At 45.7% G+C, this 70,841-nt stretch overlaps 3 protein-coding genes and 2 pseudogenes across 3 annotated transcripts; all 5 read right to left on the bottom strand.

The window, feature by feature from the left end:
• Positions 1–12,036: 12,036 nt before the first annotated feature.
• Positions 12,037–14,858, bottom strand: LOC143640321 (palmitoyltransferase ZDHHC19-like). Its single transcript, XM_077108166.1, has 5 exons — positions 14,728–14,858; positions 14,258–14,379; positions 13,572–13,711; positions 12,641–12,813; positions 12,037–12,190 (listed from the first exon to the last, which is right to left on the bottom strand). Exons 1-5 carry the CDS (start codon positions 14,856–14,858, stop codon positions 12,037–12,039), a joined length of 720 nt encoding a protein of 239 aa, XP_076964281.1.
• Positions 14,859–22,361: 7,503 nt separating this feature from the next.
• On the bottom strand, positions 22,362–22,568 carry LOC143388031 (guanine nucleotide-binding protein G(I)/G(S)/G(O) subunit gamma-5 pseudogene; annotated as a pseudogene).
• Positions 22,569–37,498: 14,930 nt separating this feature from the next.
• Positions 37,499–40,319, bottom strand: LOC143640322 (palmitoyltransferase ZDHHC19-like). Its single transcript, XM_077108167.1, has 5 exons — positions 40,189–40,319; positions 39,719–39,840; positions 39,029–39,172; positions 38,103–38,274; positions 37,499–37,652 (listed from the first exon to the last, which is right to left on the bottom strand). The coding sequence occupies exons 1-5, from the start codon at positions 40,317–40,319 to the stop codon at positions 37,499–37,501; spliced, it is 723 nt and encodes a 240-aa protein (XP_076964282.1).
• A 7,526-nt stretch (positions 40,320–47,845) lies between these two features.
• LOC143640327 (guanine nucleotide-binding protein G(I)/G(S)/G(O) subunit gamma-5 pseudogene) lies at positions 47,846–48,052 on the bottom strand (annotated as a pseudogene).
• A 14,906-nt stretch (positions 48,053–62,958) lies between these two features.
• On the bottom strand, positions 62,959–65,780 carry LOC143640323 (palmitoyltransferase ZDHHC19-like). The gene is made up of 5 exons (XM_077108168.1): positions 65,650–65,780; positions 65,180–65,301; positions 64,494–64,633; positions 63,563–63,735; positions 62,959–63,112 (listed from the first exon to the last, which is right to left on the bottom strand). The coding sequence occupies exons 1-5, from the start codon at positions 65,778–65,780 to the stop codon at positions 62,959–62,961; spliced, it is 720 nt and encodes a 239-aa protein (XP_076964283.1).
• Between the last annotated feature and the right edge of the window lie 5,061 nt (positions 65,781–70,841).

Below are 70,841 nucleotides of genomic sequence, written 5' to 3' on the forward strand. Positions count from 1 at the left end.
TATGAATTTATTTTTTAATGTGGTGCTGAGGATCAAATCCAGTGCCTCACATGGGTGAGGCAAGCGCTCTACCACTGAGCTTCAGCCCCAGGCCCCCACCCAGTTTCTTAAACAAAAATTCTTGCTATGGTCTGAATGTTTGTATTCCTACTTCCAACCCCCAAATTCATATGTTGAATTTCTAAGCCTCCAAGGGGATGGCATCAGGAAGTGGGACCTATGGGAGATGATGAAGTCATGAGGGCAGAGCCCTATATTCCTGTATACAGTGCATGCCTATTGCCAGAGATTACTATCTTTAAAAATGGGATAGTGTTCTTCAAAATAAGCCAAGGGGGCTTATCTGCCCCTTTCAGTAAGTGAGGACACAGCAGGAAGTTATTTATGAATCAGGAAAGCTGGTACCATGACGTTACATTTTCCAGTCCCCAGAACTGTGAGGAATAAATTTGTTATTTTTTATTTTAGCATCCCAGGAATACTAAGGTAGTTCATAAACAAATAAGTAGACTCTTTGCTCTGAGAATGATGAAACAGAACCCATGTGGGGAACAAACTCTTATCTAGTTATGTTTGTTTATACTAAACAAAATAGTAGGGGAGATATAGGTATTCACTGTTTTAAGTGTAACCAGAAATGGTGGTGGTTGTTTTTTTTTTTTTTTTTTCCCTTGGTTGTTTGGACACCATGGATTGAGCCCAAGGGCACTTAATCATTGAGTATATCATACATCCCCAGCCTATTTTTTTATTTTTCATTTTGAGACAGGGCCTTGCTAAATTGCTGAGGTGGCTTTGAACTTGTTATCTTCCTGTCTCAGCCTACTGAACTGCTGGGATTACTGGTATGCACCATCATACCCAATCCCAGGATTGTTTGAAATGTGTGTTAAGTCACATAGACAAAGAAAGTACTGTCATGAAGGAAGAAGGGACTTATACTACTGATCCCTACAAAGAGAAGGCACTGCAGGCTGTGAATGGGGAGCACACAGGAAATACCAGGTCAGTCAGAAAACAAGGTCAGAGCCTTTATTGTGGTTTTTAAGGGAAGGACTGGGTAAAGGAGCATAAGTTTTGAATTGTTTGGTTTGGCTAACTCCAACAGGCTGCAGCATTTAGGAATGTCTCTTGCAATCTGGTACCTGGCCCTGGGGCAATTAGGTAAAGGGAACATTAAGAGCTTGCTAAAAGAAGAGGTTAGAAGTATAGCCCCCACCCCCAGTGGTTGGTATGCATATAAGAGGTGTGCCTTAGGCAGTTTTTTACTGTCTTTAGGAAATGGATAACCCCAAAGAAGCAGTCCCTTATTTAAAAACTACAACAATAACAACAAAAAGCAGAATATAAAGGTATGATTAATACATTCACAGACAGTCCTACTTGTTTTGGCACTTTTCATCTTTTTTACTAGCTCTTTAAGTGTCCATCTCCCTTTCTAGGTCTGTGAACAATGAGCACGGGGTCACATCTTACTCTTGTCACTGGTGGGTATTCAGCATATGCCTCTAAATTAATGAGCCAGTGTGTGTGTTTAGGCAAAATTGAGGGTAGGTATAGTCAGCCAAAAGAAAACAAGCAATCAAATAATAAAAACTGTGAGTCAGCTAGGCAAGAGAGTCAGCTTCTGTCCTGCTGCCCACTTTGGCTCTTCAGATACCACTGGGGCAAAAAGAAAGCCTCCCCCCACCCCTTTTGCAGCCTTCCCCCGATACCTGTATTCTCTCCAAAACTGCAAGAAAGGGAGTAGGTACGAATGAATAGGGAGACAGCCAGAGCTATCTTCTCAGTATTCCTTCCCCAAACCCCAAACCTGCACTCCTTTCTCGGCCCTTTCCCCATTTGCTTGGTCCTATGAAATTCTAGCTTGGTCTCTGTGTTTTCTTTAGACAAAAGAGACAAGCTTGAGGACAGGCAAGCAGTGGGAGTCACTGTGTTAAAATCTTGACAGGCTCTTGGCTCATGTCCTTGTAAAATGAGGGAAATACATAAACTCAGGGAAAACTGAGCTTACAATTGTGCAGCTCCACCCTGTCTCCACCTCAGTCCTGTCCCTGACTATGGCCCTTCTACAAATGTTGGACCTCCAACTCCAGGAGGGGCTTCTCACTCTTGAGACAGATGGCATTCTCCCTTAAATGTGTATCTGCTTTCTAAATAAACCTTTGTCTCTGCCTTTGCCAGACTCATGCTGAAATACTTTGCTGCGCTTCTTGGAAGAGATCTCTTCTCCATGACAGTCAGTTACTGAATTAGGCATGGTCCTGGCCACCCGCCTCCCATAGATGGCATGCCAATCACTGAACCTGTCATAGGAGAAGATATTTCTCTGAAGAATGGTCTGAGAAGTTTCCAGAGAAAGGGAGAACTTGACTCAGGGCCAGCAGGGTTCTTGCAGACATGACAGAAAAGAATTTTACCATGCACCAGTCAAAGGCAGAGACAGAGGTTTATTTGTGAAGTAGATACATATTCAAGAAAGAATGGGGGCTTATCTTAAGAGAGAGACCCCTTTGGGGAAAAGCAGGCTATCTCCAGAGAGACAGACAGCAACCTGTTGGTATGGGGTGTTAGTATTTGCAGAGGGAGGATAGGTAGGGGCTGGTCTAGAGGTGGAGGAAGGGTAGAGCTACACAATTTTACACCCTCCTTTGCACATTGCCCTCAAAGTTGCAAGTGTTGGAGGGAGCCTTTCACATTTAGCGGTTTATGGCGCTGCTTTTGACACTTAGTATGTCTCTCTGTCTTCCCAAATTACTTTCTCAAAATGACCAGTTTTGCAAACGAGAAAAGGTTTATTTAGGAGGCAGCCAAGCCAGAAGACAGATCAAGTCTCAGATCTCTCCCCCATAAGGTTTAGGGATATTTATGATAACGAAGCAGGGAGGTCGAAGGTACGGGGAGAGGTGATTGGAAGTAAGGAAAATTGAAGTAATCAGTGGTCTGTACACGTGGAATCAAATTTCATTGTCTTCATAGGACACATATTCAGAATGTGTTGTTGGTGGGGACAAAAGGACAGTGCAAGTAATAAATAATGGGTCAGATCAGAAAGATGGAGGCTGGTTTGAAAGGAAAAGTAATAAAATGTTAATACCTCTAGAGCACTTCCCCTTTTCCACCTGTTGCCAAGGTTACCAGCCTCCAGGGATTATTCCTCCCTGCAGGGAGTTGTAGGGGCTGTTAATGAATGCCTCCTAGGCTGCTCCCTTCTTGCCAGGACCCCTGATCCACTTCCTTCTGGCCCTTGGATCACTCCATCTTTTAGGTCAAGTAAGCAGGTTGTGAGGAAGTGAAGGCATGAGAACAAAGGAATTCTAAAGTGTGTAAAAGGGGCAGGACACCCCCACTTCCTCAGACAACCAGCTCCTCTGCCCCAGGGGTCCTAGCCTTGCCTCATCCTCAGCCACTTGCAGGCCTTCTTGGGTGGGGCCCTCAGGGCAGAGCAGGACAGGGCTGAGCCAGAGGCAGCAGGAGCACTATGGGCACAGTGCAGGGTTGGAGAGGGGTTCAAACTGGCCGCCTTTTCAGTAGACAGCCCTGTGCTGAACTTCACTGCCAGCTCTAAGTTTGCCTCGAGAGTGGGGCCCTGTGGTCACTGTCCAAGCCCTTCCCCTGCTGGAATGGCCCTGGAAGCAGGAATGAGAGTGGTCCCCTGGGAACCAGAGAAAGCCATCAGGCTGATGCCACCAGGTTATCTTGGGCAAACTCTTCCCTCTGCAGGACCTAAGAGCCCCATCTGCAAAACTGGGGGTGGCAGACAGCTGGATGAGGTAGCCCTGAGTCCCTACCCTCCCTAAAGACTTAAGAGTCTGTGACCCTCAGTGTGATATCTATGATTACCTTGAGGACTCCAAGTTTTAGCAAAGGGAAGACGGATTCTCCTGTGGCACATTAGTTGGCGGCAGAGCTGGGTGACTAGGTTGAGTCTCATCCTATATGCCCTGACTTCCCAAGAGGCCCATGAGGAAAGGTCTGGAGATGCTAGGCTCTCCATCCCAGGTTCTGAGAAACTGATGTGACTCCATTTTTGAGAAATCAGCTTCTACCTCAAGGCCTGTCCAGAGGGAGGGGGCATGACTCTTGTCCTTGGAAAAACCCACAGAAGGTTCTTAGGCACATACCCACCCTGCTGAGTTGTTTAACAAAAGGGATCTGTGGTGCTAGGTGACCCTGACTCAGTTAAGCTAGGTGAGGACCCATAGCAACCCCCTAGCAACCACCAATCAGCAGGAGACAGGAAAAATATCTGAAATGTCAGGTGACCTCCCAGTAGTTTCCGTGATGTATAACATGATTAGGCAACCCTGCAGTTTGGCATAGAGACTCTTGCAACCCTTCCGGGCCTAAACCAATCAGTTCAAATATATCCACCATTTGAATTCACCCACTACCCTTACCCAACTTGTTCCGGCCAGTGAATGTGCTCATCAATGTTAAGAATTGTTGTTTGATTTTCCCGCGGTATAAAATGATTTTCTGTGTGATGTTGTGATGCATAGTGTATCCCCCAAAACCTATAAATTCTCACTAACTAAGGGTTGGGACTCACTACTCAGGAACGCTGTATTGTAAACGGTTGAGAGTCCAGGCGGGAGCCTGCAATAAAGACTCTTGTGTAATTGCATCAGATTCGACTCCTGGAGGTCTATTGGGGTCCCACGAATCTGGCATTACGGTTCTAGGAGCTTGTGGGCACCTGGTAGCCCTGCAGGCGTGGGGGCCATTTCTTGGCTCTGGCCCAGGGATGGCAGAGTTTCCTGGGTAGGTGGACAGTGGGCCCCATAACTGGTCCCCTATAACACCCCTTGCCTTATCCATGGGCCAAGGATAGGGTGGGGCATGTCTGAGAATCAAGGGCACATTCAGCAGAAATGAGAAGGGGGCAAAAAGGGAAGGGGGTGCAGCCCAGTTGGGTCCTCTCAACTTGGCAAGGAGTCACAAGACTGGCCCAAGGCTTAGGGTAGAGGGTATGGTGGAGGACGTCAAAGGAAGGAATGTTCTATGTCCCACTTAATGCTCAAGAAGCAATGAGCCTGATCCAAGGGTCTTTCTTAAGGAAATCCTAGGAATCCTAGGCTGGGGGCAGGGGGCGGACACACCTAAAATCTTCATCCCAGAGCAGGAAGTCTTTGCCTTTGGAAAGGCCATGTCCTCTTTTGAGAATCTGAGGGAAATTACGTCCTTTTCTAGTGGGGAAACTGAGGACCAGATTGTCAAGGAGATGTGTCACATCTAGCTTAGGACTTAAAAGGCCCTTGCCTGAGACTGAGTGAGGCCCTGTATACCTGAAGGCAGGGAGCCAATGAGTGCAGACCTGAACCAGGCAGGATGGCAGGGGGATAGGCAGGATGGCAGGGGGACAGCCAGCGGGGCTGGAGGAGGCAGCATGAACTCCTCAGAGACTGGGGCCTGGCCTTCTGGGCCCCGCTTGGAGCTGGACTCCCTCCAGCACTCCCCCACCCAGGCAGTTCCATGATGCACATCCAGGCCTTGGCCCAGGCTCCTGGACCACCTCTCTCCTCCCTCACTCAGATCCAGTTTATTGGGAGGGCTGTCCTTTGGGAATGAGCTTGGGAGCCTCTGGCTTCCCCACTCGGCCTTTCCCCCTGTTGGTTAGCAGTGTTGAGCCATCCCTACTGCACACACAGGTTCACAGGCACTAAAACCTGGGCACAGGGACTCCTCCCCTCTTTCTCTGCCATGTGCCCATGAACTTGGGCTTCCCAGACAGAGGAAGTGAGCAGGAATAAGATTTGAGAAAAGCCTTAAGCCCCAAAAGGACTTGAGCCCAGGGAGATAGATATTGGGACAGGGAAAGGGGATGAGAAGTGTTGGAGTTCAAGCCAGGGCAGGCGGGTGGGGCTGGGCCTGGGCTTCCCAGGAGAGGTTGAGGAGGAAAGGAAGAGGGAAGAGCAGTCTTGTCGTGGGACTTTGTGGTCTGGAGACTTGGAGACACATCCTGCATCATAGGTCACCCACCTCCTAAAGTTGGTCAGAAAGGATAAGGGGCTGGGCGAACACACCCCCGAGGATGAGCTCATACCAAACATGTGCATTCTCTCTCTCTCTCTCTCTCACACACACACACACACACACACACACACACACACACACACACACCCTAGGGACATGCAACTGACCCCTTGGGTGACATCCTTTTGCCTCCACCTTTATCACACAAGATGGTTTCACACAGATACAAGTATGGAAAGAAGCAGTATAGTTTGTCTGTCCTGATGGTTCATGTGGCAAGATGATATGGGGTCCTTGATACAAATTCAGAGAGCCCCACAACCACTAATAGTACTCTGGAAATTCTTACATGGTTGGGTCGCCCAACTAGTGGAGAAAATAACCATAAATCATTCCAGCTGCATCCATTGCTTGCCTGCTGTGCACTAGATGAAACACCTCACCTCCTCCTCCAACAACCTACTACGAAGGTGATATTATTCCCAGTCCCAAGATCTCACTCTGGAGACTAACAGACACACGGTTTGATGTGCCCCCTGCCCAACACTCTGGGGCCTGCAGACTCAAAATTCCTGAGTCTACCCCAGGGACAGGACCAGAACCAGCACCTGATGCACCCCAGGGTGAAGGGACCAGGGTGGGACACAGTTGCAGGAGAGATGCAGGATGAATGCCCCCACCCTCCCACATCTGGGGAGGAGGCGCCCAGGAAGGGGCTCCAGACTGACTCAGGCTGGCTCACCTCCCACTAGAGGGCTGGGCCAGACTTGGTTTTCAAATTCCTGGGCAGCTGGCACCCCCTGTAGTCAGACAGGGATGCTGCAGGACAGGGCTTGCTCTATCCCTAGTGCTAGCTGGGGGTTTTCTCTCCTCCCATCTCCAGCCCTTGCCAGGAAGCCAGCCAGGTCAGTCACTGTGATTATTACTGTTGCCACATTTTAAGGATGAGAGAAATGACAAGTGTCTTGCTCAAGGTCAATGAGCTAGACAATGTTGGTTCCCTAGCTTGGGTTCTCAGAGAGCAAGGATCTTTCCCTTCCAAGAGGGCTTTGCTCCAACCCCTCAGAGCCTCCCTACATCCCCAGGAAACACCGCTTCTCTAAACCTAGAACAAACAGACAGAGCAGCCATAGGAAGAAGTAAAAACTATTTACAAATGTACAACAGGAATGGAAGTCTTAGCACTCCCAATAGGGGAGTGATTGAGGGCTCAGCTACGAGAGGCCTCCACATGGAGGCTCAAAAGATGAAGTTCAGATGTCCTGGTATCCAGCAGTGTGAATGGGTGAGTGAGAGGCTCGAGGATGGGAGGCCAAGTCTTCTCTGTGGGCTTTTTGCTGCGGCATCGGGCTGATGGAAATCTAAACACATAAGTCAATACATGGGTGTTCTTTCTAGCTTCTACCCTGCAGTTCACAGTCATGGCTCTGGGCCCCAGGAGACAGGACAAAGGAGAGGGCTGGTACCCCAAGTAATGCAAGGGCACTTGGTGGGCACCATGGGTTATCTACCCTACTGCACTCCTAATGCTCCACTTCATATATTTCACATGGGATTTCAAGTACAAATTTCCATAAAAAAAAAAAAATAAAGAGCCAGGCACCTTGGCACATGACTATAATTCTAGTGGCCTGGGAGGCTGAGGCAGGAGGATCACAAGTTCAAAGCCAACCTCAGCAAAAGTGAGGCACTAAGTAACTTAGTGAGAACCTTTCTCTAAATAAAATACAAAATAGGGCTGGGGATGTGGCTCAGGGGTCGAGTGCCCTGAGTTCAATTCCCTGTCCCCCTCCCCCACAAAAAAGAATCTCCTTTAAAACATAAATTACTAGTCTCAGTCCTCATTAATAACTGAGGAAACTGAGGCCTAGAAAGGTAAGGGACTGGCCAAGGCCAACTAGCAAATTAGTGGTGCAGTCTTTTCTCTTTGTCTATTCAGCAACACCTGGGAGTAGTCTGAAACCTGGAACCCGCACACTCAGGTTCATATTTCCGTTCCTTAAGCTCCATGTGCTTCAGCTTCAGGGCCAGCCCAACCTCAGGAGCCTCCCCCAACACATGTGTGACCCACAGACATCCTTCTCCCAATGCACACCCACTATTCCTCACCTCCTGTAAAGCTGCAGCCTCGCCACTCCCTGGGGGGCCCTGCCCATGTGTTGGAGATGTGGGCCCAGGGAGCTCTGTGGGACGGTGTTGACGGGAATATTGTGGCGAGAACCGTGTGTGCACTGGGTCCCCTTGCTCAGGGTCCCACTCCGTGCCTTCCGCCTGCTGCATCCAAGTAGCTGCAGACATGTACCTGGGGCGTGATAGACCAAATGCAGGGAGTCACTACCCACCTTGGCCTGGTCCCCCTGACCACCCTCACCCTCAGCTTGGAAAGCACAGAGCCCAGGGTTCCCAGCCAGGAGTCTCATCCAGGCTGCATTTCCCCTCTACTCCATTTCTAAGGGCAAGAACCTAGAAGGGCAATGAATAGGGACGTTCCCAGAGGCTCCCAGAGTGCCCTGGAGAAAACCCCAAAGGAAAGGACAATGGGTGACAGGGCCTGGGAGCTGGGGTCAGGGACCAAAGAAGAAAACCCAGCTTTATCTCACCCCACTCCCACCAGCCCCAGAGATCCACCACTTGAGCCTTCAGTTTACCAACTCACTTGGGTCCCACTGGCATACAAATGGTCAAATACCAGTTGTTGGCACAGCCCTGGTCGAAGGGGTTGTTGTTCCGGAGTGATTTGCCCTGGAGGGAGATGGGGATGGGAAGAGGAGCTCAGAATCAGCAGGACTGCGCAAGGCCATCTCCCAGTGACTCCTCCTAAGTCAGTCAGCTTAGCCAGGGCTCAGCCCAGGCCTGGAGCAAGATTCTAAGGGCAGGGGAGCCCAAGAGTGACCCAGGGCCTCCTGCCTTCCTATGCTCCTAGGAAGAGTGACCTCCCTTGACCCACTTGTGAGCAGCTCTCCGCAGACAGTGCTGACACTGCACTCCTTTCTCCTGCCTTCTCAGGGCTCCTCATCATCCTGTGCCTCCCTGTGCAAGATCCTTGTTCTGTCTCCATTGGCCACACCTGTCCTCTTACCTTATCCTTCCACACACCCCCCTTTTTTTAAAAAATATTTTTTAGTTGTTGATAGACCTTATTATTTTTTTTAATTTGTATGGGGTGCTGAGGATCAAACTCAGTGCCTCACACATGCTAGGCAAGTTCTCTGCCACTGAGCTACAACCACAGCCCCTTTCAGATACCTTTTAAACTCTTCCTTGTGCTGCTCAATTGCTCCAAAGACAATGTCACCACCCCACTCCCACTTCATTTCCCCACCTCTCATTTTTTTTTTCTAAATTTATGCCTTAACTGAATTTCACTATCTGGGAGGACAGGGCCAGTGGGGAGGCCCCATCATAGTTTCCTAGTCAAAAATCACATGGCCCAGGAAAATCTGGGCTGAAGGCCTTCAGTACACAAAGCAGTAAAGGTCAAGCTCAAAGTAAAGGCAGACCACAGGGCTGATGAATAAGGGCCAAGCACAGAGTCTCAGGTGGGAGGAGGACCAGATATGGCAGTGGTGGGCTGGGGACTAAAAGGATGGGAGGTGATGAGCAGGTAGGCTCCTCTGTCTGTTCACTGTCTCGGGGTCTGCAGCGTCCCCTCCCCCACTGATGCTGCCCACCAGTCTTACTGAAAGAGCCTTTAGTCAAGAGATTGCCATACTAAAGGAATCCCAGGGCAGAGATGCCCACCCCTATCATTCCTATTCAACACTAAAAGAAAAAGCAATAAAGATACACAGATTGGAAAGAAGGTAATGAAACTGTTCTTCACAGATGACAATTTTCTATGTAGAATGTACAACAGCCACAAAATGCTGAGGGAGAACTCAGTGGTTGAGCACCCCTGATTCAACCCCTAGTCCTAGAAAAACAACACTAAGGACTCCTGCTCTTGGGAAGATGCTATGAAGAAAATGGAATGACAAGTCACAGATTGCAAGAAGAGATGTGCAAAACCTAGATCTGAATCTGATGTAGAAAACTCTTAAAACTCAATAAGAAAACAACCGCTTTTCAAATGGGCAAAAGATTGGAGTAAAGGCTTTTGGGGGGAGTGGGTACCACGGATTGAATATAGGGACACTCAACCACTGAGCCACATCCCCAGTCCATTTTTTTGTGTGTATTTTATTAGAGACAGGTTCTCACAGAGTTGCTTAGTGCCTCGCTTTGCTGAGGCTGGCTTTGAACTCGGAATCCTCCTGTCTCAGCCTCCCAAGCTGCTGGGATTACAGGTGTGCGCCACTGTGCCCTGCCAGGAGTAAACATTTTACCAAAGACCTAATGAAGGCCAAACAGACATGAAAATAGGCTCAACATCATTACTCATTAGGAAAACACAACCTGGAACCTTAATGAAATACTACGACTCATTTAATAAGACAGGTTTGATTAAAAGACAAAACAAAATAACAAAGGACAGTGTGAGGGGCTGGGGTTGTGGCTCAGTGGTACAATGCTTGCCTAGTGTGTGTGAGGCACTGAATTCGATTCTTAGCACTGCATATAAATAAATAAAAGGTCAACTGATACCTAAAATATATTTGAAAAAAAAAAGTGTGAAATGTTGGTGAGGATGTGAAGCAACTGGAATTCCCAACATTGCTGGTAGAATTTAGAAACCGTACAATTCTTTTGGAAGACAAATTTGGCAATTTCCTACAAAGTTCCACACGTGTTTACCTTATGACTCAGCAATGCCACCCTTAAGAATTTATTCAACAAAAATGAAAACTTATGTTCACATGCCTGTGCATCAATGTTTGGGGCAGCTTTATTTATAACTACCCCAAACTAGCTAGGCATAGTGGCCCACACCTATAATCCCAGAGGCTTGGGAGCCTGAAGCAAGAGGATGGCAAGTTCAAAGTCAGCCTCAGCAACTTAGTGATGCGCTAAGCAACTTAGTGAGACCCTGTCTCAAAATTAAAAAAAAAATTTAAACATAATTTGAGGGGTGCTAGGAATGTGCCTCAGTGATTAAACACCCCCCGGTTCAATTTCTAGTATGAAACAAAACAAAACAAACAAAAATACTGGCAAAAACTAGACATAATGTAAAAAATCCTTCGTTTGATGAATGTATAAACAATCTATAGGGCATCCATACGCTTCTACACAGCAATAAAAGAAATAAAATACTGATATGAGCGACAACATGGATGAATCTCAAATACATTGTCCTAAATAAATAAAGCCAGAGAAAAGAAGGCAATGACTCCATTTACATGTGATCCTGGAAAAAAAGAAAAACCAGAAGGACATAGGGAGAGAGACTGACAACAACAGGTCAATGAAAGGATATTCTGGAGTAAAGAAACTGCCTAAACTTGATCATGCTGGAGAATGCAGGACAGTATCCAGTTGTCAAAATCCCATATCCTAGACTAAAAGGGTGAATTTTGCAGTTTTAATTTATTCCTCAATAAATGAGTTTTTGTTGTTTTTTTTTTTAAATCCCACCATGGCTCCCAGGTTTCCACTTCATCAAAACTAAATTTCACGCTCAACTTTTAGGGGCTTTTTAACCCTGACTCCTCCTTATAAATTATCTGGCACCTTGGGTTTGATTTAGAATCGTTCCTTCCTCATTTCCTTAACATCCAACATTCGGGTTTCTCTGCCTTTTTGCAAAGGTGTGCCTCTCACAGACAACACCCTCCTGTCTTCCACCTTTGCAAAATCACACCTAGGACAGGAAGAGTGGCACGTCCTCCTCTACAATGCTGGCCTCGCCAAACTCAGTTTCTTGGAGGCTGCTACACCACTCAGGACCGACCCCCGTCTCAAGCGTTTCCCTAGGTGTCTGCTGGTGTTATTCTGATCGCAGGGTTCTTATCAACACAAGCGCAGGATGCACCCATCCCTCAAATAACAGGCTCTCCATGCAATGCACCCACGAGGAAGAATGACCACTGAGCTCCAGGGGGAGGAAAGATCTGAGCTGCATCTTAAGGGGTGGGTCTGGAAGGACTCATGAGGCACCATCAGGACCAAGGGCAGTGAAGATCAGCCGAAAGTGCAGGATTCCCAAAGATGCAAGATGCCTCCGCACCGTCTGGTATTGCAGTACTCGCTTACCTTGCTCACCGACACAGCCTGTATCATCAGGAGCAGAATGACAGGCAGCAGGAGTACCAAGACGGGTACAGCTACTGCGATGCTGTGCATACACAAGCTAAGAAGAACAGACAAACTGTTCTCTCCTGGCCCCGCCCAACGACCGACAGCCCTCATTAGCCCCGCCCTGGCTGGCCCCGCCCACCCACTTTTGCCTCCCTGGACTGGACAATTAATCCAGCACACCCAAGAGAAACCTCACCCCACCATGCTGGCCTCCCACTTGACCCTTTTCAACCTTCATTACCCCACTTCTTGGCCTCCCTAGATTCTTAACTCCATAGTCCATCCTACCACGCCCATCTCCCTGACCCCACTCGCCTTCAATCTGTCCTTCATAGGTCCTCCCAAGTAGCTTCTCCCTTTAGCCCTGCCCACAACATCAGCCCTCCCTCGGTTAACCCCACCTCTTGGCTGTCCTGCCCCTTGGCTGTCCGTCCCTCCCCACAACCCATTCTCTTCCCATTGTGGGCCCTTGTGACTGGGTGGATACGCCATGGCTGAGTCCAGCGACAAGGGCATGTGTCTTGTACGAATGAGAAAAAGCACACTGGTAGCCAGAAGAACAACCAGATAAAGGCACAGGGACACCAGCAGCAGCACGAATACGCGGAAATTTCTTGGACCTACACAATTGTTTACCCACAGGCAGTGGTGGTCAAAGTCCTAGGGGAGAGAAGGCAGACCTTGAGGGTCTATTTGGTTTAGCCCAATACCCCCAAATCTTGAGGCCCCCCCTCAACCCAGCCCCTAGACCTCCTGCTCTTGGCCCTGCACGTGAGCTCCCATCTCCAGGGTGAAACCAGCACGTCCATGGATAGAGCACAGTTAGGACGCCATGGCTCATCAGGTCGTTTGTCATGAGTGAGGTCTCTAGAGACAAGACCTGCCTGGTGTCACTTTGAGCAGGATACAGAAAAGCTGTGAAGCTGTATTTTTTCAGATACTGGGTAAGGATGAGAAGAATTTCTAGCCCAGCCAGCCTTCTGTACTTGGAAACCCGTGCAAGGTGTGCACATGAGAGAAGAGCACTCGGAACCCAGGAAACCCTCAATTGGACACCCAGAGGTGGACAGGCAACAATACCCAGAACAGGGCAGCAGCCGGCCTAAAGTTATGGGTATCTAGTATCAGCAAGCTAGTGGGACAGTCACTGCCTTTCCTCCCCTTGACTCCACCAGGCTCAGCACAGATGGTGCCCTTTGCATGTCAGCACCTGTGCAAGCAAGGCCAGCGTCTCAGGACAAGTGCAGAACTGGAGGCAATAACATATATAAGTGACCAAGAGTGGCTGAGAGCCACTTGTAGCAGTGTGGGAAGATGATCTCATACCCACCCCTGGACCACATATGATGTGAGGTTCCTGGTCCTGGCCAGGTGTCCTGGGATGGGTTGGTGAGTGGACAGGAAGGAGGATTACTTACCTCCACACAGATATTACAGAAGGGACAGTGGTGGGTCCGGGGTGGACGATGGAAAGAACACTTTGAGCACCACTGCAGGCGAAAGGCCGTGTTGTTCACTCGTGCTATGTATTGAATGTTGGGGTCCTCTTCTAAGGAGCCTGGCAGGGGAAGAGATTTGGGCAGTGGCAGGAGGCCCTTCCACCACTCTACTGCTTGGGGCCGCCCCATGGCATCATTGGGCAACAAGAAGGGTGGGGAGGAGGAGGGCAGGGGAATCCCGGTCCCTGTTGAGCAAGCTGACCACTCAGATGGGCGGCAGTCAGAGAGAAAGGGCTGTCCAGCCACAGGAGCTCTATACAGAGCTCTCCCCTTTTGGAATAGTGATCAGTGCTTGAAGTCGTGTGTAAAATGGGAAGGAGGAGGAGTGAACTGCGTGGTTTGGAAGGGCCTGCTGGCCTCTCTTGCCAGCCTGCCCAGTCCTTGCTTCGAAAGCAGCTGGAACACCTCCAGGATTCTGTTTTTTCGCACTTCAGTGGCTTGGGAAATGAAGTGCCAGGGCCCAAGTAATGATGACATGGAGGGAAGGGCTCCTGAGGCCACGGGGGCGGGGGGTGGGGTTGAGGGGGGTTAGCATGTTTGAAATCACCCCTATAGGCATCAGCCCTTGGGATACCACCTCCTTCTCCAGGGGTCTGAGGCCTTACCTTTGTGCAAAATGCCTGGGTCTGACCCGTTGAGGAAAATGAGGCTGCAGAAGGACAGTATAAAGAATAGGCCCGAAACCACGGCAAATTCCCACTGCCCATTCTGAGCCAACCACCGGCACCTGAAACCAGAGCCAGACTCAGTCCTAGTCTGGGGAAACCCAGAGCTCCCCACAAGGCCTAGTTCACCTGAGGTAGGACTCACTCGCCTTAAGGACTGATCTAAATATCCAGGTTAGAGACAGACCATGGAGACTCCACAAAATGTCACCAGCATTAGCAGTCTCTCATAGTTCCCTAAATGCGTCAGGCACTCCAGACCTCTGTGCTTTCACATTGGGTTCCCTCTAACTCTATATCCTCCTTCCCCTGCTGACCCTCTCTCTCCACTTCCCTCCCTGCCTCTGTACTGTCCTTGTCTATTTTCTCTTCTGTGTCTAAGACACTGACACCTTCCATGGGAGACTCACGGAAAGGCGAAGAAGATGCCACTTATTGTAATAAGAAGCATTGCATTAAAAGCTGGAAACAGGCTTGGTTTCAGCCATGAGGATTCGATCGGAGGTTCATTTGGGGGCGTGATACTCTGTGAAGAGGCCATGGCTAGACCACCAAGTCTCACAGACTGAAGCCACCAACGAACTCTTCTGGGTTGGCACCCAGACTGCCATGACAACAGAAGTGACATCACAGAGGTTCTGGAATGGGGGCTCTGGCTGCTTCCAGTGACTTGTGAGATCAAACTTCCCCAACCCCCACATACGCACATGTTGTAGACTGGGACATCCTGCTCTTATGATGGTAGCTTTGTTGGAGCTTGTGATGATATGATGTGGTTTGTCCCAAAGGTTCAAAGGCTGGAGGGTTGGTCCTCAGTGATGAGGTGGTAGAACCTGAAAGAGGTGGGCCTAGTGGGAGGTAACTCAGTCACTCTGCAAGATGCCCTCTCAAGGGAGTAATGGACTTCTCATGGGCCCCCATTTGCTCCTGTAAGAGGGAGTTGTTATCAAAAGAGCCAGATTGGTCCCTCCCTGTTTTCTGACACACAATCTGGTGAACACCCTCACCAGAGATCCCTTGCAGGAGCTGCCAAATCTTGGATACTGAGTTAAATAAAACTTACCTCCTTATAAATTATCTGTTTTCGGGTATTTTGTTAGAGCAACAGAAAGCAGGCTAATACAGAGGCCATAAATTATGTGAAGATGGCATGGGGAGAAGTTTGGTGATGGTCATCCCCCTTTCAGGCCCAGTGCTAATTGGAGTCAACAGTGCTCATTGCTCATCCTAGCTCCACTTCTTCCTTTTTTTGTAACAGAGCTCCAGTTTGGGGAAGGAGGTAGAAATCTACCAATTAAATATCTTCCCAGTTTACTCACTTCCATGGTGGGATTTATGATGTAATTATCTCTCAAAAATAAAATGAGCTGGGGATGTGACTCAATGGTTAAACAATCCTAGGTTCAATCCCTGATGATGATGATAATAACAATACTAATAATAATTTGTACATATTTATGGCATATAACATAATTTGAAAAATGTTACATTGAAGAACGTCTGAGTCAAGCTTTTTAACATATACATTACTTCATATTCTTATTTGTGGTGAGGACCCTTAAAATCTACTCTTTGAGTCATTTTTAGTGTAGATAACATTATCAACTGTACTCATTCTGTTGTATGTTATTATTAACTGTAGTCATTATATTGCACAATAGATCCCTTAAACTCATCCCTCTCATCTAAGTGTAATTTGTTCTCCTGGGACCAGCATCTTCCCCCTCCACAGCCCAGCCACTCCTGGGCCCCTGGCAGTCACCATTCTGCTCTCTGTTTCTATGAGTTCAACTTTTATAGATTCCACATGTAGGTGAGATCATGTGATTGTTGCCCTGTGCGTGGCTATTTCCCCCAATAAAACGTCCTTTGGCCTCATTCATTTGTCATAAAGGACAGAATTTCCTTATATTTTTTTTAAAGACTAAAGAGTATCCCCTTATATTTCTAAACCACATTTTCTGTATCCATTCATGCACCGATTGGCTGGACCATAGGGTAGTTTTTTGTTTTTTGTTTTTGTTTTTTTTGGTGCTGGGGATTGAACCCAGGGCCTTGTCCATGCAAGGCAAGCACTCTCCCAACTGAGCTCTATTTTTAAGTTTTAAAGAAACTTCCCATACTAATTTCCATAATGACTGTACTAATTTACATTCCCCCAAACATATTACAAGAATTCTAGTTTCTCCACATCCTGACCAGTACTTAAAATCTTTTGTCTTTCTTTTTCTTTTATTTATGATGGGGGTTGAACCCAGGGGGACTTTAACCCTGATAGACATCTGGAGACCTTTTTACTTTTTATTTTGAGATCAGGTCTCACTGAGTTGCTGAGGTTTACCTTGAATTTATAATCCTCCTGCCTCAGCCTCCTGAGTTCCTTAGATTAAGGCATGTGCCACTGTTTCTTTTGTCTTTTTGATAATAACCATTCTAATAGGTGCGAAAGGGTATCCCATTATGATTTTAATTGCATTTCTCTAGTGATTAGTAATGTTGAATATTTTTTTTCAGATTTCTCTTGGTCAGTTGGGTTTCTACTGAGAATGAAGTGATGTTTGGGTCACAGTCTACCACCAAGTTTTATGTCTATTTCTGTTGTAGCACAAGAAGAAGGGATGACATGCATTGGGTCATGGGAAAAGTTAGCAGTGGTACTAGAATCATAACTACCAGGTCTATTGAGCTTTGGAGCAGACCATGCTAGCCTTAGGGTTTCTCTTTTTGTTTTGTATTTTTCATTAGATATATATGACAGCACCATGCATTTTAATTCATTGTACACAACTGCAGCACAAATTTACATTTCTATGGTTGTACCTGATGTAGCGTTCACACCATATGTGCATTCATACATGTACCTAGGGTAATGATGTCCATCTCATTCCACCATCTTTCCTACCCCCATGCCCCCTCCTCACCTCTGCCTCCCCTTTGCCCCATCAAAGTTCCTCCATTTTTCCTTATCAGAGAGAACATTCAGCCTTTGGATTTTTGGGATTGGCTTACTTGATTTAGCATGATATTCTCTAACTCCATTCATTACATGTCGTAATTTTATTCTCTTTTAATGCTGAGTAATATTCCATTAGGTATATATACCACAGTTTCTCTATCCATTCATCTATTGACGGGCATCCAGGCTGTTTCCACAGTTTAGCAATTGTGAATTGAGCTGCTATAAACATTGATGTGACTGTGTCCCTGTAATATGCTGATTTTAAGTCATTTAGGTATAGACCTAAGAGAGGGATAGCTGGGTCAAATGGTGGTTCTATTCCAAGTTTTCTAAGGAATCCCCATACTGCTTTCCAGATTGGGTTGCATCAATTTGCAGTCCCACCAGCAGTGTATGAGTGTACCTTTTCCCCTTCTACATCAGCATATATCGTGGTCTGTCTTCAGCACACAGGGCATTTGTGGCACAACCACTGTTCTATGTGGTTTACATGAATTAACCCACAATTCCTTGTTTTACAGATAGGGAAATTGAGTGACCAGGTGCTAAGTGCTACCCAAGGTCTCCCTGCTGGACAGTTGTAGAGCTGTGATTCGGACTTATGAGGTCTGGCTCCAGAGTCCTTGCCACCAACCACCAAGCAAGTGACTCCAGGAGGAGTTGCAGTCAGGGGGCTGAGTAGAAAGGGAATGAAGTTGGAGCATGGGATCAGTGCCTGAGATGGGTGCTGCCAATAATGGAAAGGAGCCCTGATTGGTGAATCCCAGAGGGCAGACCACATTTAGGTCCCTTGAGAATAGTGATCCTGGACATGGAGGTAACCATTGTGAAAAGAGCAACCATTCTCCAGAACAGAAACCTACTCTCCAAGTACAAGGATTTCACCAGAGCCTTGTCCCTCAAGGGGGAAGGCGTTTCTCCTACTCCAGGCTCTTATCTCCTGCAAGGTGCTAGTGGTGGTGGAAAAGTAGGAAACACCAGTGAAAGTCACACCTCAGCAATACAGGCTCACTCAACACCATGATCTAATCATAGACCACAGAATCCTTCCTTCCTCTCTACTGTGCCACTATACCAAAAAGCCTCCGCACAACTTTAGAGAATTAGAGATGAAAGAGTTGAAGACACAAATTCTTTCTGGGCAAGAAATGAAAATAAGCACATTATAGGAATCTGAAAGTTTCTGGCCTCTTTGGCAACAGAAAACAGTAAACATGACTGAACTTCTAGACAGATGAGCACAAAATCTCACCAAATAAATGGCCTATTTACCTCAGTTCCTATTATTCAGTACACTGTCTAGCTTTCAATCAAAAATCATTATAAGGTATACATACTAAAAAGCAAGAAGAAAGGACATAAAGCAAGCATTCGAATGAGACCCTCAAATGATGAGGCTGTGGGAATTATCAGACAGGGATTTGAAACAACTATGATTGAGATCCTAAGGGTTATAGAGGGTTAGAGCTGAACAAGAATATTCAAGAAAAGATAGATAATGTAAGCTGATGATGGAAATGGTAAACAAGAAAAAAAAGGAAAGACTGGAGATAAAATGACTAAGATGAATGCTTAACACCTTTGATGGGCTCACTAGTACCCTGGACATGACTGGGGAGAATATTAGTGAACTTGCAGATAGGTCAGAAGAAATTTCTCAGGCAAAATTGCAAAGAGAACAGAAAAATTGAAACAGAAAATTTAAGAACCACGGGGCAATTGCAAAAGATAAACACACGTGCAGTTGGAATAGGAGGAGGAGAAGCAAAATAGAAGAGAGATGAGGAAAGACTTTGAGTAATAATGACAGAAAACTTTTATGAAGTAATAGATACAGGGAGTTCTGAGAACATCAAACAAGGCAAATACCCAAAATCTACACCTACCATCTTTCAAATTGCTGAAAATCAAAGAAAAAGAGATGGTATTTAAAGAAATCATCTTACTCATACAGGAGCCAAGATAAGAATCTTAGTGGACTTCTCCTAAAATGTGCTAGAGAAAGAGAGTTGAGTGAAATTTTGAAGTGTTGAAAGGAAAACCCACCAGCCTATAATCCTCTACCCAGTGTATCATGGTTTGATATTGTGTGTCCTCCAAAAGCTCATGTGGGAGACATGCCTTCAATATACATTTTAAATTGTTTTTCTGGACACAGTTTTGTTCCTGTATCTTCTTAAGAGATATCCTTGAGAAAAAGTTTTTTGAAAAATCTAGTCTCAGCCAGTCATTGCAGGACATGTCTCCTCATCCCCACTTCGCAAAAGGCTGAGGCAGGATGATGGCAAATTTGATGCCAGCTTGGGCAACTCAGGTGGACCCTGTCTAAAATCAAGGGGGATTGGCTGGGTATGGTGCTCGTTAGTAGAGCACTTGCCTAGCATGTGAAAGCCCCTATTTCAATCCCCTGTACCAAAAAATGGGGTTCTTGAAGAGGCTAATATCAAGGCAAAAAGGATGCAACGATCATTTCTTTTTACTTTTTATTAAGTTGCTAAGGCTAGCCTTCAACTTGTGATAGTCTTGTCTCAGCCTCCTGAATTAGGCATGTGCCACTGTCCTGGCCCAGAACTTTTTAAAATAAAATCAACCCCACAGCATTGTCATCTGATAATATCAAAAAGGTAACAAAAACTATATGAAAAATATGTTTCCCCCAAATATATGTGTATATATATATATATATATATATATATATATATATATATATATATATATATATATTTAGTTGTAGTTGGACCCAATGTCTTTATTTATTTTTATGTGGTACTGAGGATCAAACCCAGTGCCTCACATGTGTGATTCGGGTGCTCTACCACTGAGCTACAGTCCCAGCCTTTCAGTTATCATTTCTAGTTGGAGGCACTTTGTGACAGAATAATATTATCTCTTTTTCTGGGTGGGGGGGTACTGGGGATTGAACTCATGACACTTGACCACTGAGCCCATATCCCCAGACCTATTTGGTATTTTATTTTAGAGACAGGGTCTCACTGAGTTGCTTAGCACCTTGATTTTACTGAGGCTGGCTTTGAATCTGAGATCCTCCTGTCTTAGCCTCCCAAGCTGCAGGGATTACAGGCAGGCGCCACTGTACCCAGCCCAATATTATCTTCTTGTAGTATGATCCAACCCAGTTGTTTTCTTGACTGTTTTAAAATAAATCTGTTCTCATCATCTGATACAATGCTCATGTACTCATCAAAACCAATGATACAGCTCTTATCATTATATTCATTTGCTCATAGAACCACCCCTGAAATTGGCACCTATTTTGCAAGCATCTGAAGAAGAGGGTGATGGGCTGCACCATTGCCTTCTGTGCTTTTGGCCCGACCATACCCGTGGTGGAATCTCTGACAGACCACTCTCACTGCATGCTACTACCTCAGAAAGCCACTTGTGAGTAAATATATTTCTGCAGAATCTCTTAACGACGGCTACATAAAAATCTATAACAAATTATTATAATTTATATTATAATTTATTTAATTCTCTGTAGTAATTTCAAGCTTTACACGTTACCTTTACACTGTGGTGACCTTCCTTCTATCTAACAAACATCTTTGTGTACCGAACCACTTGTTTCTTTAAAGGATTTGGGAGATCCCTGTGCTGTGGATCAAACCCAGAGCCTCACATGAGCTAGGCAATTGCTCCATCACTGAATGACACCGTTGGACCAGAATGGAGAGATTTTACTGGGAAATTTTATTCAAGCTCTGATAGTACCTAATGAAATGTTGCTTTTTGACAAAATAATGGGTTTCTAGAAAATGATTATTTGTACCCACCAGATACACTTATGATGCCAGCCATCTGATTTACAGATTTACTCTGGGGTTGTTGATAAGAAAATACATTGCTTTTTTTCCCCCAAGTAAAAAATTGCAATCTATTTATTTATTTTTATTAGTAAAATTTTACATAATACTGGGATTCATTATACCATATCCTTGCATGCACATAATTTGATCAGTCTCATGTTCCAGCTAACATATTCTTCTTTTTTTTTTGGTACTGGGAATTGAACCCAGGGGTGCTTAGCCACTGAGCAACATCCCCAGCATGTTTTTGTATTTTATTTAGAGATAGAGTCTCACTGAGTTTCTTAAGGCCTCACTAAGTTGCTAAGGCTGGCTTTGAACCCACAGTTCTCCTGCCTCATCCTCCAAAGCCACTGGGATCACAGGTGCCACCACACCTGTCTAACATATTCTTTTGGAGTGAGGGGAGGTGGTATCTTGAACTTTTCTTTTGTTTTAAATGCTGGGAATTGAACCCAGGGCCTCATGCAAGCAACCAATTTATCACTGAGGTACATCCCCAGCCCTTGAGCATTATTTTTAATAGGTCTATCTTTTGGATACGACCTAATGGCTGGGTATCATGAGAAATCCAGTATTTTATGTGTCTGGAACTTTAAGTATATTTTCACTCAAAATTCCTGTAGGACAGGAGTTTTGCAGAGTAATGAACTGGCTCTGGTCATATTCAACAAGATGAGACAACCAGCAAATATGGGAAAGACCTAAGATTGAAATTCAGATTTATAGTACACCAGGATTCAATATCTGGGTTATGTGGCTTCTCTGCAAGAGGAAGAAGAAAGTTTTTTTTGTTTTTTTTTTTCTTTTTAATACCAAGTATTTTGAGCCAGGTGTAGTGGCATGTGCCTGTAATCCTAGCAGCTGGGGAGACTGAGACAGGAGAACGAGAGTTCAAAGCCAGCCTCAGCAAAAGCAAGGCACTAAACAACTCAGTGAGATCCTGTCTCTAAATAAAAACACAAAATAGGGCTGGGGATGTGGCTCAGTGGTTGAATGCCCTTGGGTTCAATCCCCGGTACTAAAAAATAAATAAATATTTTATTGTATGTTGCTGCCAGTGTATATAAAATAATTACCATTGTGAAATAGAAATTCATGAAAATTCAGAGAGGTAGATGTTAAGGATTGACAAAAGTAGAACATTGTATTTTGGTACATGTGTTACAGGGAAATTTTTTGTACAGGCTTCAAATTAAGCTCTCTTGAATATTCACTGGTTCTTGAGCAGTGGGTTTGGGAAACCTCAGAAAGATGACTACAAAAAGGAATAGACTTTCTGGGGTCTGAAGGAACTTGTACATGAAGATACTCCAGTCAGTAGGGGATCATGGTGAGCATTCTGCAGACAAAATTTTTTCAAGTCAGCAACTGCCTGGGAAACCTTCATGTGGTTGAGTCCGGCCTCCAGCCAGAGCTGCTGAACCACCTTCTTCATAGTGTCAACGCTGGAGGAACAAGACATGGTGCATTCGAGGGCCAGGTGACTCTTCTGTCAGAGAGTCCACAGGTCACCGTCAGCTGGGCCAGATGACTGGGCAGCGTGCAGCAGAGAAGATTCTTTTTTTGAGGGGGTCTGTGGATTGAACTCAGGGCACTTGACCACAGAGTCACATTCCCAGCCCTTTTTTGTATTTTCTTTAGACACAGGGTCTCACGAGTTGCTTAGCACCTCGCCATTGCTGAGGCTGGCTTTGAACTCACGATCCTCCTGTCTCAGACTCCCGAGCCAATGGGATTACTGGCTGTGCACCACTGCGACTGGCTAGAAAAGAGATTCTTATAGAAAAAGAGATAAATAATTGCCAGGAATAAAGGGCTGATTCTTTTTTTTTTTTTAATTGTTCTATTCTACATGACAGTAGAATGCATTTTGACACAACATGTATAAATAGAGTTTTACTTCTCATTCACTTGGTTAAGGGCTGATTCTTTATCTGAAAACCCAGAAAGAGAAGCATGTCTCTTGGGAGCATGCAAGCAGTCATTCCAGTGTAGCTGAAGTCTGGGAAAGCCCAAGACTAACTTCATGGAGACCCCATACTTCTGACACAGAAGGCAAAAGATAACCCAGTATCTTTGATAAGGGCCTAAGAGTAAATGGGAAGTCTCAACTGGTTCTAAGGATGAGTCACTGTCTATGGGGACACATTCCCCACTGAGCTAACAGAAGGAAACTCAGTTCCTTGTATCTAAATAGCATGTTTTAGGTTTCCATTTTCTTGTGAATTCAATGAACAAATATTTGTTCAGCTCCTATGTTAGCCTGGGAACTCCATGAAATACTTATTTTCTGTACCCCATTGTCCAGGTTCTTGTAGCTGTCTGGCCAGCTACATGAGGACTGTGATGGTCACTTTTTTCTTCTTCTGAAACTACACCCTTATATTTCCTACTTTACCAGTAACCGCCGCCCCCCCCACCCAGCCCATCTCTCTTTTAGTATCAATGTGAATGACATTTGTCTTTCTTCACAGTGCAATATCTAATTCCCCTCTTCTATTACCACCATATTCTTTTTTGAAATTTTTCTTATTGTGTGAAGGCTTTATTGGAACAATTCTTAGTATGTGTCTTCCATTGCAGCCTCCCATCTTGGGAGTTGAAGACCCTTCTTTTATCTCCTTTGGGTTAATTATTTCAAACAGGTAATTTAGACCATTGAAGTCCCAGGAATTTGAATCCTGGATCAGAAGGGATGCTGGAGGTGGGGCTAATGGCAATTCTAGGGACAGATTATTCATGAACCTGTGGATTTGTGCCAGCTCCCTGGAACTGCCTTGATTCTGCAATCTGCCACAATCCAGATAACTGCCGTAATTCTATGAACTCCTGATACCCTTCCAGGAATTTCTCTATTTGCTTTGTATAACTAGAGTTGGACCCTGTTCTATGCAAATCACAGCTGGAACTGATGCAGTAAAGCTTCCATTCATTCAACTGAATATGCAATAAATTTTATTGAACACCTATCCTGCCCTAGTCAGTCTCAGTGTCTGCCAAAGTGATTATCCAAACTGATTTGTGGTAATATGTCCAAGGAAAAGATTGGAATTCAGTTTGTTGATCAGCTTTGTGTCACTGACAAAATACTTAAGATACACAACTAGAAAAGAGAAAATATTTATATTTGGGTTATAGTTTCAGAGGTTTCATTCTATGATTAGCTGATTCTGTTGCTTTTAGGCCTATAGTGAGGCAGAACATCACTGAGGGAGCATGTGGTAGACCAAAGCTATTGACCTCGTGGTGCCTAGGAAGCAAAGGAGAATTTGCTTTTATAACAAAGCCTCTCACTCAAAACCCAGTAAACTCTGAACCATAAATGAATGAATGCATTGTTGAAGTCAGAGTCCTTGTGATTTAATCTGTTCTCAAAGACCCCCATCTTTGAACACTGCTGCATTGGGGACCAACTCTTCAACACTTGACCTTTAGGGGTCATCTAAGAATACCCAGAATTAGCAGAATTAAACCCTAAGCTGATATTTCGTTTTTTAAAAAAAAATGTTTTTTTCTTAGATTTAGGTGGACACAATATCTTCATTTTACACTTATGTGGTGCTGAAGATGGAACCCAGTGCCTTCTGCATGCTAGGCGAGCACTTTACCACTGAGCCAAAACCCCAGCCCTCTAAGCTGATATTTCTTGAGAAACATCCCCACATTTCTATGTCAAGCTAGTTACTAGAAATCTTCAACAGCTGCAAATCATCAAAGAGAGACATTTCTCCCCTGCCAGATAACTTAAATTACCCTTTGATAGAGGCTATAACTAGGCAATTTATACCAAATAGAGTAGGAGGAAACCCAGGTTATTGGCCAAGGTATTTCAAGCCAAGTGAGTCTTATAGCATCTCTCAACTATTATCAGTAATGTGAGTAATGACCGATTAGCTATAAAGATACTTTGCAAACACAGAGGAGCCTGGCAATTGAAGTTCTAGAAATGGATAGTTTTCTTTGATATTCAGAAGTTGTCAGACTACCTGGTTTTTGTTTGAAACTTACTAAGAATTCATTACATATAGGATATTCCTAAGTCCTCAAAATTCCCCAGCAACCGCCTCCAAATCCCACCCAGTTTCTTTCTTTCTTTTTTTAAAGAGAGAGAGAGAGAGAGAGAGAGAGAGAGAGAGAATTTTTTGATATTTATTTTATAGTTTTTTTTTTGAGCGGACACAACATCTTTAATTTGTATGTGGTGCTGAGGATCGAACCCAGGGCACCGAGCATGCCAGGTGAGCACGCTACCACTTGAGCCACATCCACAGCCCCTTTTTCTTTCTTTCTTTTTTTTAGTTGTTGATGGACACAATATTTTTGTTTATGAATTTATTTTTTAATGTGGTGCTGAGGATCAAATCCAGTGCCTCACACGGGTGAGGCAAGCGCTCTACCACTGAGCTTCAGCCCCAGGCCCCCACCCAGTTTCTAAAACAAAAATTCTTGCTATGGTCTGAATGTTTGTATTCCTACTTCCAACCCCCAAATTCATATGTTGAATTTCTAAGCCTCCAAGGGGATGGCATCAGGAAGTGGGACCTATGGGAGATGATGAAGTCATGAGGGCAGAGCCCTATATTCCTGTATACAGTGCATGCCTATTGCCAGAGATTACTATCTTTAAAAATGGGATAGTGTTCTTCAAAATAAGCCAAGCGGGCTTATCTGCCCCTTTCAGTAAGTGAGGACACAGCAGGAAGTTATTTATGAATCAGGAAAGCTGGTACCATGACCTTACATTTTCCAGTCCCCAGAACTGTGAGGAATAAATTTGTTATTTTTTTATTTTAGCATCCCAGGAATACTAAGGTAGTTCATAAACCAATAAGTAGATTCTTTGCTCTGAGAATGATGAAACAGAACCCATGTGGGGAACAAACTCTTATCTAGTTATGTTTGTTTACACTAAACAAAATAGTAGGGGAGATATAGGTATCCACTGTTTTAAGTGTAACCAGAAATGGTGGTGGTTGTTTTTTTTTTTTCCTTGGTTGTTTGGACACCATGGATTGAGCCCAAGGGCACTTAATCATTGAGTATATCATACATCCCCAGCCTTTTTTTTTAATTTTTCATTTTGAGACAGGGCCTTGCTAAATTGATGAGGTGGCTTTGAACTTGATATCTTTTTGTCTCAGCCTACTGAACTGCTGGGATTACTGGTATGCACCATCATACCCAATCCCAGGATTGTTTGAAATGTGTGTTAAGTCACATAGACAAAGAAAGTACTGTCATGAAGGAAGAAGGGACTTATACTACTGATCCCTACAAAGAGAAGGCACTGCAGGCTGTGAATGGGGAGCACACAGGGAAATACCAGGTCAGTCAGAAAACAAGGTCAGAGCCTTTATTGTGGTTTTTAAGGGAAGGACTGGGTAAAGGAGCATAAGTTTTGAATTGTTTGGTTTGGCTAACTCCAACAGGCTGCAGCATTTAGGAATGTCTCCTGCAATCTGGTACCTGGCCCTGGGGCAATTAGGTAAAGGGAACATTAAGAGCTTGCTAAAAGAAGAGGTTAGAAGTATAGCCCCCACCCCCAGTGGTTGGTATGCATATAAGAGGTGTGCCTTAGGCAGTTTTTTACTGTCTTTAGGAAATGGATAACCCCAAAGAAGCAGTCCCTTATTTAAAAACTACAACAATAACAACAAAAAGCAGAATATAAAGGTATGATTAATACATTCACAGACAGTCCTACTTGTTTTGGCACTTTTCGTCTTTTTTACTGACTCTTTAAGTGTCCATCTCCCTTTCTAGGTCTGTGAACAATGAGCACGGGGTCACATCTTACTCTTGTCACTGGTGGGTATTCAGCATATGCCTCTAAATTAATGAGCCAGTGTGTGTGTTTAGGCAAAATTGAGGGTAGGTATAGTCAGTCAAAAGAAAACAAGCAATCAAATAATAAAAACTGTGAGTCAGCTAGGCAAGAGATTCAGCTTCTGTCCTGCTGCCCACTTTGGCTCTTCAGATACCACTGGGGCAAAAAGAAAGCCGCCCCTCACCACTTTTGCAGACTTCCCCCCATACCTGTATTCTCTCCAAAACTGCAAGAAAGGGAGTAGGTACGAATGAATAGGGAGACGGCCAGAGCTATCTTCTCAGTATTCCCTCCCCAAACCCCAAACCTGCACTCCTTTCTCGGCCCTTTCCCCATTTGCTTGGTCCTATGAAATTCTAGCTTGGTCTCTGTGTTTTCTTTAGACAAAAGAGACAAGCGTGAGGACAGGCAAGCAGTGGGAGTCACTGTGTTAAAATCTTGACAGGCTCTTGGCTCATGTCCGTGTAAAATGAGGGAAATACATAAACTCAGGGAAAACTGAGCTTACAATTGTGCAGCTCCACCCTGTCTCCACCTCAGTCCTGTCCCTGACTATGGCCCTTCTACAAATGTTGGACCTCCAACTCAAGGAGGGGCTTCTCACTCTTGAGACAGATGGCATTCTCCCTTAAATGTGTATCTACTTTCTAAATAAACCTTTGTCTCTGCCTTTGCCAGACTCATGCTGAAATTCTTTGCTGCGCTTCTTGGAAGAGATCTCTTCTCCATGACAGTCAGTTACTGAATTAGGCATGGTCCTGGCCACCCGCCTCCCATAGATGGCATGCCAATCACTGAACCTGTCACAGGAGAAGATATTTCTCTGAAGAATGGTCTGAGAAGTTTCCAGAGAAAGGGAGAACTTGACTCAGGGCCAGCAGGGTTCTTGCAGACATGACAGAAAAGAATTTTACCATGCACCAGTCAAAGGCAGAGACAGAGGTTTATTTGTGAAGTCGATACATATTCAAGGAAGAATGGGGACTTATCTTAAGAGAGAGACCCCTTTGTGGAAAAGCAGGCTATCTCCAGAGAGACAGACAGCAACCTGTTGGTATGGGGTGTTAGTATTTGCAGAGGGAGGATAGCTAGTGGCTGGTCTAGAGGTGGAGGCAGGGTAGAGCTACACAATTTTACACCCTCCTTTGCACATTGCCCTCAAAGTTGCAAGTGTTGGAGGGAGCCTTTCACATTTAGCGGTTTATGGCGCTGCTTTTGACACTTAGTATGTCTCTCTGTCTTCCCAAATGACTATCTCAAAATGACCAGTTTTGCAAACGAGAAAAGGTTTATTTAGGAGGCAGCCAAGCCAGAAGACAGATCAAGTCTCAGATCTCTCCCCCATAAGGTTTAGGGATATTTATGATAACGAAGCAGGGAGGTCGAAGGTACGGGGAGAGGTGATTGGAAGTAAGGAAAATTGAAGTAATCAGTGGTCTGTACACGTGGAATCAAATTTCATTGTCTTCATAGGACACATATTCAGAAAGTGTTGTTGGTGGGGACAAAAGGACAGTGCAAGTAATAAATAATGGGTAGATCAGAAAGATGGAGGCTGGTTTGAAAGGAAAAGTAATAAAATGTTAATACCTCTAGAGCACTTCCCCTTTTCCACCTGTTGCCAAGGTTACCAGCCTCCAGGGATTATTCCTCCCTGCAGGGAGTTGTAGGGGCTGTTAATGAATGCCTCCTAGGCTGCTCCCTTCTTGCCAGGACCCCTGATCCACTTCCTTCTGGCCCTTGGATCACTCCATCTTTTAGGTCAAGTAAGCAGGTTGTGAGGAAGTGAAGGCATGAGAACAAAGGAATTCTAAAGTGTGTAAAAGGGGCAGGACACCCCCACTTCCTCAGACAACCAGCTCCTCTGCCCCAGGGGTCCTAGCCTTGCCTCACCCTCAGCCACTTGCAGGCCTTCTTGGGTGGGGCCCTCAGGGCAGAGCAGGACAGGGCTGAGCCAGAGGCAGCAGGAGCACTATGGGCACAGTGCAGGGTTGGAGAGGGGTTCAAACTGGCCGCCTTTTCAGTAGACAGCCCTGTGCTGAACTTCACTGCCAGCTCTAAGTTTGCCTCGAGAGTGGGGCCCTGTGGTCACTGTCCAAGCCCTTCCCCTGCTGGAATGGCCCTGGAAGCAGGAATGAGAGTGGTCCCCTGGGAACAAGAGAAAGCCATCAGGCTGATGCCACCAGGTTATCTTGGGCAAACTCTTCCCTCTGCAGGACCTAAGAGCCCCATCTGCAAAACTGGGGGTGGCAGACAGCTGGATGAGGTATCCCTGAGTCCCTACCCTCCCTAAAGACTTAAGAGTCTGTGACCCTCAGTGTGATATCTATGATTACCTTGAGGACTCCAAGTTTTAGCAAAGGGAAGACAGATTCTCCTGTGGCACATTAGTTGGCGGCAGAGCTGGGTGATTAGGTTGAGTCTCATCCTATATGCCCTGACTTCCCAAGAGGCCCATGAGGAAAGGTCTGGGGATGCTAGACTCTCCATCCCAGGTTCTGAGAAACTGATGTGACTCCATTTTTGAGAAATCAGCTTCTACCTCAAGGCCTGTCCAGAGGGAGGGGGCATGACTCTTGTCCTTGGAAAAACCCACAGAAGGTTCTTAGGCACATACCCACCCTGCTGAGTTGTTTAACAAAAGGGATCTGTGGTGCTAGGTGACCCTGACTCAGTTAAGCTAGGTGAGGACCCATAGCAACCCCCTAGCAACCACCAATCAGCAGGAGACAGGAAAAATATCTGAAATGTCAGGTGACCTCCCAGTAGTTTCCGTGATGTATAACATGATTAGGCAACCCTGCAGTTTGGCATAGAGACTCTTGCAACCCTTCCGGGCCTAAACCAATCAGTTCAAATATATCCACCATTTAAATTCACCCACTACCCTTACCCAACTTGTTCCGGCCAGTGAATGTGCTCATCAATGTTAAGAATTGTTGTTTGATTTTCCCGCGGTATAAAATGATTTTCTGTGTGATGTTGTGATGCATAGTGTATCCCCCAAAACCTATAAATTCTCACTAACTAAGGGTTGGGACTCACTACTCAGGAACGCTGTATTGTAAACGGTTGAGAGTCCAGGCGGGAGCCTGCAATAAAGACTCTTGTGTAATTGCATCAGATTCGACTCCTGGAGGTCTATTGGGGTCCCATGAATCTGGCATTACGGTTCTATGAGCTTGTGGGCACCTGGTAGCCCTGCAGGCGTGGGGGCCATTTCTTGGCTCTGGCCCAGGGATGGCAGAGTTTCCTGGGTAGGTGGACAGTGGGCCCCATAACTGGTCCCCTATAACACCCCTTGCCTTATCCATGGGCCAAGGATTGGGTGGGGCATGTCTGAGAATCAAGGGCACATTCAGCAGAAATGAGAAGGGGGCAAAAAGGGAAGGGGGTGTAGCCCAGTTGCGTCCTCTCAACTTGGCAAGGAGTCACAAGACTGGCCCAAGGCTTAGGGTAGAGGGTATGGTGTAGGACGTCAAAGGAAGGAATGTTCTATGTCCCACTTAATGCTCAAGAAGCAATGAGCCTGATCCAAGGGTCTTTCTTAAGGAAATCCTAGGAATCCTAGGCTGGGGGCAGGGGGCGGACACACCTAAAATCTTCATCCCAGAGCAGGAAGTCTTTGCCTTTGGAAAGGCCATGTCCTCTTTTGAGAATCTGAGGGAAATTACGTCCTTTTCTAGTGGGGAAACTGAGGACCAGATTGTCAAGGAGATGTGTCACATCTAGCTTAGGACTTAAAAGGCCCTTGCCTGAGACTGAGTGAGGCCCTGTATACCTGAAGGCAGGGAGCCAATGAGTGCAGACCTGAACCAGGCAGGATGGCAGGGGGATAGGCAGGATGGCAGGGGGACAGCCAGCGGGGCTGGAGGAGGCAGCATGAACTCCTCAGAGACTGGGGCCTGGCCTTCTGGGCCCCGCTTGGAGCTGGACTCCCTCCAGCACTCCCCCACCCAGGCAGTTCCATGATGCACATCCAGGCCTTGGCCCAGGCTCCTGGACCACCTCTCTCCTCCCTCACTCAGATCCAGTTTATTGGGAGGGCTGTCCTTTGGGAATGAGCTTGGGAGCCTCTGGCTTCCCCACTCGGCCTTTCCCCCTGTTGGTCAGCAGGGTTGAGCCATCCCTACTGCACACACAGGTTCACAGGCACTAAAACCTGGGCACAGGGACTCCTCCCCTCTTTCTCTGCCATGTGCCCATGAACTTGGGCTTCCCAGACAGAGGAAGTGAGCAGGAATAAGATTTGAGAAAAGCCTTAAGCCCCAAAAGGACTTGAGCCCAGGGAGATAGATATTGGGACAGGGAAAGGGGATGAGAAGTGTTGGAGTTCAAGCCAGGGCAGGCGGGTGGGGCTGGGCCTGGGCTTCCCAGGAGAGGTTGAGGAGGAAAGGAAGAGGGAAGAGCAGTCTTGTCGTGGGACTTTGTGGTCTGGAGACTTGGAGACACATCCTGCATCATAGGTCACCCACCTCCTAAAGTTGGTCAGAAAGGATAAGGGGCTGGGCGAACACACCCCCGAGGATGAGCTCATACCAAACATGTGCATACTCTCTCTCTCTCTCTCTCTCTCTCTCTCTCTCTCTCTCTCTCTCTCTCTCTCACACACACACACACACACACACACACACACACACACACCCTAGGGACATGCATCTGACCCCTTGGGTGACATCCTTTTGCCTCCACCTTTATCACACAAGATGGTTTCACCCAGATACTAGTATGGAAAGAAGCAGTATAGTTTGTCTGTCCTGATGCTTCATGTGGCAAGATGATACGGGGTCCTTGATACAAATTCAGAGAGCCCCACAACCACTAATAGTACTCTGGAAATTCTGACATGGTTGGGTCGCCCAACTTGTGGAGAAAATAACCATAAATCATTCCAGCTGCATCCATTGCTTGCCTGCTGTGCACTAGATGAAACACCTCACCTCCTCCTCCAACAACATACTACGAAGGTGATATTATTCCCAGTCCCAAGATCACACTCTGGAGACTAACAGACACACGGTTTGATGTGCCCCCTGCCCAACACTCTGGGGCCTGCAGACTCAAAATTCCTGAGTCTACCCCAGGGACAGGACCAGAACCAGCACCTGATGCACCCCAGGGGGAAGGGACCAGGGTGGGACACAGTTGCAGGAGAGATGCAGGATGAATGCCCCCACCCTCCCACATCTGGGGAGGAGGCGCCCAGGAGGGGGCTCCAGACTGACTCAGGCTGGCTCACCTCCCACTAGAGGGCTGGGCCAGACTTGGTTTTCAAATTCCTGGGCAGCTGGCACCCCCTGTAGTCAGACAGGGATGCTGCAGGACAGGGCTTGCTCCATCCCTAGTGCTAGCTGGGGGTTTTCTCTCCTCCCATCTCCAGCCCTTGCCAGGAAGCCAGCCAGGTCAGTCACTGTGATTATTACTGTTGCCACATTTTAAGGATGAGAGAAATGACAAGTGTCTTGCTCAAGGTCAATGAGCTAGACAATGTTGGTTCCCTAGCTTGGGTTCTCAGAGAGCAAGGATCTTTCCCTTCCAAGAGGGATTTGTTCCAACCCCTCAGAGCCTCCCTACATCCCCAGGAAACACCGCTTCTCTAAACCTAGAACAAACAGACAGAGCAGCCATAGGAAGAAGTAAAAACTATTTACAAATGTACAACAGGAATGGAAGTCTTAGCACTCCCAATAGGGGAGTGATTGAGGGCTCAGCTACGAGAGGCCTCCACATGGAGGCTCAAAAGATGAAGTTCAGATGTCCTGGTATCCAGCAGTGTGAATGGGTGAGTGAGAGGCTCGTGGATGGGAGGCCAAGTCTTCTCTGTGGGCTTTTTGCTGCGGCATCGGGCTGATGGAAATCTAAACACATAAGTCAATACATGGGTGTTCTTTCAAGCTTCTACCCTGCAGTTTACAGTCATGGCTCTGGGCCCCAGGAGACAGGACAAAGGAGAGGGCTGGTACCCCAAGTAATGCAAGGGCCCTTGGTGGGCACCATGGGTTATCTACCCTACTGCACTCCTAATGCTCCACTTCATACATTTCACATGGGATTTCAAGTACAAATTTCCATAAAAAAAAAAAATAAAGAGCCAGGCACAGTGGCACATGACTATAATTCTAGTGGCCTGGGAGGCTGAGGCAGGACGATCACAAGTTCAAAGCCAGCCTCAGCAAAAGTGAGGCACTAAGTAACTTAGTGAGAACCTGTCTCTAAATAAAATACAAAATAGGGCTGGGGATGTGGCTCAGGGGTCGAGTGCCCTGAGTTCAATTCCCTGTCCCCCTCCCCCCCAAAAAAGAATCTCCTTTAAAACATAAATTACTAGTCTCAGTCCTCATTAATAACTGAGGAAACTGAGGCCTAGAAAGGTAAGGGACTGGCCAAGGCCAACTAGCAAATTAGTGGTGCAGTCTTTTCTCTTTGTCTATTCAGCAACACCTGGGAGTACTCTGAAACCTGGAACCCGCACACTCAGGTTCATATTTCCGTTCCTTAAGCTCCATGTGCTTCAGATTCAGGGCCAGCCCAACCTCAGGAGCCTCCCCCAACACATGTGTGACCCACAGACATCCTTCTCCCAATGCACACCCACTATTCCTCACCTCCTGTAAAGCTGCAGCCTCGCCACTCCCTGGGGGGCCCTGCCCATGTGTTGGAGATGTGGGCCCAGGGAGCTCTGTGGGACAGTGTTGACGGGAATATTGTGGCGAGAACCGTGTGTGCACTGGGTCCCCTTGCTCAGGGTCCCACTCCGTGCCTTCCGCCTGCTGCATCCAAGTAGCTGCAGACATGTACCTGGGGCGTGATAGACCAAATGCAGGGAGTCACTACCCACCTTGGCCTGGGCCCCCTGACCACCCTCACCCTCAGCTTGGAAAGCACAGAGCCCAGGGTTCCCAGCCAGGAGTCTCATCCAGGCTGCATTTCCCCTCTACTCCATTTCTTAGGGCAAGAACCTAGAAGGGCAATGAATAGGGACGTTCCCAGAGGCTCCCAGAGTGCCCTGGAGAAAACCCCAAAGGAAAGGACAATGGGTGACAGGGCCTGGGAGCTGGGGTCAGGGACCAAAGAAGAAAACCCAGCTTTATCTCACCCCACTCCCACCAGCCCCAGAGATCCACCACTTGAGCCTTCAGTTTACCAACTCACTTGGGTCCCACTGGCATACAAATGGTCAAATACCAGTTGTTGGCACAGCCCTGGTCGAAGGGGTTGTTGTTCCGGAGTGATTTGCCCTGGAGGGAGATGGGGATGGGAAGAGGAGCTCAGAATCAGCAGGACTGGGCAAGGCCATCTCCCAGTGACTCCTCCTAAGTCAGTCAGCTTAGCCAGGGTTCAGCCCAGGCCTGGAGCAAGATTCTAAGGGCAGGGGAGCCCAAGAGTGACCCAGGGCCTCCTGCCTTCCTATGCTCCTAGGAAGAGTGACCTCCCTTGACCCACTTGTGAGCAGCTCTCCGCAGACAGTGCTGACACTGCACTCCTTTCTCCTGCCTTCTCAGGGCTCCTCATCATCCTGTGCCTCCCTGTGCAAGATCCTTGTTCTGTCTCCATTGGCCACACCTGTCCTCTTACCTCATCCTTCCACACACCCCCCTTTTTTAAAAAAATATTTTTTAGTTGTTGATAGACCTTATTATTTTTTTTTAATTTGTATGGGGTGCTGAGGATCAAACTCAGTGCCTCACACATGCTAGGCAAGTTCTCTGCCACTGAGCTACAACCACAGCCCCTTTCAGATACCTTTTAAACTCTTCCTTGTGCTGCTCAATTGCTCCAAAGACAATGTCACCACCCCACTCCCACTTCATTTCCCCACCTCTCATTTTTTTTTCTAAAATTATGCCTTAACTGAATTTTACTATCTGGGAGGACAGGGGCAGTGGGGAGGCCCCATCATAGTTTCCTAGTCAAAAATCACATGGCCCAGGAAAATCTGGGCTGAAGGCCTTCAGTACACAAAGCAGTAAAGGTCAAGCTCAAAGTAAAGGCAGACCACAGGGCTGATGAATAAGGGCCAAGCACAGAGTCTCAGGTGGGAGGAGGACCAGATATGGCAGTGGTGGGCTGGGGACTAAAAGGATGGGAGGTGATGAGCAGGTAGGCTCCTCTGTCTGTTCACTGTCTCGGGGTCTGCAGCGTCCCCTCCCCCACTGATGCTGCCCACCAGTCTTACTGAAAGAGCCTTTAGTCAAGAGATTGCCATACTAAAGGAATCCCAGGGCAGAGATGCCCACCCCTATCATTCCTATTCAACACTAAAAAGAAAAAGCAATAAAGATACACAGATTGGAAAGAAGGTAATGAAACTGTTCTTCACAGATGACAATTTTCTATGTAGAATGTACAACAGCCACAAAATGCTGAGGGAGAACTCAGTGGTTGAGCACCCCTGATTCAACCCCTAGTCCTAGAAAAACAACACTAAGGACTCCTGCTCTTGGGAAGATGCTATGAAGAAAATGGAATGACAAGTCACAGATTGCAAGAAGAGATGTGCAAAACCTAGATCTGAATCTGATGTAGAAAACTCTTAAAACTCAATAAGAAAACAACCGTTTTTTCAAATGGGCAAAAGATTGGAGTAAACGCTTTTGGGGGGAGTGGGTACCACGGATTGAATATAGGGACACTCAACCACTGAGCCACATCCCCAGTCCATTTTTTTTTTGTATTTTATTAGAGACAGGTTCTCACAGAGTTGCTTAGTGCCTCGCTTTGCTGAGGCTGGCTTTGAACTCGGAATCCACCTGCCTCAGCCTCCCAAGCTGCTGGGATTACAGGTGTGCGCCACTGTGCCCTGCCAGGTGTAAACATTTTACCAAAGACCTAATGAAGGCCAAACAGACATGAAAATAGGCTCAACATCATTACTCATTAGGAAAACAAAACCTGGAACCTTAATGAAATACTACGACTCATTTAATAAGACAGGTTTGATTAAAAGTCAAAACAAAATAACAAAGGACAGTGTGAGGGGCTGGGGTTGTGGCTCAGTGGTACAATGCTTGCCTAGTGTGTGTGAGGCACTGAATTCGATTCTTAGCACTGCATATAAATAAATAAAAGGTCAACTGATACCTAAAATATATTTGAAAAAAAAAGTGTGAAATGTTGGTGAGGATGTGAAGCAACTGGAGTTCCCAACATTGCTGGTAGAATTTAGAAACCTTACAGTTGTTTTGGAAGACAAATTTGGCAATTTCCTACAAAGTTCCACACGTGTTTACCTTATGACTCAGCAATGCCACCCTTAAGAATTTATTCAACAAAAATGAAAACTTATGTTCACATGCCTGTGCATCAATGTTTGGGGCAGCTTTATTTATAACTACCCCAAACTAGCTAGGCATAGTGGACCACACCTATAATCCCAGAGGCTTGGGAGCCTGAAGCAAGAGGATGGCAAGTTCAAAGTCAGCCTCAGCAACTTAGTGATGCGCTAGGCAACTTAGTGAGACCCTGTCTCAAAATTAAAAAAAAAAAAATTATACATAATTTGAGGGGTGCTAGGAATGTGCCTCAGTGATTAAACACCCCCCGGTTCAATTTCTAGTATGAAACAAACAAAATAAAACAAACAAAAATACTGGCAAAAACTAGACATAATGTAAAAAATCCTTGGTTTGATGAATGTATAAACAATCTATAGGGCATCCATACGCTTCTACACAGCAATAAAAGAAATAAAATACTGGTATGAGCGACAACATGGATGAATCTCAAATACATTGTCCTAAATAAATAAAGCCAGAGAAAAGAAGGCAATGACTCCATTTACATGTGATCCTGGAAAAAAAGAAAAACCAGAAGGACATAGGGAGAGAGACTGACAACAACAGGTCAATGAAAGGATATTCTGGAGTAAAGAAACTGCCTAAACTTGATCATGCTGGAGAATGCAGGACAGTATCCAGTTGTCAAAATCCCGTATCCTAGACTAAAAGGGTGAATTTGGCAGTTTTAATTTATTCCTCAATAAATGAGTTTTTGTTGTTTTTTTTTTTTTTAAATCCCACCATGGCTCCCAGGTTTCCACTTCATCAAAACTAAATTTCACGCTCAACTTTTAGGGGCTTTTTAATCTTGACTCCTCCTTATAAATTATCTGGCACCTTGGGTTTGATTTAGAATCGTTCCTTCCTCATTTCCTTAACATCCTACATTCGGGTTTCTCTGTCTTTTTGCAAAGGTGTGCCTCTCACAGACAACACCCTCCTGTCTTCCACCTTTGCAAAATCACACCTAGGACAGGAAGAGTGGCACGTCCTCCTCTACAATGCTGGCCTCGCCAAACTCAGTTTCTTGCAGGCTGCTACACCACTCAGGACCGACCCCCGTCTCAAGCGTTTCCCTAGGTGTCTGCTGGTGTTATTCTGATCGCAGGGTTCTTATCAACACAAGCGCAGGATGCACCCATCCCTCAAATAACAGGCTCTCCATGCAATGCACCCACGAGGAAGAATGACCACTGAGCTCCAGGGGGAGGAAAGATCTGAGCTGCATCTTAAGGGGTGGGTCTGGAAGGACTCATGAGGCACCATCAGGACCAAGGGCAGTGAAGATCAGCCGAAAGTGCCGGATTCCCAAAGATGCAAGATGCCTCCGCACCGTCTGGTATTGCAGTACTCGCTTACCTTGCTCACCGACACAGCCTGTATCATCAGGAGCAGAATGACAGGCAGCAGGAGTACCAAGACGGGTACAGCTACTGCGATGCTGTGCATACACAAGCTAAGAAGAACAGACAAACTGTTCTCTCCTGGCCCCGCCCAACGACCGACAGCCCTCATTAGCCCCGCCCTGGCTGGCCCCGCCCACCCACTTTTGCCTCCCTGGACTGGACAATTAATCCAGCACACCCAAGAGAAACCTCACCCCACCATGCTGGCCTCCCACTTGACCCTTTTCAACCTTCATTACCCCACTTCTTGGCCTCCCTAGATTCTTAACTCCATAGTCCATCCTACCACGCCCATCTCCCTGACCCCACTCGCCTTCAATCTGTCCTTCATAGGTCCTCCCAAGTAGCTTCTCCCTTTAGCCCTGCCCACAACATCAGCCCTCCATCGGTTAACCCCACCTCTTGGCTGTCCTGCCCCTTGGCTGTCCGTCCCTCCCCACAACCCATTCTCTTCCCAGTGTGGGCCCTTGGGACTGGGTGGATACGCCATGGCTGAGTCCAGCGACAAGGGCATGTGTCTTGTACGAATGAGAAAAAGCACACTGGTAGCCAGAAGAACAACCAGATAAAGGCACAGGGACACCAGCAGCAGCACGAATACGCGGAAATTTCTTTGACCTATACAATTGTTTACCCACAGGCAGTGGTGGTCAAATCCTAGGGGAGAGAAGGCAGACCTTGAGGGTCTATTTGGCTTAGCCCAATACCCCCAAATCTTGAGGCCCCCCCTCAACCCAGCCCCTAGACCTCCTGCTCTTGGCCCTGCACGTGAGCTCCCATCTACAGGGTGAAACCAGCACGTCCATGGATAGAGCACAGTTAGGACGCCATGGCTCATCAGGTCGTTTGTCATGAGTGAGGTCTCTAGAGACAAGACCTGCCTGGTGTCACTTTGAGCAGGATACAGAAAAGCTGTGAAGCTGTATTTTTTCAGATACTGGGTAAGGATGAGAAGAATTTCTAGCCCAGCCAGCCTTCTGTACTTGGAAACCCGTGCAAGGTGTGCACATGAGAGAAGAGCACTCGGAACCCAGGAAACCCTCAATTGGACACATAGAGGTGGACAGGCAACAATACCCAGAACAGGGCAGCAGCCGGCCTAAAGTAATGGGTATCTAGTATCAGCAAGCTAGTGGGACAGTCACTGCCTTTCCTCCCCTTGACTCCACCAGGCTCAGCACAGATGGTGCCCTTTGCATGTCAGCACCTGTGCAAGCAAGGCCAGCGTCTCAGGACAAGTGCAGAACTGGAGGCAATAACATATATAAGTGACCAAGAGTGGCTGAGAGCCACTTGTAGCAGTGTGGGAAGATGATCTCATACCCACCCCTGGACCACATATGATGTGAGGTTCCTGGTCCTGGCCAGGTGCCCTGGGATGGGTTGGTGAGTGGACAGGAAGGAGGAGTACTTACCTCCACACAGATATTACAGAAGGGACAGTGGTGGGTCCGGGGTGGACGATGGAAAGAACACTTCGAGCACCACTGCAGGCGAAAGGCCGTGTTGTTCACTCGTGCTATGTATTGAATGTTGGGGTCCTCTTCTAAGGAGCCTGGCAGGGGAAGAGATTTGGGCAGTGGCAGGAGGCCCTTCCACCACTCTACTGCTTGGGGCCGCCCCATAGCATCATTGGGCAACAAGAAGGGTGGGGAGGAGGAGGGCAGGGGAATCCCGGTCCCTGTTGAGCAAGCTGACCACTCAGATGGGCGGCAGTCAGAGAGAAAGGGCTGTCCAGCCACAGGAGCTCTATACAGAGCTCTCCCCTTTTGGAATAGTGATCAGTGCTTGAAGTCGTGTGTAAAATGGGAAGGAGGAGGAGTGAACTGCGTGGTTTGGAAGGGCCTGCTGGCCTCTCTTGCCAGCCTGCCCAGTCCTTGCTTCGAAAGCAGCTGGAACACCTCCAGGATTCTGTTTTTTCGCACTTCAGTGGCTTGGGAAATGAAGTGCCAGGGCCCAAGTAATGATGACATGGAGGGAAGGGCTCCTGAGGCCACGGGGGCGGGGGGTGGGGTTGAGGGGGGTTAGCATGTTTGAAATCACCCCTATAGGCATCAGCCCATGGGATACCACCTCCTTCTCCAGGGGCCTGAGGCCTTACCTTTGTGCAAAATGCCTGGGTCTGACCCGTTGAGGAAAATGAGGCTGCAGAAGGACAGTATAAAGAATAGGCCCGAAACCACGGCAAATTCCCACTGCCCATTCTGAGCCAACCACCGGCACCTGAAACCAGAGCCAGACTCAGTCCTAGTCTGGGGAAACCCAGAGCTCCCCACAAGGCCTAGTTCACCTGAGGTAGGACTCACTCGCCTTAAGGACTGATCTAAATATCCAGGTTAGAGACAGACCATGGAGACTCCACAAAATGTCACCAGCATTAGCAGTCTCTCATAGTTCCCTAAATGCGTCAGGCACTCCAGACCTCTGTGCTTTCACATTGGGTTCCCTCTAACTCTATATCCTCCTTCCCCTGCTGACCCTCTCTCTCCACTACCCTCCCTGCCTCTGTACTGTCCTTGTCTATTTTCTCTTCTGTGTCTAAGGCACTGACACCTTCCATGGGAGACTCACGGAAAGGCGAAGAAGATGCCACTTATTGTAATAAGAAGCATTGCATTAAAAGCTGGAAACAGGCTTGGTTTCAGCCATGAGGATTCGATCGGAGGTTCATTTGGGGGCGTGATACTCTGTGAAGAGGCCATGGCTAGACCACCAAGTCTCACAGACTGAAGCCACCAACGAACTCTTCTGGGTTGGCACCCAGACTGCCATGACAACAGAAGTGACATCACAGAGGTTCTGGAATGGGGGCTCTGGCTGCTTCCAGTGACTTGTGAGATCAACCTTAACCATCCCCCACATACGCACATGTTGTAGACTGGGACATCCTGCTCTTATGATGGTAGCTTTGTTGGAGCTTGTGATGATATGATGTGGTTTGTCCCAAAGGTTCAAAGGCTGGAGGGTTGGTCCTCAGTGATGAGGTGGTAGAACCTGAAAGAGGTGGGCCTAGTGGGAGGTAACTCAGTCACTCTGCAAGATGCCCTCTCAAGGGAGTAATGGACTTCTCATGGGCCCCCATTTGCTCCTGTAAGAGGGAGTTGTTATCAAAAGAGCCAGATTGGTCCCTCCCTGTTTTCTGACACACAATCTGGTGAACACCCTCACCAGAGATCACTTGCAGGAGCTGCCAAATCTTGGATACTGAGTTAAATAAAACTTACCTCCTTATAAATTATCTGTTCTCGGGTATTTTGTTAGAGCAACAGAAAGCAGGCTAATACAGAGGCCATAAATTATGTGAAGATGGCATGGGGAGAAGTTTGGTGATGGTCATCCCCCTTTCAGGCCCAGTGCTAATTGGAGTCAACAGTCCTCATTGCTCATCCTAGCTCCACTTCTTCCTTTTTGTTGTAACAGAGCTCCAGTTTGGGGAAGGAGGTAGAAATCTACCAATTAAATATCTTCCCAGTTTACTCACTTCCATGGTGGGATTTATGATGTAATTCTCTCTCAAAAATAAAATGAGCTGGGGATGTGACTCAATGGTTAAACAATCCTAGGTTCAATCCCTGATGATGATGATAATAACAATACTAATAATAATTTGTACATATTTATGGCATATAACATAATTTGAAAAATGTTACATTGAAGAACGTCTGAGTCAAGCTTTTTAACATATACATTACTTCATATTCTTATTTGTGGTGAGGACCCTTAAAATCTACTCTTTGAGTCATTTTTAGTGTAGATAACATTATCAACTGTACTCATTCTGTTGTATGTTATTATTAACTGTAGTCATTATATTGCACAATAGATCCCTTAAACTCATCCCTCTCATCTAAGTGTAATTTGTTCTCCTGGGACCAGCATCTTCCCCCTCCACAGCCCAGCCACTCCTGGGCCCCTGGCAGTCACCATTCTGTTCTCTGTTTCTATGAGTTCAACTTTTATAGATTCCACATGTAGGTGAGATCATGTGATTGTTGCCCTGTGCGTGGCTATTTCCCCCAATAAAACGTCCTTTGGCCTCATTCATTTGTCATAAAGGACAGAATTTCCTTATATTTTTTTTAAAGACTAAAGAGTATCCCCTTATATTTCTAAACCACATTTTCTGTATCCATTCATGCACCGATTGGCTGGACCATAGGGTAGTTTTTTGTTTTTTGTTTTTGTTTTTTTTTTGGTGCTGGGGATTGAACCCAGGGCCTTGTCCATGCAAGGCAAGCACTCTCCCAACTGAGCTCTATTTTTAAGTTTTAAAGAAACTTCCCATACTAATTTCCATAATGACTGTACTAATTTACATTCCCCCAAACATAGTACAAGAATTCTAGTTTCTCCACATCCTGACCAGTACTTAAAGTCTTTTGTCTTTCTTTTTCTTTTATTTATGATGGGGGTTGAACCCAGGGGGACTTTAACCCTGATAGCCATCTGGAGACCTTTTCACTTTTTATTTTGAGATCAGGTCTCACTGAGTTGCTGAGGTTTACCTTGAATTTATAATCCTCCTGCCTCAGCCTCCTGAGTTCCTGAGATTAAGGCATGTGCCACTGGTTCTTTTTTCTTTTTGATAATAACCATTCTAATAGGTGCGAGAGGGTATCCCATTATGATTTTAATTGCATTTCTCTAGTGATTAGTAATGTTGAATATTTTTTTTTCCAGATTTCTCTTGGTCAGATGGGTTTCTACTGAGAATGAAGTGATGTTTGGGTCACAGTCTACCACCAAGTTTTATGTCAATTTCTGTTGTAGCACAAGAAGAAGGGATGACATGCATTGGGTCATGGAAAAATGTTAGCAGTGGTACTAGAATCACAACTACCAGGTCTATTGAGCTTTGGAGCAGACCATGCTAGCCTTAGGGTTTCTCTTTTTGTTTTGTATTTTTCATTAGATATATATGACAGCACCATGCATTTTAATTCATTGTACACAACTGCAGCACAAATTTACATTTCTATGGCTGTACCTGATGTAGCATTCACACCATATGTGCATTCATACATGTACCTAGGGTAATGATGTCCATCTCATTCCACCATCTTTCCTACCCCCATGCCCCCTCATCACCTCTGCCTCCCCTTTGCCCCATCAAAGTTCCTCCATTTTTCCTTATCAGAGAGAACATTCAGCCTTTGGATTTTTGGGATTGGCTTACTTGATTTAGCATGATATTCTCTAACTCCATTCATTACCTGTCGTAATTTTATTCTCTTTTAATGCTGAGTTATATTCCATTAGGTATATATACCACAGTTTCTCTATCCATTCATCTATTGACCGGCATCCAGGCTGTTTCCACAGTTTAGCAATTGTGAATTGAGCTGCTATAAATATTGATGTGACTGTGTCCCTGTAATATGCTGATTTTAAGTCATTTAAGTATAGACCTAAGAGAGGGATAGCTGGGTCAAATGGTGGTTCTATTCCAAGTTTTCTAAGGAATCTCCATACTACTTTCCAGATTGGGTGGCACCAATTTGCAGTCCCACCAGCAGTGTATGAGTGTACCTTTTCCCCTTCTACATCAGCATATATCGTGGTCTGTCTTCAGCACACAGGGCACTTTGTGGCACAACCACTGTTCTATGTGGTTTACATGAATTAACCCACAATTCCTTGTTTTACAGATAGGGAAATTGAGTGACCAGGTGCTAAGTGCTACCCAAAGTCTCCCTGCTGGACAGTTGTAGAGCTGTGATTTGGACTTATGAGGTCTGGCTCCAGAGTCCTTGCCACCAACCACCAAGCAAGTGACTCCAGGAGGAGTTGCAGTCAGGGGGCTGAGTAGAAAGGAAATGAAGTTGGAGCATGGGATCAGTGCCTGAGATGGGTGCTGCCAATAATGGAAAGGAGCGCTGATTGGTGAATCCCAGAGGGCAGACCACATTTAGGTCCCTTGAGAATAGTGATCCTGGACATGGAGGTAACCATTGTGAAAAGAGCAACCATTCTCCAGAACAGAAACCTACTCTCCAAGTACAAGGATTTCACCAAAGCCTTGTCCCTCAAGAGGGAAGGCATTTCTCCTACTCCAGGCTCTTATCTCCTGCAAGGTGCTAGTGGTGGTGGAAAAGTAGGAAACACCAGTGAAAGTCACACCCCGGCAATACAGGCTCACTCAACACCATGATCTAATCATAGACCACAGAATCCTTCCTTCCTCTCTACTGTGCCACTATACCAAAAAGCCTCCGCACAACTTTAGAGAATTAGAGACGAAAGAGTTGAAGACACAAATTCTTTCTGGGCAAGAAATGAAAATAAGCACATTATAGGAATCTGAAAGTTTCTGGCCTCTTTGGCAACAGAAAACAGTAAACATGACTGAACTTCTAGACAGATGAGCACAAAATCTCACCAAATAAATGGCCTATTTACCTCAGTTCCTATTATTCAGTACACTGTCTAGCTTTCAATCAAAAATCATTATAAGGTATACATGCTAAAAAGCAAGAAGAAAGGACATAAAGCAAGCATTCGAATGAGACCCTCAAATGATGAGGCTGTGGGAATTATCAGACAGGGATTTGAAACAACTATGATTGAGATCCTAAGGGTTATAGAGGGTTAGAGCTGAACAAGAATATTCAAGAAAAGATAGATAATGTAAGCTGATGATGGAAATGGTAAACAAGAAAAAAAAAGGAAAGACTGGAGATAAAATGACTAAGATGAATGCTTAACACCTTTGTGGGCTCACTAGTACCCTGGACATGACTGGGGAGAATATTAGTGAACTTGCAGATAGGTCAGAAGAAATTTCTCAGCAAAATTGCAAAGAGAAAAGAAAAATTGAAACAGAAAATTTAAGAACAACGGGATAATTTCAAAAGATAAACACACGTGCAGTTGGAATAGGAGGAGGAGAAGCAAAATAGAAGAGAGTTGAGGAAAGACTTCGAGTAATAATGACAGAAAACTTTTATGAAGTAATAGATACAGGGAGTTCTGAGAACATCAAACAAGGCAAATACCCAAAATCTACACCTACCATCTTTCAAATTGCTGTAAATCAAAGCCAAAGAGATGGTATTTAAAGAAATCAGCTTACTCATACAGGAGCCAAGATAAGAATCTTAGTGGACTTCTCCTAAAATGTGCTAGAGAAAGAGAGTTGAGTGAAATTTTGAAGTGTTGAAGGAAAACCCACCAGCCTATAATCCTCTACCCAGTGTATCATGGTTTGATATTGTGTGTCCTCCAAAAGCTCATGTGGGAGACATGCCTTCAATATACATTTTAAATTGTTTTTCTGGACACAGTTTTGTTCCTGTATCTTCTTAAGAGATATCCTTGAGAAAAAGTTTTTTGAAAAATCTAGTCTCAGCCAGTCATTGCAGGACATGTCTCCTCATTCCCACTATGCAAAAGGTTGAGGCAGGAAGATGGCAAATTTGATGCCAGCTTGGGCAACTCAGGTGGACCCTGTCTAAAATCAAGGGGGATTGGCTGGGTATGGTGCTCGTTAGTAGAGCACTTGCCTAGCATGTGAAAGCCCCTATTTCAATCCCCTGTACCAAAAAATGGGGTCCTTAAAGAGGCTAATATCAAGGCAAAAAGGATGCAATGATCATTTCTTTTTACTTTTTATTAAGTTGCTAAGGCTAGCCTTCAACTTGTGATAGTCTTGTCTCAGCCTCCTGAATTAGGCATGTGCCACTGTCCAGGCCCAGAACTTTTTAAAATAAAATCAACCCCACAGCATTCTCATCTGATAATATCAAAAAGGTAACAAAAACTATATGAAAAAAATGTTTCCCCCAAATATATGTGTATATATATATATATATATATATATATATATATATATATATATATATATATATATATATTTAGTTGTAGTTGGACCCAATGTCTTTATTTATTTTTATGTGGTACTGAGGATCAAACCCAGTGCCTCACATGTGTGATTCGGGTGCTCTACCACTGAGCTACAGTCCCAGCCTTTCAGTTATCATTTCTAGTTGGAGGCACTTTGTGACAGAATAATATTATCTCTTTTTCTGGGTGGGGGGGTACTGGGGATTGAACTCATGACACTTGACCACTGAGCCCATATCCCCAGACCTATTTGGTATTTTATTTTAGAGACAGGGTCTCACTGAGTTGCTTAGCACCTTGATTTTACTGAGGCTGGCTTTGAATCTGAGATCCTCCTGTCTTAGCCTCCCAAGCTGCAGGGATTACAGGCAGGCGCCACTGTACCCAGCCCAATATTATCTTCTTTTAGTATGATCCAACCCAGTTGTTTTCTTGACTGTTTTAAAATAAATCTGTTCTCATCATCTGATACAATGCTCATGTACTCATCAAAACCAATGATACAGCTCTTATCATTATATTCATTTGCTCATAGAACCACCCGTGAAATTGGCACCTATTTTGCAAGCATCTGAAGAAGAGGGTGATGGGCTGCACCATTGCCTTCTGTGCTTTTGGCCCGACCATACCCGTGGTGGAATCTCTGACAGACCACTCTCACTGCATGCTACTACCTCAGAAAGCCACTTGTGAGTAAATATATTTCTGCAGAATCTCTTAACGACGGCTACATAAAAATCTATAACAAATTATTATATTTTATATTATAATTTATTTAATTCTCTGTAGTAATTCCAAGCTTTACATGTTACCTTTACACTGTGGTGACCTTCCTTCTATCTAACAAACATCTTTGTGTACCGAACCACTTGTTTCTTTAAAGGATTTGGGAGATCCCTGTGCTGTGGATCAAACCCAGAGCCTCACATGAGCTAGGCAATTGCTCCATCACTGAATGACACCGTTGGACCAGAATGGAGAGATTTTACTGGGAAATTTTATTCAAGCTCTGATAGTACCTAATGAAATGTTGCTTTTTGACAAAATAATGGGTTTCTAGAAAATGATTATTTGTACCCACCAGATACACTTATGATGCAAGCCATCTGATTTACAGATTTACTCTGGGGTTGTTGATAAGAAAATACATTGCTTTTTTTCCCCCAAGTAAAAAATTGCAATCTATTTATTTATTTTTATTAGTAAAATTTTACATAATACTGGGATTCATTATACCATATCCTTGCATGCACATAATTTGATCAGTCTCATGTTCCAGCTAACATATTCTTTTTTTTTTTTTTTTTTTTTTTTTGGTACTGGGAATTGAACCCAGGGGTGCTTAGCCACTGAGCAACATCCCCAGCATGTTTTTTGTATTTTATTTAGAGATAGAGTCTCACTGAGTTTCTTAATGCCTCACTAAGTTGCTAAGGCTGGCTTTGAACCCACAGTTCTCCTGTCTCATCCTCCAAAGCCACTGGGATCACAGGTGCCACCACACCTGTCTAACATATTCTTTTGGAGTGAGGGGAGGTGGTATCTTGAACTTTTCTTTTGTTTTAAATGCTGGGAATTGAACCCAGGGCCTCATGCAAGCAACCAATTTATCACTGAGGTACATCCCCAGCCCTTGAGCATTATTTTTAATAGGTCTATCTTTTGGACACGACCTAATGGCTGGGTATCATGAGAAATCCAGTATTTTATGTGTCTGGAACTTTAAGTATATTTTCACTCAAAATTCCTGTAGGAGAGGAGTTTCGCAGAGTAATGAACTGGCTCTGGTCATATTCAACAAGATGAGACAACCAGCAAATATGGGAAAGACCTAAGATTGAAATTCAGATTTATAGTACACCAGGATTCAATATCTGGGTTATGTGGCTTCTCTGCAAGAGGAAGAAGAAAGTTTTTTTTGTTTTCTTTTTTTCTTTTTAATACCAAGTATTTTGAGCCAGGTGTAGTGGCACGTGCCTGTAATCCTAGCAGCCGGGGAGACTGAGACAGGAGAACGAGAGTTCAAAGCCAGCCTCAGCAAAAGCAAGGCACTAAACAACTCAGTGAGATCCTGTCTCTAAATAAAAACACAAAATAGGGCTGGGGATGTGGCTCAGTGGTTGAATGCCCTTGGGTTCAATCCCCGGTACTAAAAAATAAATTAATATTTTATTGTATGTTGCTGCCAGTGTATATAAAATAATTACCATTGTGAAATAGAAATTCATGAAAATTCAGAGAGGTAGATGTTAAGGATTGACAAAAGTAGAAGATTGTATTTTGGTACATGTGTTACAGGGAAATTTTTTGTACAGGCTTCAAATTAAGCTCTCTTGAATATTCACTGGTTCTTGAGCAGTGGGTTTGGGAAACCTCAGAAAGATGACTACAAAAAGGAATAGACTTTCTGGGGTCTGAAGGAACTTGTACATGAAGATACTCCAGTCAGTAGGGGATCATGGTGAGCATTCTGCAGACAAAATTTTTTCAAGTCAGCAACTGCCTGGGAAACCTTCATGTGGTTGAGTCCGGCCTCCAGCCAGAGCTGCTGAACCACCTTCTTCATAGTGTCAACGCTGGAGGAACAAGACATGGTGCATTCGAGGGCCAGGTGACTCTTCTGTCAGAGAGTCCACAGGTCACCGTCAGCTGGGCCAGATGACTGGGCAGCGTGCAGCAGAGAAGATTCTTTTTTTGAGGGGGTCTGTGGATTGAACTCAGGGCACTTGACCACAGAGTCACATTCCCAGCCCTTTTTTGTATTTTCTTTAGACACAGGGTCTCACGAGTTGCTTAGCACCTCGCCATTGCTGAGGCTGGCTTTGAACTCAGGATCCTCCTGTCTCAGACTCCCGAGCCACTGGGATTACTGGTTGTGCACCACTGCGATTGGCTAGAAAAGAGATTCTTATAGAAAAAGAGATAAATAATTGCCAGGAATTAACGGCTGATTCTTTTTTTTTTTTAAATTGTTCTATTCTACATGACAGTAGAATGCATTCTGACACAACATGTATCAATAGAGTTTTACTTCTCATTCACCTGGTTAAGGGCTGATTCTTTATCTGAAAACCCAGAAAGAGAAGCATGTCTCTTGGGAGCATGCAAGCAGTCATTCCAGTGTAGCTGAAGTCTGGGAAAGCCCAAGACTAACTTCATGGAGACCCCATACTTCTGACACAGAAGGCAAAAGATAACCCAGTATCTTTGATAAGGGCCTAAGAGTAAATGGGAAGTCTCAACTGGTTCTAAGGATGAGTCACTGTCTATGGGGACACATTCCCCACTGAGCTAACAGAAGGAAACTCAGTTCCTTGTATCTAAATAGCATGTTTTAGGTTTCCATTTTCTTGTGAATTCAATGAACAAATATTTGTTCAGCTCCTATGTTAGCCTGGGAACTCCATGAAATACTTATTTTCTGTACCCCATTGTCCAGGTTCTTGTAGCTGTCTGGCCAGCTACATGAGGACTGTGATGGTCACTTTTTTCTTCTTCTGAAACTACACCCTTATATTTCCTACTTTACCAGTCACCGCCGCCCCGCCCCCCACCCAGCCCATCTCTCTTTTAGTATCAATGTGAATGACATTTGTCTTTCTTCACAGTGCAATATCTAATTCCCCTCTTCTATTACCACCATATTCTTTTTTGAAATTTTTCTTATTGTGTGAAGGCTTTATTGGAACAATTCTTAGTATGTGTCTTCCATTGCAGCCTCCCATCTTGGGAGTTGAAGACCCTTCTTTTATCTCCTTTGGGTTAATTATTTCAAACAGGTAATTTAGACCATTGAAGTCCCAGGAATTTGAATCCTGGATCAGAAGGGATGCTGGAGGTGGGGCTAATGGCAATTCTAGGGACAGATTATTCATGAACCTGTGGATTTGTGCCAGCTCCCTGGAACTGCCTTGATTCTGCAATCTGCCACAATCCAGATAACTGCCGTAATTCTATGAACTCCTGATACCCTTCCAGGAATTTCTCTATTTGCTTTGTATAACTAGAGTTGGACCCTGTTCTATGCAAATCACAGCTGGAACTGATGCAGTAAAGCTTCCATTCATTCAACTGAATATGCAATAAATTTTATTGAACACCTATCCTGCCCCAGTCAGTCTCAGTGTCTGCCAAAGTGATTATCCAAACTGATTTGTGGTAATATGTCCAAGGAAAAGATTGGAATTCAGTTTGTTGATCAGCTTTGTGTCACTGACAAAATACTTAAGATATACAACTAGAAAAGAGAAAATATTTATATTTGGGTTATAGTTTCAGAGGTTTCATTCTCTGATTAGCTGATTCTGTTGCTTTTAGGTCTATAGTGAGGCAGAACATCACTGAGGGAGCATGTGGTAGACCAAAGCTATTGACCTCGTGGTGCCTAGGAAGCAAAGGAGAATTTGCTTTTATAACAAAGCCTCTCACTCAAAACCCAGTAAACTCTGAACTATAAATGAATGAATGCATTGTTAAAGTCAGAGTCCTTGTGATTTAATCTGTTCTCAAAGACCCCCATCTTTGAACACTGCTGCATTGGGGACCAACTCTCCAACACTTGAGCTTTAGGGGTCATCTAAGAATACGCTGAATAAGCAGAATTAAACCCTAAGCTGATATTTCTTTTTTAAAAAAAAAATGTTTATTTCTTAGTTTTAGGTGGACACAATATCTTCATTGTACACTTATGTGGTGCTGAGGATGGAACCCAGTGCCTTCTGCATGCTAGGCGAGCACTTTACCACTGAGCCAAAACCCCAGCCCTCTAAGCTGATTTCTAGAGAAACATCCCCACACTTCTATGTCAAGCTAGTTACTAGAAATCTTCAACAGCTGCAAATCATCAAAGAGAGACATTTCTCCCCTGCCAGATAACTTAAATTACCCGTTGATAGAGGCTATAACTAGGCAATTTATACCAAATAGAGTAGGAGGAAACCCAGGTTATTGGCCACGGTATTTCAAGCCAAGTGAGTCTTATAGCATCTCTCAACTATTATCAGTAATGTGAGTAATGACAGATTAGCTATAAAGATACTTTGCAAACACAGAGGAGCCTGGCAATTGAAGTTACTGAAATGAATAGTTTTCTTTGATATTCAGAAGTTGTCAGACTACCTGGTTTTTGTTTGAAACTTACTAAGAATTCATTACATATAGGATATTCCTAATTCCTCAAAATTCCCCAGCAACCGCCTCCAAATCCCACCCAGTTTCTTTCTTTCTTTTTTTAAAGAGAGAGAGAGAGAGAGAGAGAGAGAGAGAGAGAGAGAGAGAGAGAGAATTTTTTGATATTTATTTTATACTTTTTTTTTTTGAGCGGACACAACATCTTTAATTTGCATGTGGTGCTGAGGATCAAACCCAGGGCACTGAGCATGCCAGGTGAGCACGCTACCACTTGAGCCACATCCACAGCCCCTCTTTCTTTCTTTCTTTTTTTTAGTTGTTGATGGAGACAATATTTTTGTTTATGAATTTATTTTTTAATGTGGTGCTGAGGATCAAATCCAGTGCCTCACACGGGTGAGGCAAGCGCTCTACCACTGAGCTTCAGCCCCAGGCCCCCACCCAGTTTCTTAAACAAAAATTCTTGCTATGGTCTGAATGTTTGTATTCCTACTTCCAACCCCCAAATTCATATGTTGAATTTCTAAGCCTCCAAGGGCATGGCATCAGGAAGTGGGACCTATGGGAGATGATGAAGTCATGAGGGCAGAGCCCTATATTCCTGTATACAGTGCATGCCTACTGCCAGAGATTACTATCTTTAAAAATGGTATAGTGTTCTTCAAAATAAGCCAAGGGGGCTTATCTGCCCCTTTCAATAAGTGAGGACACAGCAGGAAGTTATTTCTGAGTCAGGAAAGCTGGTACCATGACCTTACATTTTCCAGTCCCCAGAACTGTGAGGAATAAATTTGTTATTTTTTATTTTAGCATCCCAGGAATACTAAGGTAGTTCATAAACCAATAAGTAGACTCTTTGCTCTGAGAATGATGAAACAGAACCCATGTGGGGAACAAACTCTTATCTAGTTATGTTTGTTTATACTAAACAAAATAGTAGGGGAGATATAGGTATTCACTGTTTTAAGTGTAACCAGAAATGGTGGTGGTTGTTTTTTTTTTTTCCCTTGGTTGTTTGGACACCATGGATTGAGCTCAAGGGCACTTAATCATTGAGTATATCATACATCCCCAGCCTTTTTTTTTTATTTTTCATTTTGAGACAGGGCCTTGCTAAATTGCTGAGGTGGCTTTGAACTTGTTATCTTCCTGTCTCAGCCTACTGAACTGCTGGGATTACTGGTATGCACCATCATACCCAATCCCAGGATTGTTTGAAATGTGTGTTAAGTCACATAGACAAAGAAAGTACTGTCATGAAGGAAGAAGGGACTTATACTACTGATCCCTACAAAGAGAAGGCACTGCAGGCTGTGAATGGGGAGCACACAGGGAAATACCAGGTCAGTCAGAAAACAAGGTCAGAGCCTTTATTGTGGTTTTTAAGGGAAGGACTGGGTAAAGGAGCATAAGTTTTGAATTGTTTGGTTTGGCTAACTCCAACAGGCTGCAGCATTTAGGAATGTCTCCTGCAATCTGGTACCTGGCCCTGGGGCAATTAGGTAAAGGGAACATTAAGAGCTTGCTAAAAGAAGAGGTTAGAAGTATAGCCCCCACCCCCAGTGGTTGGTATGCATATAAGAGGTGTGCCTTAGGCAGTTTTTTACTGTCTTTAGGAAATGGATAACCCCAAAGAAGCAGTCCCTTATTTAAAAACTACAACAATAACAACAAAAAGCAGAATATAAAGGTATGATTAATTCACAGACAGTCCTACTTGTTTTGGCACTTTTCATCTTTTTTACTAACTCTTTAAGTGTCCATCTCCCTTTCTAGGTCTGTGAACAATGAGCACGGGGTCACATCTTACTCTTGTCACTGGTGGGTATTCAGCATATGCCTCTAAATTAATGAGCCAGTGTGTGTGTTTAGGCAAAATTGAGGGTAGGTATAGTCAGCCAAAAGAAAACAAGCAATCAAATAATAAAAACTGTGAGTCAGCTAGGCAAGAGAGTCAGCTTCTGTCCTGCTGCCCACTTTGGCTCTTCAGATACCACTGGGGCAAAAAGAAAGCCTCCCCCCACCCCTTTTGCTGCCTTCCCCCGATACCTGTATTCTCTCCAAAACTGCAAGAAAGGGAGTAGGTACGAATGAATAGGGAGACAGCCAGAGCTATCTTCTCAGTATTCCCTCCCCAAACCCCAAACCTGCACTCCTTTCTCGACCCTTTCCCCATTTGCTTGGTCCTATGAAATTCTAGCTTGGTCTCTGTGTTTTCTTTAGACAAAAGAGACAAGCTTGAGGACAGGCAAGCAGTGGGAGTCACTGTGTTAAAATCTTGACAGGCTCTTGGCTCATGTCCTTGTAAAATGAGGGAAATACATAAACTCAGGGAAAACTGAGCTTACAATTGTGCAGCTCCACCCTGTCTCCACCTCAGTCCTGTCCCTGACTATGGCCCTTCTACAAATGTTGGACCTCCAACTCAAGGAGGGGCTTCTCACTCTTGAGACAGATGGCATTCTCCCTTAAATGTGTATCTACTTTCTAAATAAACCTTTGTCTCTGCCTTTGCCAGACTCATGCTGAAATTCTTTGCTGCGCTTCTTGGAAGAGATCTCTTCTCCATGACAGTCAGTTACTGAATTAGGCATGGTCCTGGCCACCCGCCTCCCATAGATGGCATGCCAATCACTGAACCTGTCACAGGAGAAGATATTTCTCTGAAGAATGGTCTGAGAAGTTTCCAGAGAAAGGGAGAACTTGACTCAGGGCCAGCAGGGTTCTTGCAGACATGACAGAAAAGAATTTTACCATGCACCAGTCAAAGGCAGAGACAGAGGTTTATTTGTGAAGTAGATACATATTCAAGGAAGAATGGGGGCTTATCTTAAGAGAGAGACCCCTTTGGGGAAAAGCAGGCTATCTCCAGAGAGACAGACAGCAACCTGTTGGTATGGGGTGTTAGTATTTGCAGAGGGAGGATAGCTAGGGGCTGGTCTAGAGGTGGAGGCAGGATAGAGGTACACAATTTTACACCCTCCTTTGCACATTGCCCTCAAAGTTGCAAGTGTTGGAGGGAGCCTTTCACATTTAGCGGTTTATGGCGCTGCTTTTGACACTTAGTATGTCTCTCTGTCTTCCCAAATTACTATCTCAAAATGACCAGTTTTGCAAACAGGAAAAGGTTTATTTAGGAGGCAGCCAAGCCAGAAGACAGATCAAGTCTCAGATCTCTCCCCCATAAGGTTTAGGGATATTTATGATAACGAAGCAGGGAGGTCGAAGGTACGGGGAGAGGTGATTGGAAGTAAGGAAAATTGAAGTAATCAGTGGTCTGTACACGTGGAATCAAATTTCATTGTCTTCATAGGACACATATTCAGAAAGTGTTGTTGGTGGGGACAAAAGGACAGTGCAAGTAATAAATAATGGGTCTGATCAGAAAGATGGAGGCTGGTTTGAAAGGAAAAGTAATAAAATGTTAATACCTCTAGAGCACTTCCCCTTTTCCACCTGTTGCCAAGGTTACCAGCCTCCAGGGATTATTCCTCCCTGCAGGGAGTTGTAGGGGCTGTTAATGAATGCCTCCTAGGCTGCTCCCTTCTTGCCAGGACCCCTGATCCACTTCCTTCTGGCCCTTGGATCACTCCATCTTTTAGGTCAAGTAAGCAGGTTGTGAGGAAGTGAAGGCATGAGAACAAAGGAATTCTAAAGTGTGTAAAAGGGGCAGGACACCCCCACTTCCTCAGACAACCAGCTCCTCTGCCCCAGGGGTCCTAGCCTTGCCTCACCCTCAGCCACTTGCAGGCCTTCTTGGGTGGGGCCCTCAGGGCAGAGCAGGACAGGGCTGAGCCAGAGGCAGCAGGAGCACTATGGGCACAGTGCAGGGTTGGAGAGGGGTTCAAACTGGCCGCCTTTTCAGTAGACAGCCCTGTGCTGACTTCACTGCCAGCTCTAAGTTTGCCTAGAGAGTGGGGCCCTGTGGTCACTGTCCAAGCCCTTCCCCTGCTGGAATGGCCCTGGAAGCAGGAATGAGAGTGGTCCCCTGGGAACCAGAGAAAGCCATCAGGCTGATGCCACCAGGTTATCTTGGGCAAACTCTTCCCTCTGCAGGACCTAAGAGCCCCATCTGCAAAACTGGGGGTGGCAGACAGCTGGATGAGGTATCCCTGAGTCCCTACCCTCCCTAAAGACTTAAGAGTCTGTGACCCTCAGTGTGATATCTATGATTACCTTGAGCACTCCAAGTTTTAGCAAAGGGAAGACAGATTCTCCTGTGGCACATTAGTTGGCGGCAGAGCTGGGTGACTAGGTTGAGTCTCATCCTATATGCCCTGACTTCCCAAGAGGCCCATGAGGAAAGGTCTGGAGATGCTAGGCTCTCCATCCCAGGTTCTGAGAAACTGATGTGACTCCATTTTTGAGAAATCAGCTTCTACCTCAAGGCCTGTCCAGAGGGAGGGGGCATGACTCTTGTCCTTGGAAAAACACACAGAAGGTTCTTAGGCACATACCCACCCTGCTGAGTTGTTTAACAAATGGGATCTGTGGTGCTAGGTGACCCTGACTCAGTTAAGCTAGGTGAGGACCCATAGCAACCCCCTAGCAACCACCAATCAGCAGGAGACAGGAAAAATATCTGAAATGTCAGGTGACCTCCCAGTAGTTTCCGTGATGTATAACATGATTAGGCAACCCTGCAGTTTGGCATAGAGACTCTTGCAACCCTTCCGGGCCTAAACCAATCAGTTCAAATATATCCACCATTTGAATTCACCCACTACCATTACCCAACTTGTTCCGGCCAGTGAATGTGCTCATCAATGTTAAGAATTGTTGTTTGATTTTCCCACGGTATAAAATGATTTTCTGTGTGATGTTGTGATGCATAGTGTATCCCCCCAAAACCTATAAATTCTCACTAACTAAGGGTTGGGACTCACTACTCAGGACCGCTGTATTGCAAACGGTTGAGAGTCCAGGTGCGAGCCTGCAATAAAGACTCTTGTGTAATTGCATCAGATTCGGCTCCTGGAGGTCTATTGGGGTCCCACGAATCTGGCATTACGGTTCTAGGAGCTTGTGGGCACCTGGTAGCCCTGCAGGTGTGGGGGCCATTTCTTGGCTCTGGCCCAGGGATGGCAGAGTTTCCTGGGTAGGTGGACAGTGGGCCCCATAACTGGTCCCCTATGACACCCCTTGCCTTATCCATGGGCCAAGGATTGGGTGGGGCATGTCTGAGAATCAAGGGCACATTCAGCAGAAATGAGAAGGGGGCAAAAAGGGAAGGGGGTGCAGCCCAGTTGGGTGCTCTCAACTTGGCAAGGAGTCACAAGACTGGCCCAAGGCTTAGGGTAGAGGGTATGGTGGAGGACCTCAAAGGAAGGAATGTTCTATGTCCCACTTAATGCTCAAGAAGCAATGAGCCTGATCCAAGGGTCTTTCTTAAGGAAATCCTAGGAATCCTAGGCTGGGGGCAGGGGGCGGACACACCTAAAATCTTCATCCCAGAGCAGGAAGTCTTTGCCTTTGGAAAGGCCATGTCCTCTTTTGAGAATCTGAGGGAAATTACATCCTTTTCTAGTGGGGAAACTGAGGACCAGATTGTCAAGGAGATGTGTCACATCTAGCTTAGGACTTAAAAGGCCCTTGCCTGAGACTGAGTGAGGCCCTGTATACCTGAAGGCAGGGAGCCAATGAGTGCAGACCTGAACCAGGCAGGATGGCAGGGGGATAGGCAGGATGGCAGGGGGACAGCCAGCGGGGCTGGAGGAGGCAGCATGAACTCCTCAGAGACTGGGGCCTGGCCTTCTGGGCCCCGCTTGGAGCTGGACTCCCTCCAGCACTCCCCCACCCAGGCAGTTCCATGATGCACATCCAGGCCTTGGCCCAGGCTCCTGGACCACCTCTCTCCTCCCTCACTCAGATCCAGTTTATTGGGAGGGCTGTCCTTTGGGAATGAGCTTGGGAGCCTCTGGCTTCCCCACTCGGCCTTTCCCCCTGTTGGTCAGCAGGGTTGAGCCATCCCTACTGCACACACAGGTTCACAGGCACTAAAAAATGGGGACAGGGACTCCTCCCCTCTTTCTCTGCCATGTGCCCATGAACTTGGGCTTCCCAGACAGAGGAAGTGAGCAGGAATAAGATTTGAGAAAAGCCTTAAGCCCCAAAAGGACTTGAGCCCAGGGAGATAGATATTGGGACAGGGAAAGGGGATGAGAAGTGTTGGAGTTCAAGCCAGGGCAGGTGGGTGGGGCTGGGCCTGGGCTTCCCAGGAGAGGTTGAGGAGGAAAGGAAGAGGGAAGAGCAGTCTTGTCGTGGGACTTTGTGGTCTGGAGACTTGGAGACACATCCTGCATCATAGGTCACCCACCTCCTAAAGTTGGTCAGAAAGGATAAGGGGCTGGGCGAACACACCCCTGAGGATGAGCTCATACCAAACATGGGCATACTCTCTCTCTCTCTCTCTCTATCTCTCTCTCTCACACACACACACACACACACACACACACACCCTAGGGACATGCATCTGACCCCTTGGGTGACATCCTTTTGCCTCCACCTTTATCACACAAGATGGTTTCACCCAGATACTAGTATGGAAAGAAGCAGTATAGTTTGTCTGTCCTGATGCTTCATGTGGCAAGATGATACGGGGTCCTTGATACAAATTCAGAGAGCCCCACAACCACTAATAGTACTCTGGAAATTCTGACATGGTTGGGTCGCCCAACTAGTGGAGAAAATAACCATAAATCATTCCAGCTGCATCCATTGCTTGCCTGCTGTGCACTAGATGAAACATCTCACCTCCTCCTCCAACAACCTACTACGAAGGTGATATTATTCCCAGTCCCAAGATCACACTCTGGAGACTAACAGACACACGGTTTGATGTGCCCCCTGCCCAACACTCTGGGGCCTGCAGACTCAAAATTCCTGAGTCTACCCCAGGGACAGGACCAGAACCAGCACCTGATGCACCCCAGGGGGAAGGGACCAGGGTGGGACACAGTTGCAGGAGAGATGCAGGATGAATGCCCCCACCCTCCCACATCTGGGGAGGAGGCACCCAGGAGGGGGCTCCAGACTGACTCAGGCTGGCTCACCTCCCACTAGAGGGCTGGGCCAGACTTGGTTTTCAAATTCCTGGGCAGCTGGCACCCCCTGTAGTCAGACAGGGATGCTGCAGGACAGGGCTTGCTCCATCCCTAGTGCTAGCTGGGGGTTTTCTCTCCTCCCATCTCCAGCTCTTGCCAGGAAGCCAGCCAGGTCAGTCACTGTGATTATTACTGTTGCCACATTTTAAGGATGAGAGAAATGACAAGTGTCTTGCTCAAGGTCAATGAGCTAGACAATGTTGGTTCCCTAGCTTGGGTTCTCAGAGAGCAAGGATCTTTCCCTTCCAAGAGGGCTTTGTTCCAACCCCTCAGAGCCTCCCTACATCCCCAGGAAACACCGCTTCTCTAAACCTAGAACAAACAGACAGAGCAGCCATAGGAAGAAGTAAAAACTATTTACAAATGTACAACAGGAATGGAAGACTTAGCACTCCCAATAGGGGAGTGATTGAGGGCTCAGCTACGAGAGGCCTCCACATGGAGGCTCAAAAGGTGAAGTTCAGATGTCCTGGTATCCAGCAGTGTGAATGGGTGAGTGAGAGGCTCGTGGATGGGAGGCCAAGTCTTCTCTGTGGGCTTTTTTCTGCGGCATCGGGCTGATGGAAAACTAAACACATAAGTCAATACATGGGTGTTCTTTCTAGCTTCTACCCTGCAGTTCACAGTCATGGCTCTGGGCCCCAGGAGACAGGACAAAGGAGAGGGCTGGTACCCCAAGTAATGCAAGGGCCCTTGGTGGGCACCATGGGTTATCTACCCTACTGCACTCCTAATGCTCCACTTCATACATTTCACATGGGATTTCAAGTACAAATTTCCATAAAAAAAAATAAATAAAGAGCCAGGCACAGTGGCACATGACTATAATTCTAGTGGCCTGGGAGGCTGAGGCAGGAGGATCACAAGTTCAAAGCCAGCCTCAGCAAAAGTGAGGCACTACGTAACTTAGTGAGACCTGTCTCTAAATAAAATACAAAATAGGGCTGGGGATGTGGCTCAGGGGTCGAGTGCCCTGAGTTCAATTCCCTGTCCCCCTCCCCCCAAAAAAAGAATCTCCTTTAAAACATAAATTACTAGTCTCAGTCCTCATTAATAACTGAGGAAACTGAGGCCTAGAAAGGTAAGGGACTGGCCAAGGCCAACTAGCAAATTAGTGGTGCAGTCTTTTCTCTTTGTCTATTCAGCAACACCTGGGAGTACTCTGAAACCTGGAACCCGCACACTCAGGTTCATATTTCCGTTCCTTAAGCTCCATGTGCTTCAGCTTCAGGGCCAGCCCAACCTCAGGAGCCTCCCCCAACACATGTGTGACCCACAGACATCCTTCTCCCAATGCACACCCACTATTCCTCACCTCCTGTAAAGCTGCAGCCTCGCCACTCCCTGGGGGGCCCTGCCCATGTGTAGGAGATGTGGGCCCAGGGAGCTCTGTGGGACAGTGTTGACGGGAATATTGTGGCGAGAACCGTGTGTGCACTGGGTCCCCTTGCTCAGGGTCCCACTCCGTGCCTTCCGCCTGCTGCATCCAAGTAGCTGCAGACATGTACCTGGGGCGTGATAGACCAAATGCAGGGAGTCACTACCCACCTTGGCCTGGGCCCCCTGACCACCCTCACCCTCAGCTTGGAAAGCACAGAGCCCAGGGTTCCCAGCCAGGAGTCTCATCCAGGCTGCATTTCCCCTCTACTCCATTTCTTAGGGCAAGAACCTAGAAGGGCAATGAATAGGGACGTTCCCAGAGGCTCCCAGAGTGCCCTGGAGAAAACCCCAAAGGAAAGGACAATGGGTGACAGGGCCTGGGAGCTGGGGTCAGGGACCAAAGAAGAAAACCCAGCTTTATCTCACCCCACTCCCACCAGCCCCAGAGATCCACCACTTGAGCCTTCAGTTTACCAACTCACTTGGGTCCCACTGGCATACAAATGGTCAAATACCAGTTGTTGGCACAGCCCTGGTCGAAGGGGTTGTTGTTCCGGAGTGATTTGCCCTGGAGGGAGATGGGGATGGGAAGAGGAGCTCAGAATCAGCAGGACTGGGCAAGGCCATCTCCCAGTGACTCCTCCTAAGTCAGTCAGCTTAGCCAGGGCTCAGCCCAGGCCTGGAGCAAGATTCTAAGGGCAGGGGAGCCCAAGAGTGACCCAGGGCCTCCTGCCTTCCTATGCTCCTAGGAAGAGTGACCTCCCTTGACCCACTTGTGAGCAGCTCTCCGCAGACAGTGCTGACACTGCACTTCTTTCTCCTGCCTTCTCAGGGCTCCTCATCATCCTGTGCCTCCCTGTGCAAGATCCTTGTTCTGTCTCCATTGGCCACACCTGTCCTCTTACCTCATCCTTCCACACACCCCCCTTTTTAAAAAAATATTTTTTAGTTGTTGATAGACCTTATTATTTTTTTTTAATTTGTATGGGGTGCTGAGGATCAAACTCAGTGCCTCACACATGCTAGGCAAGTTCTCTGCCACTGAGCTACAACCACAGCCCCTTTCAGATACCTTTTAAACTCTTCCTTGTGCTGCTCAATTGCTCCAAAGACAATGTCACCACCCCACTCCCACTTCATTTCCCCACCTCTCATTTTTTTTTCTAAAATTATGCCTTAACTGAATTTCACTATCTGGGAGGACAGGGGCAGTGGGGAGGCCCCATCATAGTTTCCTAGTCAAAAATCACATGGCCCAGGAAAATCTGGGCTGAAGGCCTTCAGTACACAAAGCAGTAAAGGTCAAGCTCAAAGTAAAGGCAGACCACAGGGCTGATGAATAAGGGCCAAGCACAGAGTCTCAGGTGGGAGGAGGACCAGATATGGCAGTGGTGGGCTGGGGACTAAAAGGATGGGAGGTGATGAGCAGGTAGGCTCCTCTGTCTGTTCACTGTCTCGGGGTCTGCAGCGTCCCCTCCCCCACTGATGCTGCCCACCAGTCTTACTGAAAGAGCCTTTAGTCAAGAGATTGCCATACTAAAGGAATCCCAGGGCAGAGATGCCCACCCCTATCATTCCTATTCAACACTAAAAAGAAAAAGCAATAAAGATACACAGATTGGAAAGAAGGTAATGAAACTGTTCTTCACAGATGACAATTTTCTATGTAGAATGTACAACAGCCACAAAATGCTGAGGGAGAACTCAGTGGTTGAGCACCCCTGATTCAACCCCTAGTCCTAGAAAAACAACACTAAGGACTCCTGCGCTTGGGAAGATGCTATGAAGAAAATGGAATGACAAGTCACAGATTGCAAGAAGAGATGTGCAAAACCTAGATCTGAATCTGATGTAGAAAACTCTTAAAACTCAATAAGAAAACAACCGTTTTTTCAAATGGGCAAAAGATTGGAGTAAACGCTTTTGGGGGGAGTGGGTACCACGGATTGAATATAGGGACACTCAACCACTGAGCCACATCCCCAGTCCATTTTTTTTTTGTATTTTATTAGAGACAGGGTCTCACAGAGTTGCTTAGTGCCTCGCTTTGCTGAGGCTGGCTTTGAACTCGGAATCCTCCTGTCTCAGCCTCCCAAGCTGCTGGGATTACAGGTGTGCGCCACTGTGCCCTGCCAGGAGTAAACATTTTACCAAAGACCTAATGAAGGCCAAACAGACATGAAAATAGGCTCAACATCATTACTCATTAGGAAAACACAACCTGGAACCTTAATGAAATACTACGACTCATTTAATAAGACAGGTTTGATTAAAAGACAAAACAAAATAACAAAGGACAGTGTGAGGGGCTGGGGTTGTGGCTCAGTGGTACAATGCTTGCCTAGTGTGTGTGAGGCACTGAATTCGATTCTTAGCACTGCATATAAATAAATAAAAGGTCAACTGATACCTAAAATATATTTGAAAAAAAAAAGTGTGAAATGTTGGTGAGGATGTGAAGCAACTGGAATTCCCAACATTGCTGGTAGAATTTAGAAACCTTACAGTTCTTTTGGAAGACAAATTTGGCAATTTCCTACAAAGTTCCACACGTGTTTACCTTATGACTCAGCAATGCCACCCTTAAGAATTTATTCAACAAAAATGAAAACTTATGTTCACATGCCTGTGCATCAATGTTTGGGGCAGCTTTATTTATAACTACCCCAAACTAGCTAGGCATAGTGGACCACACCTATAATCCCAGAGGCTTGGGAGCCTGAAGCAAGAGGATGGCAAGTTCAAAGTCAGCCTCAGCAACTTAGTGATGCGCTAAGCAACTTAGTGAGACCCTGTCTCAAAATTAAAAAAAAAATTTAAACATAATTTGAGGGGTGCTAGGAATGTGCCTCAGTGATTAAACACCCCCCGGTTCAATTTCTAGTATGAAACAAAACAAAACAAACAAAAATACTGGCAAAAACTAGACATAATGTAAAAAATCCTTCGTTTGATGAATGTATAAACAATCTATAGGGCATCCATACGCTTCTACACAGCAATAAAAGAAATAAAATACTGATATGAGCGACAACATGGATGAATCTCAAATACATTGTCCTAAATAAATAAAGCCAGAGAAAAGAAGGCAATGACTCCATTTACATGTGATCCTGGAAAAAAAGAAAAACCAGAAGGACATAGGGAGAGAGACTGACAACAACAGGTCAATGAAAGGATATTCTGGAGTAAAGAAACTGCCTAAACTTGATCATGCTGGAGAATGCAGGACAGTATCCAGTTGTCAAAATCCCATATCCTAGACTAAAAGGGTGAATTTTGCAGTTTTAATTTATTCCTCAATAAATGAGTTTTTGTTGTTTTTTTTTTTAAATCCCACCATGGCTCCCAGGTTTCCACTTCATCAAAACTAAATTTCACGCTCAACTTTTAGGGGCTTTTTAACCCTGACTCCTCCTTATAAATTATCTGGCACCTTGGGTTTGATTTAGAATCGTTCCTTCCTCATTTCCTTAACATCCAACATTCGGGTTTCTCTGCCTTTTTGCAAAGGTGTGCCTCTCACAGACAACACCCTCCTGTCTTCCACCTTTGCAAAATCACACCTAGGACAGGAAGAGTGGCACGTCCTCCTCTACAATGCTGGCCTCGCCAAACTCAGTTTCTTGGAGGCTGCTACACCACTCAGGACCGACCCCCGTCTCAAGCGTTTCCCTAGGTGTCTGCTGGTGTTATTCTGATCACAGGGTTCTTATCAACACAAGCGCAGGATGCACCCATCCCTCAAATAACAGGCTCTCCATGCAATGCACCCACGAGGAAGAATGACCACTGAGCTCCAGGGGGAGGAAAGATCTGAGCTGCATCTTAAGGGGTGGGTCTGGAAGGACTCATGAGGCACCATCAGGACCAAGGGCAGTGAAGATCAGCCGAAAGTGCAGGATTCCCAAAGATGCAAGATGCCTCCGCACCGTCTGGTATTGCAGTACTCGCTTACCTTGCTCACCGACACAGCCTGTATCATCAGGAGCAGAATGACAGGCAGCAGGAGTACCAAGACGGGTACAGCTACTGCGATGCTGTGCATACACAAGCTAAGAAGAACAGACAAACTGTTCTCTCCTGGCCCCGCCCAACGACCGACAGCCCTCATTAGCCCCGCCCTGGCTGGCCCCGCCCACCCACTTTTGCCTCCCTGGACTGGACAATTAATCCAGCACACCCAAGAGAAACCTCACCCCACCATGCTGGCCTCCCACTTGACCCTTTTCAACCTTCATTACCCCACTTCTTGGCCTCCCTAGATTCTTAACTCCATAGTCCATCCTACCACGCCCATCTCCCTGACCCCACTCGCCTTCAATCTGTCCTTCATAGGTCCTCCCAAGTAGCTTCTCCCTTTAGCCCTGCCCACAACATCAGCCCTCCCTCGGTTAACCCCACCTCTTGTCTGTCCTGCCCCTTGGCTGTCCGTCCCTCTCCACAACCCATTCTCTTCCCATTGTGGGCCCTTGGGACTGGGTGGATACGCCATGGCTGAGTCCAGCGACAAGGGCATGTGTCTTGTACGAATGAGAAAAAGCACACTGGTAGCCAGAAGAACAACCAGATAAAGGCACAGGGACACCAGCAGCAGCACGAATACGCGGAAATTTCTTTGACCTACACAATTGTTTACCCACAGGCAGTGGTGGTCAAAGTCCTAGGGGAGAGAAGGCAGACCTTGAGGGTCTATTTGGTTTAGCCCAATACCCCCAAATCTTGAGGCCCCCCCTCAACCCAGCCCCTAGACCTCCTGCTCTTGGCCCTGCACGTGAGCTCCCATCTCCAGGGTGAAACCAGCACGTCCATGGATAGAGCACAGTTAGGACGCCATGGCTCATCAGGTCATTTGTCATGAGTGAGGTCTCTAGAGACAAGACCTGCCTGGTGTCACTTTGAGCAGGATACAGAAAAGCTGTGAAGCTGTATTTTTTCAGATACTGGGTAAGGATGAGAAGAATTTCTAGCCCAGCCAGCCTTCTGTACTTGGAAACCCGTGCAAGGTGTGCACATGAGAGAAGAGCACTCGGAACCCAGGAAACCCTCAATTGGACACCCAGAGGTGGACAGGCAACAATACCCAGAACAGGGCAGCAGCCGGCCTAAAGTAATGGGTATCTAGTATCAGCAAGCTAGTGGGACAGTCACTGCCTTTCCTCCCCTTGACTCCACCAGGCTGAGCACAGATGGTGCCCTTTGCATGTCAGCACCTGTGCAAGCAAGGCCAGCGTCTCAGGACAAGTGCAGAACTGGAGGCAATAACATATATAAGTGACCAAGAGTGGCTGAGAGCCACTTGTAGCAGTGTGGGAAGATGATCTCATACCCACCCCTGGACCACATATGATGTGAGGTTCCTGGTCCTGGCCAGGTGTCCTGGGATGGGTTGGTGAGTGGACAGGAAGGAGGAGTACTTACCTCCACACAGATATTACAGAAGGGACAGTGGTGGGTCCGGGGTGGACGATGGAAAGAACACTTTGAGCACCACTGCAGGTGAAAGGCCGTGTTGTTCACTCGTGCTATGTATTGAATGTTGGGGTCCTCTTCTAAGGAGCCTGGCAGGGGAAGAGATTTGGGCAGTGGCAGGAGGCCCTTCCACCACTCTACTGCTTGGGGCCGCCCCATGGCATCATTGGGCAACAAGAAGGGTGGGGAGGAGGAGGGCAGGGGAATCCCGGTCCCTGTTGAGCAAGCTGACCACTCAGATGGGCGGCAGTCAGAGAGAAAGGGCTGTCCAGCCACAGGAGCTCTATACAGAGCTCTCCCCTTTTGGAATAGTGATCAGTGCTTGAAGTCGTGTGTAAAATGGGAAGGAGGAGGAGTGAACTGCGTGGTTTGGAAGGGCCTGCTGGCCTCTCTTGCCAGCCTGCCCAGTCCTTGCTTCGAAAGCAGCTGGAACACCTCCAGGATTCTGTTTTTTCGCACTTCAGTGGCTTGGGAAATGAAGTGCCAGGGCCCAAGTAATGATGACATGGAGGGAAGGGCTCCTGAGGCCACGGGGGCGGGGGGTGGGGTTGAGGGGGGTTAGCATGTTTGAAATCACCCCTATAGGCATCAGCCCTTGGGATACCACCTCCTTCTCCAGGGGTCTGAGGCCTTACCTTTGTGCAAAATGCCTGGGTCTGACCCGTTGAGGAAAATGAGGCTGCAGAAGGACAGTATAAAGAATAGGCCCGAAACCACGGCAAATTCCCACTGCCCATTCTGAGCCAACCACCGGCACCTGAAACCAGAGCCAGACTCAGTCCTAGTCTGGGGAAACCCAGAGCTCCCCACAAGGCCTAGTTCACCTGAGGTAGGACTCACTCGCCTTAAGGACTGATCTAAATATCCAGGTTAGAGACAGACCATGGAGACTCCACAAAATGTCACCAGCATTAGCAGTCTCTCATAGTTCCCTAAATGCGTCAGGCACTCCAGACCTCTGTGCTTTCACATTGGGTTCCCTCTAACTCTATATCCTCCTTCCCCTGCTGACCCTCTCTCTCCACTTCCCTCCCTGCCTCTGTACTGTCCTTGTCTATTTTCTCTTCTGTGTCTAAGACACTGACACCTTCCATGGGAGACTCACGGAAAGGCGAAGAAGATGCCACTTATTGTAATAAGAAGCATTGCATTAAAAGCTGGAAACAGGCTTGGTTTCAGCCATGAGGATTCGATCGGAGGTTCATTTGGGGGCGTGATACTCTGTGAAGAGGCCATGGCTAGACCACCAAGTCTCACAGACTGAAGCCACCAACGAACTCTTCTGGGTTGGCACCCAGACTGCCATGACAACAGAAGTGACATCACAGAGGTTCTGGAATGGGGGCTCTGGCTGCTTCCAGTGACTTGTGAGATCAACCTTCCCCAACCCCCACATACGCACATGTTGTAGACTGGGACATCCTGCTCTTATGATGGTAGCTTTGTTGGAGCTTGTGATGATATGATGTGGTTTGTCCCAAAGGTTCAAAGGCTGGAGGGTTGGTCCTCAGTGATGAGGTGGTAGAACCTGAAAGAGGTGGGCCTAGTGGGAGGTAACTCATTCACTCTGCAAGATGCCCTCTCAAGGGAGTAATGGACTTCTCATGGGCCCCCATTTGCTCCTGTAAGAGGGAGTTGTTATCAAAAGAGCCAGATTGGTCCCTCCCTGTTTTCTGACACACAATCTGGTGAACACCCTCACCAGAGATCCCTTGCAGGAGCTGCCAAATCTTGCATACTGAGTTAAATAAAACTTACCTCCTTATAAATTATCTGTTCTCGGGTATTTTGTTAGAGCAACAGAAAGCAGGCTAATACAGAGGCCATAAATTATGTGAAGATGGCATGGGGAGAAGTTTGGTGATGGTCATCCCCCTTTCAGGCCCAGTGCTAATTGGAGTCAACAGTCCTCATTGCTCATCCTAGCTCCACTTCTTCCTTTTTGTTGTAACAGAGCTCCAGTTTGGGGAAGGAGGTAGAAATCTACCAATTAAATATCTTCCCAGTTTACTCACTTCCATGGTGGGATTTATGATGTAATTCTCTCTCAAAAATAAAATGAGCTGGGGATGTGACTCAATGGTTAAACAATCCTAGGTTCAATCCCTGATGATGATGATAATAACAATACTAATAATAATTTGTACATATTTATGGCATATAACATAATTTGAAAAATGTTACATTGAAGAACGTCTGAGTCAAGCTTTTTAACATATACATTACTTCATATTCTTATTTGTGGTGAGGACCCTTAAAATCTACTCTTTGAGTCATTTTTAGTGTAGATAACATTATCAACTGTACTCATTCTGTTGTATGTTATTATTAACTGTAGTCATTGTATTGCACAATAGATCCCTTAAACTCATCCCTCTCATCTAAGTGTAATTTGTTCTCCTGGGACCAGCATCTTCCCCCTCCACAGCCCAGCCACTCCTGGGCCCCTGGCAGTCACCATTCTGCTCTCTGTTTCTATGAGTTCAACTTTTATAGATTCCACATGTAGGTGAGATCATGTGATTGTTGCCCTGTGCGTGGCTATTTCCCCCAATAAAACGTCCTTTGGCCTCATTCATTTGTCATAAAGGACAGAATTTCCTTATATTTTTTTTAAAGACTAAAGAGTATCCCCTTATATTTCTAAACCACATTTTCTGTATCCATTCATGCACCGATTGGCTGGACCATAGGGTAGTTTTTTGTTTTTTGTTTTTGTTTTTTTTGGTGCTGGGGATTGAACCCAGGGCCTTGTCCATGCAAGGCAAGCACTCTCCCAACTGAGCTCTATTTTTAAGTTTTAAAGAAACTTCCCATACTAATTTCCATAATGACTGTACTAATTTACATTCCCCCAAACATAGTACAAGAATTCTAGTTTCTCCACATCCTGACCAGTACTTAAAATCTTTTGTCTTTCTTTTTCTTTTATTTATGATGGGGGTTGAACCCAGGGGGACTTTAACCCTGATAGACATCTGGAGACCTTTTTACTTTTTATTTTGAGATCAGGTCTCACTGAGTTGCTGAGGTTTACCTTGAATTTATAATCCTCCTGCCTCAGCCTCCTGAGTTCCTGAGATTAAGGCATGTGCCACTGGTTCTTTTGTCTTTTTGATAATAATCATTCTAATAGGTGCGAGAGGGTATCCCATTATGATTTTAATTGCATTTCTCTAGTGATTAGTAATGTTGAATATTTTTTTCAGATTTCTCTTGGTCAGTTGGGTTTCTACTGAGAATGAAGTGATGTTTGGGTCACAGTCTACCAACAAGTTTTATGTCTATTTCTGTTGTAGCACAAGAAGAAGGGATGACATTCATTGGGTCATGGGAAAAGTTAGCAGTGGTACTAGAATCATAACTACCAGGTCTATTGAGCTTTGGAGCAGACCATGCTAGCCTTAGGGTTTCTCTTTTTGTTTTGTATTTTTCATTAGATATATATGACAGCATCATGCATTTTAATTCATTGTACACAACTGCAGCACAAATTTACATTTCTATGGTTGTACCTGATGTAGCGTTCACACCATATGTGCATTCATACATGTACCTAGGGTAATGATGTCCATCTCATTCCACCATCTTTCCTACCCCCATGCCCCCTCCTCACCTCTGCCTCCCCTTTGCCCCATCAAAGTTCCTCCATTTTTCCTTATCAGGGAGAACATTCAGCCTTTGGATTTTGGGGATTGGCTTACTTGATTTAGCATGATATTCTCTAACTCCATTCATTACATGTCGTAATTTTATTCTCTTTTAATGCTGAGTAATATTCCATTAGGTATATATACCACAGTTTCTCTATCCATTCATCTATTGACGGGCATCCAGGCTGTTTCCACAGTTTAGCAATTGTGAATTGAGCTGCTATAAACATTGATGTGACTGTGTCCCTGTAATATGCTGATTTTAAGTCATTTAGGTATAGACCTAAGAGAGGGATAGCAGGGTCAAATGGTGGTTCTATTCCAAGTTTTCTAAGGAATCTCCATACTGCTTTCCAGATTGGGTTGCACCAATTTGCAGTCCCACCAGCAGTGTATGAGTGTACCTTTTCCCCTTCTACATCAGCATATATCGTGGTCTGTCTTCAGCACACAGGGCACTTTGTGGCACAACCACTGTTCTATGTGGTTTACATGAATTAACCCACAATTCCTTGTTTATAGATAGGGAAATTGAGTGACCAGGTGCTAAGTGCTACCCAAGGTCTCCATGCTGGACAGTTGTAGAGCTGTGATTTGGACTTATGAGATCTGGCTCCAGAGTCCTTGCCACCAACCACCAAGCAAGTGACTCCAGGAGGAGTTGCAATCAGGGGGCTGAGTAGAAAGGGAATGAAGTTGGAGCATGGGATCAGTGCCTGAGATGGGTGCTGCCAATAATGGAAAGGAGCCCTGATTGGTGAATCCCAGAGGGCAGACCACATTTAGGTCCCTTGAGAATAGTGATCCTGGACATGGAGGTAACCATTGTGAAAAGAGCAACCATTCTCCAGAACAGAAACCTACTCTCCAAGTACAAGGATTTCACCAGAGCTTTGTCCTTCAAGGGGGGAAGGCGTTTCTCCTACTCCAGGCTCTTATCTCCTGCAAGGTGCTAGTGGTGGTGGAAAAGTAGGAAACACCAGTGAAAGTCACACCCCAGCAATACAGGCTCACTCAACACCATGATCTAATCATAGACCACAGAATCCTTCCTTCCTCTCTACTGTGCCACTATACCAAAAAGCCTCCGCACAACTTTAGAGAATTAGAGATGAAAGAGTTGAAGACACAAATTCTTTCTGGGCAAGAAATGAAAATAAGCACATTATAGGAATCTGAAAGTTTCTGGCCTCTTTGGCAACAGAAAACACTAAACATGACTGAACTTCTAGACAGATGAGCACAAAATCTCACCAAATAAATGGCCTATTTACCTCAGTTCCTATTATTCAGTACACTGTCTAGCTTTCAATCAAAAATCATTATAAGGTATACATACTAAAAAGCAAGAAGAAAGGACATAAAGCAAGCATTCGAATGAGACCCTCAAATGATGAGGCTGTGGGAATTATCAGACAGGGATTTGAAACAACTATGATTGAGATCCTAAGGGTTATAGAGGGTTAGAGCTGAACAAGAATATTCAAGAAAAGATAGATAATGTAAGCTGATGATGGAAATGGTAAACAAGAAAAAAAAGGAAAGACTGGAGATAAAATGACTAAGATGAATGCTTAACACCTTTGATGGGCTCACTAGTACCCTGGACATGACTGGGGAGAATATTAGTGAACTTGCAGATAGGTCAGAAGAAATTTCTCAGGCAAAATTGCAAAGAGAAAAGAAAAATTGAAACAGAAAATTTAAAAACCACGGGGCAATTTCAAAAGATAAACACATGTGGAGTTGGAATAGGAGGAGGAGAAGCAAAATAGAACAGAGTTGAGGAAAGACTTCGAGTAATAATGACAGAAAACTTTTATGAAGTAATAGATACAGGGAGTTCTGAGAACATCAAACAAGGCAAATACCCAAAATCTACACCTACCATCTTTCAAATTGCTGAAAATCAAAGCCAAAGAGATGGTATTTAAAGAAATCAGCTTACTCATACAGGAGCCAAGATAAGAATCTTAGTGGACTTCTCCTAAAATGTGCTAGAGAAAGAGAGTTGAGTGAAATTTTGAAGTGTTGAAAGGAAAACCCACCAGCCTATAATCCTCTACCCAGTGTATCATGGTTTGATATTGTGTGTCCTCCAAAAGCTCATGTGGGAGACATGCCTTCAATATACATTTTAAATTGTTTTTCTGGACACAGTTTTGTTCCTGTATCTTCTTAAGAGATATCCTTGAGAAAAAGTTTTTTGAAAAATCTAGTCTCAGCCAGTCATTGCAGGACATGTCTCCTCATCCCCACTACGCAAAAGGCTGAGGCAGGAAGATGGCAAATTTGATGCCAGCTTGGGCAACTCAGGTGGACCCTGTCTAAAATCAAGGGGGATTGGCTGGGTATGGTGCTCGTTAGTAGAGCACTTGCCTAGCATGTGAAAGCCCCTATTTCAATCCCCTGTACCAAAAAATGGGGTCCTTGAAGAGGCTAATATCAAGGCAAAAAGGATGCAATGATCATTTCTTTTTACTTTTTATTAAGTTGCTAAGGCTAGCCTTCAACTTGTGATAGTCTTGTCTCAGCCTCCTGAATTTAGGCATGTGCCACTGTCCTGGCCCAGAACTTTTTAAAATAAATTCAACCCCACAGCATTGTCATCTGATAATATCAAAAAGGTAACAAAAACTATATG

The sequence above is a fragment of the Callospermophilus lateralis genome, unplaced genomic scaffold (assembly GCF_048772815.1).
Source record: "Callospermophilus lateralis isolate mCalLat2 unplaced genomic scaffold, mCalLat2.hap1 Scaffold_181, whole genome shotgun sequence".
NCBI lineage: Eukaryota > Metazoa > Chordata > Mammalia > Rodentia > Sciuridae > Callospermophilus > Callospermophilus lateralis.

Coding starts and splice junctions, on each gene's coding strand:
- LOC143640321 (XM_077108166.1), bottom strand. CDS start 14,858: ATGGCCTCTTCACAGAGTATCACGCCCCCAAATGAACCTCCGATCGAA. Junction 12,814..13,571: donor TCTGTAATATCTGTGTGGAG/GTAAGTAATCCT, acceptor TCTCTCCCCTAG/GACTTTGACCACCACTGCCT. Junction 12,191..12,640: donor TCGCTGGACTCAGCCATGGC/GTATCCACCCAG, acceptor GTGTATGCACAG/CATCGCAGTAGCTGTACCCG.
- LOC143640323 (XM_077108168.1), bottom strand. CDS start 65,780: ATGGCCTCTTCACAGAGTATCACGCCCCCAAATGAACCTCCGATCGAA. Junction 65,302..65,649: donor GGCATCTTCTTCGCCTTTCC/GTGAGTCTCCCA, acceptor CTCTGGTTTCAG/GTGCCGGTGGTTGGCTCAGA. Junction 63,113..63,562: donor TCGCTGGACTCAGCCATGGC/GTATCCACCCAG, acceptor GTGTATGCACAG/CATCGCAGTAGCTGTACCCG.
- LOC143640322 (XM_077108167.1), bottom strand. CDS start 40,319: ATGGCCTCTTCACAGAGTATCACGCCCCCAAATGAACCTCCGATCGAA. Junction 39,841..40,188: donor GGCATCTTCTTCGCCTTTCC/GTGAGTCTCCCA, acceptor CTCTGGTTTCAG/GTGCCGGTGGTTGGCTCAGA. Junction 39,173..39,718: donor CCCAGGCATTTTGCACAAAG/GTAAGGCCTCAG, acceptor TTCCCCTGCCAG/GCTCCTTAGAAGAGGACCCC.